We start from the raw sequence: 72,089 nt of genomic DNA, 5'->3' as shown, positions 1-72,089 counted from the left end.
AAGGACTGTCATGTCAGACAATGGACCTTGTTTTGCCAGCCGTGAATGGTCGTCCTTTGCCGCAGCATATGGTTTCACTCATGTGACATCCAGCCCTCTGCATCCACAATCGAACGGGAAGGCTGAAAAGGGTGTCCACATCGCAAAGCGGCTCCTGTGCAAGGCGGCTGATGCCGGATCGGACTTTAACCTTGCCTTGCTGGCCTATCGATCGGCCCCGTTATCCACGGGCCTCTCGCCAGCGCAGCTACTAATGGGTCGCTCCCTCAGGACGACGGTACCTTCCGTCCTGGCACCGACAACAGACCATGAGGCGGTTCTTCGGGACATGCAACTGCAGCGTGATCGCCAGAAAGGTCGGTACGACACACGAGCGACGGACCTGCCCCCCCTGTCCTCCGGAGACAAAGTACGCGTCCATCAACCGTATGGTGGCTGGTCAGCACCGGCCGAAGTCCTCCGACAAGTGGCTCCCCGCTCGTTCCTGGTTCGCATGCCGGATGGTTCCGTGCGTCGCCGCAATCGGCGCGCCCTTCGCCGACTTCCACGTTCACAGCCACACAACACGCCAGATCCTCAACAGGCTTCCGAGGATGACTTTGTGGAGCTGCCGCACATCACGCCCTTTCCATCGCCACCCATGGCCATGCCTGCACAGCAGCCGGTGGTTCTTGATCCACCCTTAAGGCGGTCAACCCGAATTCGTCGCAAACCCATTAGAATGGACTTATAATACAGTTCATATGTTTAATAAGTTGGACAATTTTACATGATAACCTGTTGTTGTTTATCGTTCCAGATGTCGTCTGACTGGACAACTGTTCAAAATTTTTTTTCTTCTTCTCTCGTTCGAATTTCTGTTATGTTATGGTACAACTGGATTCATGTGACGCACTCGACATCGCCCCATGTACATAGTTCCGTCATAGACACATGCTGCACACGACACACACACACTCTTAGATGCACTCACGTCACGATCATATTTATTACCACGTAGGCACATATCTTTGTAAAAAGGGGGGATGTCATGATATTCAAACACACACATCATGATGGACACACTAACAGGCAAATCAGAGTACACAACACCACAACCAATCACAGACAAGAACACCAACCACATAAAAAGCACGAGCACGACACCTGGAGGTCAGTAGGTCTGGGGAGAAGGAAGCATGAAAGAGCTGTTGAAACACCACAAGCAGGGAGCCCCCCACGTGCAGAGTGCAAAGACCAAGTTGTAAATAGTGAGTTTAAATAAACAAGTGTTGTACCATATGCAACTGTGTTGGCTCTTCTGTGTGTTAGAACACCCAACACCACAAGGGATTTGGGGAGGGGGTGGATGAGTGGGATTGAGGGATTTGGGGAGGAGCTGGGTGAGTGGGATTGAGGGATTTGGGGGGGAGGTGGATGAGTGGGATTGAGGGATTTGGGGGGGAGGTGGATGAGTGGGATTGTGGGATTTGGGGAGGGGGTGGATGAGTGGGATTGAAGGATTTGGGGAGGGGGTAGGTGAGTGGGATTGAAGGATTTGGGGGGGAGGTGGATGAGTGGGATTGAAGGATTTGGGGAGGGGGTGGATGAGTGGGATTGAAGGATTTGGGGAGGGGGTGGATGAGTGGGATTGAGGGATTTGGGGAGGGGGTGGGTGAGTGGGATTGAGGGATTTGGGGAGGGGGTGGGTGAGTGGGATTCAGTGATTTGGGGAGGAGGTGAATTAGTGGGATTGAGGGATTTGGGGAGGAGGTGAGTTAGTGGGAGTGAGGGATTTGGGGATGAGATGGATTGAGTGGGATTGAGGGATTTGGGGAGGGGGTGGGTTAGTGGGATTTAGGGATTTGGGGAGGAGCTGGGTGAGTGGGATTGAGGGATTTGGGGAGGGGTGGGTTAGTGGGATTGAGGGATTTGGGGAGGGGGTGGGTTGGTGGGATTGAGGGTTTTGAGGAGGGTGTCGGTGAGTGGGATTGAGGGATTTGGGGAGGGGGTGCGTTAGTGGGATTGAGGGATTTGGGAGGAGGTGGGTGAGTGGGATTATGGGATTTGGGGAGGAGGTGGGTGAGTGGGATTGAGGGATTTGGGGAGGGGGTGGGTGAGTGGGATTGAGGGATTTGGGGAGGAGGAGGGTGAGTGGGATTGAGGGATTTGGGGAGGGAGTCGGTGAGTGGGATTGAGGGATTTGGGGAGGGGGTGGGTTAGTGGGATTGAGGGATTTGGGGAGGGGGTGGGTTAGTGGGATTGAGGGATTTGGGGAGGAGGTGGTTGAATGGGATTGAGGGGTTTGGGGAGGGGGTGGATTAGTGGGATTGAGGGATTTGGGGCGGAGGTGGGTTAGTGGGATTGCGGGATTTGGGGAGGAGGTGGATGAGTGGGATTGAGGGGTTTGGGGAGGAGGTGGTTGAGTGGGATAGAGGGATTTGAGGAGGGTGTCGGTGAGTGGGATTGAGGGATTTGGGGAGGGGGTGGATGAGTGGGATTGAGTGATTTGGGGAGGAGGTGGGTGAGAGGGATTGAGGGATTTGGGGAGGATGTGGGTGAGTGGGATTGAGGGATTTGGGGAGGATGTGGGTGAGTGGGATTGAGGGATTTGGGGAGGGGGTGGGTTAGTGGGATTGAGGTATTTTGGGAGGAGGTGGGTTTGTGGGATTGAGGGATTTGGGGAGGAGGTTGGTTAGTGGGATTGAGGGATTTTGGGAGGAGGTGGGCGAGTGGAATTGTTGGATTTGGGGAGGGGGTGGGTGAGTGGGATTGAGGAATTTGGGGACGACGTGTGTTAGTGGGATTGAGGGATTTTGGGAGGAGGTGGGTTAGTGGGATTGAGGGATTTGGGGAGGGGGTGGGTGAGTGGGATTGAGGGATTTGGGGACGACGTGTGTTAGTGGGATTGAGGGATTTGGGGTGGAGGTGGGTTAGTGGGATTGAGGGATTTGAGGAGGGGGTGGGTGAGTGGGATTGAGGGATTTGGGGACGAGGTGTGTTAGTGGGATTGAGGGATTTTGGGAGGAGGTGGGTTAGTGGGATTGAGGGATTTTGGGAGGAGGTGGGTTAGTGGGATTGAGGGATTTGAGGAGGGGGTGGGTTAGTGGGATTGAGGGATTTGGGGAGGAGGTGGTTGAATGGGATTGAGGGATTTGGGGAGGGGTGGGTTAGTGGGATTGAGGGATTTGGGGAGGGGGTGGGTTGGTGGGATTGAGGGTTTTGAGGAGGGTGTCGGTGAGTGGGATTGAGGGATTTGGGGAGGGGGTGCGTTAGTGGGATTGAGGGATTTGGGAGGAGGTGGGTGAGTGGGATTATGGGATTTGGGGAGGAGGTGGGTGAGTGGGATTGAGGGATTTGGGGAGGAGGAGGGTGAGTGGGATTGAGGGATTTGGGGTGGGGGTCGGTGAGTGGGATTGAGGGATTTGGGGAGGGGGTGGGTTAGTGGGATTGAGGGATTTGGGGAGGGGGTGGGTTAGTGGGATTGAGGGATTTGGGGAGGGGGTGGGTTAGTGGGATTGAGGGATTTGGGGAGGGGGTGGGTTAGTGGGATTGAGGCATTTGGGGAGGTGGTGGGTTAGTGGGATTGCAGGATTTGGGGAGGGGGTGGGTTAGTGGGATTGAGGGATTTGGGGAGGAGGTGGTTGAATGGGATTGAGGGGTTTGGGGAGGGGGTGGATTAGTGGGATTGAGGGATTTGGTGCGGAGGTGGGTTAGTGGGATTGCGGGATTTGGGGAGGAGGTGGATGAGTGGGATTGAGGGGTTTGGGGAGGAGGTGGTTGAGTGGGATAGAGGGATTTGAGGAGGGTGTCGGTGAGTGGGATTGAGGGATTTGGGGAGGGGGTGGATGAGTGGGATTGAGTGATTTGGGGAGGAGGTGGGTGAGAGGGATTGAGGGATTTGGGGAGGATGTGGGTGAGTGGGATTGAGGGATTTGGGGAGGATGTGGGTGAGTGGGATTGAGGGGTTTGGGGAGGAGGTGGGTGAGTGGGATTGAGGGATTTGGGGAGGAGGTTGGTTAGTGGGATTGAGGGATTTGGGGAGGGGGTGGGTTAGTGGGATTGAGGTATTTTGGGAGGAGGTGGGTTTGTGGGATTGTGGGATTTGGGGAGGAGGTTGGTTAGTGGGATTGAGGGATTTTGGGAGGAGGTGGGCGAGTGGAATTGTTGGATTTGGGGAGGGGGTGGGTGAGTGGGATTGAGGGATTTGGGGAGGAGGTGGGTGAGTGGGATTGAGGAATTTGGGGACGAGGTGTGTTAGTGGGATTGAGGGATTTTGGGAGGAGGTGGGTTAGTGGGATTGAGGGATTTTGGGAGGAGGTGGGTTAGTGGGATTGAGGAATTTGGGGAGGGGGTTGGTGAGTGGGATTGAGGGATTTGGGGACGAGGTGTGTTAGTGGGATTGAGGGATTTTGGGAGGAGGTGGGTTAGTGGGATTGAGGGATTTTGGGAGGAGGTGTGTTAGTGGGATTGAGGGATTTTGGGAGGAGGTGGGTTAGTGGGATTGAGGGATTTTGGGAGGGGGTGGGTGAGTGGGATTGAGGAATTTGGGGACGAGGTGTGTTAGTGGGATTGAGGGATTTTGGGAGGAGGTGGGTTAGTGGGATTGAGGGATTTTGGGAGGAGGTGGGTGAGTGGGATTGAGGGATTTGGGGAGGGGGTGGGTTAGTGGGATTGAGGGATTTGGGGAGGGGGTGGGTGAGTGGGATTGAGGGATTTGGGGAGGGGGTGGGTGAGTGGGATTGAGGGATTTGGGGGGAGGTGGATGAGTGGGATTGCGGGATTTGGGGAGGGGGTGGATGAGTGGGATTGAGGAATTTGGGGAGGAGGTGGGTTAGTGGGATTTAGGGATTTGGGGAGGAGCTGGGTGAGTGGGATTGAGGGATTTGGGGAGGGGGTGGATGAGTGGGATTGAGGGATTTGGGGAGGGGGTGAGTTAGTGGGATTGAGGGATTTGGGGACGAGGTGAGTTAGTGGGATTGTGGGATTTTGGGAGGGGGTGGGTTAGTGGGATTGAGGGATTTGGGGAGGGGGTGGGTGAGTGGGATTGATGGATTTGGGGAGAGGGTGGATGAGTGGGATTGAGGAATATGGGGAGGAGGTGGGTTAGTGGGATTGAGGGATTTGGGGAGGGGGTGGATGAGTGGGATTGCGGGATTTGGGGAGTGGGTGGATGAGTGGGATTGAGGGATTTGGGGAAGAGGTGAGTTAGTGGGATTGAGGGATTTGGGGAGGGGGTGGGTGAGTGGGATTGAGGGATTTGGGGGGGAGGTGGATGAGTGGGATTGCGGGATTTGCGGAGGGGGTGGATGAGTGGGATTGAGGAATTTGGGGAGGAGGTGGCTTAGTGGGATTGAGGGATTTGGGGGGGAGGTGGGTGAGTGGGATTGTGGGATTTGGGGAGGGGGTGGATGAGTGGGATTGAGGAATATGGGGAGGAGGTGGGTTAGTGGGATTGAGGGATTTGGGGAGGAGCTGGGTGAGTGGGATTGAGGGATTTGGGGAGGGGGTGGATGAGTGGGATTGAGGGATTTGGGGAGGGGGTGGATGAGTGGGATTGCGGGATTTGGGGAGGGGGTCGATGAGTGGGATTGAGGGATTTGGGGAGGGGGTGGATGAGTGGGATTGAGGGATTTGGGGAGGAGGTGGGTGAGTGGGATTGAGGGATTTGGGGGGGAGGTGGATGAGTGGGATTGAGGGATTTGGGGGGGAGGTGGATGAGTGGGATTGTGGGATTTGGGGAGGGGGTGGATGAGTGGGATTGAAGGATTTGGGGAGGGGGTAGGTGAGTGGGATTGAAGGATTTGGGGGGGAGGTGGATGAGTGGGATTGAAGGATTTGGGGAGGGGGTGGATGAGTGGGATTGAAGGATTTGGGGAGGGGGTGGATGAGTGGGATTGAGGGATTTGGGGAGGGGGTAGGTGAGTGGGATTGAGGGATTTGCGAGGAGGTTGGTGAGTGATGAACAGGGGTCTGACTTGCCAGTTCCACTCCCAGTTCCTGGGGAATGTGATGGGAATGATGAATGGAGTGGATTTGGGATGAATTTTGCAGACTCGAGCCTCGATGCTGTGTGTGTGTGAGAGGGCTGCCTGCTGTGTGGGGCCGGGACTTCGGAGTGTGACCCAGCGCTCAACTCTGAAAACGTGCCTCACAGACTTTGGTTTTTTGATAAATCGCTTGAGGAAAAAAAAAGATGAAAGAGAGATTGGACCAAAGTTTAAGTCGGGTGGTCTTTCCCAGGGCCGCTGCAGACTCGATGGGCCGAAGGAGCCGGACCTGATAGGCCTCATGGCTCCGAAGCTTGGCACGAAAGTGGAGGTGCAGCAGGGGCACCATGACCAGCGACGGCCAGGGCGGGTTGACAGGTGTTACATCCAGTAAACATGAATAAACCCAGAGACACACGCCTGCCGTTGAAGACAAGACTTATCCGTGCTCCTGCTGCCCTCCACTGGCCGCCTACTGTACCACAGCTGGGAAAGATCAACGATCGTCCATTCACATCGCACTCTGTGGAAATCGGGGGACAAAGCAGATGAATGTGCGGCAGGGCAGGACAGGTGGTGCGGGGGGGGGGGGGAGCCTTCGATTGCTGGGATACTGGGACTGGCTCTGGGCAGGATGGGCCAGACGGGTTCCACCTGAACAGATCTGGGACTCAGCTCCCTGCTGGTGCTGGTGGGAAGGGAATATTTTATTTTCATTTTGTCAGACTGTGAGGACAGGATCCAGGAGAGATTCCCCCCAAAACAGGGATATGGGGCGGGATTCACCGCGCCCCCCCCCCCCCGCCGGGCCGGAGAATCGCCGGGGGGCAGCGTGAATCCCACCCCCACCGGCTGCCAAATTCTCCGGCGCCGGCGTTTTGCAAGGGGCGGGAATCACGCCGCGCCGGTCGGCGGCTGCCCCCCCCCCCCCCCCTCCCGGCGATTCCCCGTCCCGCAATAGGCCGAGAGGCCGCCCGTTTTAGGCCGGTCCCGCCGGCGTAAATTAGACCTGGCACTTACCGGCGGCCTCCGGGGTCCTCGGGGGGGGGGGGGGGGGGCGGTGCGGGGGGATCTGGCAACGGGGGGTGACAAAGGGCCTCCTCCGGCCGAGCCTCTGAATGGATTTCTAAAGGGGAAATTGTGTGGAACCACCTTGCTGGAGATTTTTGAGGAGGAAACAGAAAGGGTCGATGAGGGTCCTGCTGGGACTGGGCCACGGCCTGCTGGGACTGGGCCATGGCCTGCTGGGACTGGGCCATGGCCTGCTGGGACTGGGCCATTGCCTGCTGAGACTGGGCCATGGCCTGCTGGGACTGGGCCATTGCCTGCTGGGACTGGGCCATGGCCTGCTGGGACTGGGCCATGGCCTGCTGAGACTGGGCCATGGCCTGCTGGGACTGGGCCATGGCCTGCTGGGACTGGGCCATTGCCTGCTGGGACTGGGCCATGGCCTGCTGGGACTGGGCCATGGCCTGCTGGGACTGGGCCATGGCCTGCTGGGACTGGGCCATGGCCTGCTGAGACTGGGCCATTGCCTGCTGGGACTGGGCCATGGCCTGCTGGGACTGGGCCATTGCCTGCTGGGACGGGGCCATGGCCTGCTGGGACTGGGCCATGGCCTGCTGAGACTGGGCCATGGCCTGCTGAGACTGGGCCACGGCATGCTGAGACTGGGCCACGGCCTGCTGAGACGGAGCCACGGCCTGCTGGGACTGGGCCATGGCCTGCTGAGACTGAGCCATGGCCTGCTGAGACTGGGCCATGGCCTGCTGGGACTGGGCCATTGCCTGCAGAGACTGGGCCATGGCCTGCTGGGACTGGGCCACGGCCTGCTGAGACGGAGCCATGGCCTGCTGGGACTGGGCCACGGCCTGCTGAGACTGGGCCATTGCCTGCTGGGACTGGGCCATGGCCTGCTGAGACTGGGCCATTGCCTGCTGGGACTGGGCCATTGTCTGCTGGGACTGGGCCACGGCCTGCTGAGACTGGGCCACAGCCTGCTGAGACTGGGCCTCTGTTTGCAGAGACTGGGCCACTGTCTGCAGAGACTGGGCCACTGTCTGCAGAGACTGGGCCACTGCCTGCAGAGACTGGGCCACGGCCTGCTGAGACTGGGCCACTGTCTGCAGAGACTGGGCCACTGCCTGCAGAGACTGGGCCACGGCCTGCTGAGACTGGGCCACTGTCTGCAGAGACTGGGCCACTGTCTGCAGAGACTGGGCCATGGCCTGCTGAGACTGGGCCACTGTCTGCAGAGACTGGGCCATGGCCTGCTGGGACTGGGCCACTGTCTGCAGAGACTGGGCCACTGTCTGCAGAGACTGGTCCACGGCCTGCTGAGACTGGGCCACTGTCTGCAGAGACTGGGCCATGGCCTGCAGAGACTGGGCCACTGTCTGCAGAGACTGGGCCACTGTCTGCTGAGACTGGGCCACTGTCTGCTGGGACTGGGCCACTGCCTGCAGAGACTGGGCCATGGCCTGCAGAGACTGGGCCACTGTCTGCTGAGACTGGGCCACTGTCTGCAGAGACTGGGCCATGGCCTGCAGAGACTGGGCCACTGTCTGCAGAGACTGGGCCACTGTCTGCTGAGACTGGGCCACTGTCTGCTGGGACTGGGCCACTGCCTGCAGAGACTGGGCTACTGTCTGCAGAGACTGGGCCACTGTCTGCTGAGACTGGGCCACTGTCTGCTGGGACTGGGCCACTGCCTGCAGAGACTGGGCCACTGTCTGCAGAGACTGGGCCACTGTCTGCTGAGACTGGGCCACTGTCTGCTGGGACTGGGCCACTGCCTGCAGAGACTGGGCTACTGTCTGCAGAGACTGGGCTACTGTCTGCAGAGCCTGGGCCACTGTCTGCAGAGACTGGGCCACTGTCTGCTGAGACTGGGCCACTGTCTGCTGGGACTGGGCCACTGTCTGCAAAGACTGGGCCACTGCCTGCAGAGACTGGGCCATGGCCTGCAGAGACTGGGCCACTGTCTGCAGAGACTGGGCCACTGTCTGCTGAGACTGGGCCACTGTCTGCTGGGACTGGGCCACTGCCTGCAGAGACTGGGCCATGGCCTGCAGAGACTGGGCCACTGTCTGCAGAGACTGGGCTACTGTCTGCAGACACTGGGCCACTGTCTGCAGAGACTGGGCCACTGTCTGCAGAGACTGGGTGACTGTCTGCTGAGACTGGGCCACTGTCTGCAGAGACTGGGCCACTGTCTGCTGAGACTGGGCCACTGTCTGCAGAGACTGGGCCACTGTCTGCTGAGACTGGGCCATGGCCTGCTGAGACTGGGCCATGGCCTGCAGAGACTGGGCGACTGTCTGCTGAGACTGGGCCACTGTCTGCAGAGACTGGGCCACTGTCTGCTGAGACTGGGCCACTGTCTGCAGAGACTGGGCCACTGCCTGCAGAGACTGGGCCATGGCCTGCTGAGACTGGGCCATGGCCTGCAGAGACTGGGCCATGGCCTGCTGGGACTGGGCCACTGTCTGCTGAGACTGGGCCATGGCCTGCAGAGACTGGGCCACTGCCTGCTGAGACTGGGCCACTGCCTGCAGAGACTGGGCCATGGCCTGCATAGACTGGGCCATGGCCTGCTGGGACTGGGCCACTGTCTGCAGAGACTGGGCCACTGTCTGCTGAGACTGGGCCACTGCCTGCAGAGACTGGGCCACTGCCTGCTGGGACTGGGCCATGGCCTGCTGGGACTGGGCCATGGCCTGCAGAGACTGGGCCACTGTCTGCAGAGACTGGGCCACTGTCTGCAGAGACTGGGCCACTGTCTGCAGAGACTGGGCCACTGTCTGCAGAGACTGGGCCACTGTCTGCAGAGACTGGGCCACTGCCTGCTTAGACTGGGCCACTGTCTGCAGAGACTGGGCCATGGCCTGCAGAGACTGGGCCACTGTCTGCTGAGACTGGGCCACTGTCTGCTGAGACTGGGCCACTGTCTGCTGAGACTGGGCCACTGTCTGCAGAGACTGTGCCATGGCCTGCAGAGACTGGGCCACTGCCTGCAGAGACTGGGCCACTGTCTGCTGAGACAGGGCCACTGTCTGCAGAGACTGGGCCATTGCCTGCTGAGACTGGTCCACTGTCTGCAGAGACTGGGCCACGGCCTGCAGAGACTGGGCCACTGTCTGCAGAGACTGGGCCACTGCCTGCAGAGACTGGGCCACTGTCTGCAGAGACTGGGCCACGGCCTGCAGAGACTGGGCCACTGCCTGCAGAGACTGGGCCACTGCCTGCAGAGACTGGGCCACTGTCTGCAGAGACTGGGCCACTGTCTGCAGAGACTGGGCCACTGTCTGCAGAGACTGGGACACGGCCTGCTGAGACTGGGCCACTGTCTGCAGAGACTGGGCCACTGTCTGCTGAGACTGGGCCACTGTCTGCTGAGACTGGGCCACTGTCTGCTGAGACTGGGCCACTGTCTGCAGAGACTGGGCCACTGTCTGCTGAGACTGGGCCACTGTCTGCTGAGACTGGGCCACTGTCTGCTGAGACTGGGCCACTGCCTGCTTAGACTGGGCCACTGTCTGCAGAGACTGGGCCATGGCCTGCAGAGACTGGGCCACTGTCTGCTGAGACTGGGCCACTGTCTGCTGAGACTGGGCCACTGTCTGCTGAGACTGGGCCACTGTCTGCAGAGACTGTGCCATGGCCTGCAGAGACTGGGCCATGGCCTGCAGAGACTGGGCCACTGTCTGCTGAGACTGGGCCACTGTCTGCTGAGACTGGGCCACTGCCTGCTTAGACTGGGCCACTGTCTGCAGAGACTGGGCCATGGCCTGCAGAGACTGGGCCACTGTCTGCTGAGACTGGGCCACTGTCTGCAGAGACTGGGCCACTGTCTGCTGAGACTGGGCCACTGTCTGCTGAGACTGGGCCACTGTCTGCTGAGACTGGGCCACTGCCTGCTTAGACTGGGCCACTGTCTGCAGAGACTGGGCCATGGCCTGCAGAGACTGGGCCACTGCCTGCAGAGACTGGGCCACTGCCTGCAGAGACTGGGCCACTGTCTGCTGAGACAGGGCCACTGTCTGCAGAGACTGGGCCATTGCCTGCTGAGACTGGGACACTGTCTGCAGAGACTGGGCCATGGCCTGCAGAGACTGGGTCACTGTCTGCTGAGACTGGGCCACTGTCTGCTGAGACTGGGCCACTGTCTGCTGAGACTGGGCCACTGTCTGCAGAGACTGGGCCACTGTCTGCAGAGACTGGGCCACTGTCTGCTGAGACTGGGCCACTGTCTGCTGAGACTGGGCCACTGTCTGCAGACACTGGGCCACTGCCTGCAGAGACTGGGCCATGGCCTGCAGAGACTGGGCCACTGTCTGCAGAGACTGGGCCACTGTCTGCTGAGACTGGGCCGCTGCCTGCTGAGACTGGGCCACTGCCTGCAGAGACTGGGCCATGGCCTGCTGAGACTGGGCCACTGTCTGCTGAGACTGGGCCGCTGCCTGCTGAGACTGGGCCACTGTCTGCAGAGACTGGGCCATGGCCTGCAGAGACTGGGCCACTGTCTGCTGAGACTGGGCCATGGCCTGCTGAGACAGGGCCACTGTCTGCAGAGACTGGGCCACTGTCTGCAGAGACTGGGCCACTGTCTGCAGAGACTGGGCCACTGTCTGCTGAGACTGGGCCACTGCCTGCTGAGACTGGGCCACTGTCTGCAGAGACTGGGCCACTGCCTGCTGAGACTGGGCCACTGTCTGCTGAGACTGGGCCATGGCCTGCAGAGACTGGGCCACTGCCTGCTGAGACTGGGCCATGGCCTGCAGAGACTGGGCCATGGCCTGCTGAGACTGGGCCATGGCCTGCTGGGACTGGGCCACTGTCTGCAGAGACTGGGCCACTGTCTGCTGAGACTGGGCCACTGCCTGCAGAGACTGGGCCACTGTCTGCAGAGACTGGGCCACTGCCTGCAGAGACTGGGCCACTGCCTGCTGAGACTGGGCCACTGTCTGCAGAGACTGGGCCACTGTCTGCAGAGACTGGGCCACTGTCTGCAGAGACTGGGCGACTGTCTGCTGAGACTGGGCCACTGTCTGCAGAGACTGGGCCACTGCCTGCAGAGACTGGGCGACTGTCTGCTGAGACTGGGCCACTGTCTGCAGAGACTGGGCCACTGTCTGCAGAGACTGGGCCATGGCCTGCTGAGACTGGGCCACTGTCTGCAGAGACTGAGCCATGGCCTGCTGAGACTGGGCCACTGTCTGCTGAGACTGGGCCACTGTCTGCAGAGACTGGGCCACTGCCTGCTGAGACTGGGCCACTGTCTGCAGAGACTGGGCCACTGTCTGCAGAGACTGGGCCACTGCCTGCTGAGACTGGGCCACTGCCTGCTGAGACTGGGCCACTGTCTGCTGAGACTGGGCCACTGCCTGCTGAGACTGGGCCACTGTCTGCAGAGACTGGGCCACGGCCTGCAGAGACTGGGCCATGGCCTGCTGAGACTGGGCCACTGTCTGCTGAGACTGGGCCACTGTCTGCAGAGACTGGGCCACTGCCTGCTGAGACTGGGCCACTGTCTGCAGAGACTGGGCCACTGTCTGCAGAGACTGAGCCACTGCCTGCTGAGACTGGGCCACTGCCTGCTGAGACTGGGCCACTGTCTGCTGAGACTGGGCCACTGCCTGCTGAGACTGGGCCACTGTCTGCAGAGACTGGGCCACTGTCTGCAGAGACTGGGCCATGGCCTGCTGAGACTGGGCCACTGTCTGCAGAGACTGGACCTTGGCCTGCTGAGACTGGGCCACTGTCTGCTGAGACTGGGCCATGGCCTGCTGAGACTGGGCCACTGCCTGCAGAGACTGGGCCACTGTCTGCAGAGACTGGGCCACGGCCTGCAGAGACTGGGCCACTGTCTGCAGAGACTGGGCCACTGCCTGCAGAGACTGGGCCACTGTCTGCAGAGACTGGGCCACGGCCTGCAGAGACTGGGCCACTGCCTGCAGAGACTGGGCCACTGCCTGCAGAGACTGGGCCACTGTCTGCAGAGACTGGGCCACTGTCTGCAGAGACTGGGCCACTGTCTCCAGAGACTGGGACACGGCCTGCTGAGACTGGGCCACTGTCTGCAGAGACTGGGCTACTGTCTGCAGAGACTGGGCCACTGCCTGCTGAGACTGGGCCACTGTCTGCAGAGACTGGGCCACAGTCTGCAGAGACTGGGCCATGGCCTGCAGAGACTTGGCCACTGTCTGCAGAGACTGGGCCACTGTCTGCAGAGACTGGGCCACTGTCTGCTGAGACTGGGCCACTGTCTGCTGAGACTGGGCCACTGTCTGCTGAGACTGGGCCACTGTCTGCTGAGACTGGGCCACTGTCTGCAGAGACTGGGCCACTGTCTGCTGAGACTGGGCCACTGTCTGCTGAGACTGGGCCACTGTCTGCTGAGACTGGGCCACTGTCTGCTGAGACTGGGCCACTGCCTGCAGAGACTGGGCCATTGCCTGCAGAGACTGGGCCATGGCCTGCAGAGACTGGGCCACTGTCTGCAGAGACTGGGCCACGGCCTGCTGAGACTGGGCCACTGTCTGCAGAGACTGGGCCACTGTCTGCTGAGACTGGGCCACTGTCTGCAGAGACTGGGCCACTGTCTGCAGAGACTGGGCCACTGTCTGCTGAGACTGGGCCACTGTCTGCTGAGACTGGGCCACTGTCTGCTGAGACTGGGCCACTGTCTGCTGAGACTGGGCCACTGTCTGCTGAGACTGGGCCACTGCCTGCAGAGACTGGGCCATGGCCTGCAGAGACTGGGCCATGGCCTGCAGAGACTGGGCCACTGTCTGCAGAGACTGGGCCACGGCCTGCTGAGACTGGGCCACTGTCTGCAGAGACTGGGCCACTGCCTGCAGAGACTTCACCACTGCCTGCAGAGACTGGGCCACTGTGTGCAGAGACTGGGCCACTGTCTGCAGAGACCGGGCCATGGCCTGCAGAGACTGGGCCACTGTCTGCAGAGACTGGGCCACTGTCTGCAGAGACTGGGCCATGGCCTGCAGAGACTGGGCCACTGTCTGCAGAGACTGGGCTACTGTCTGCAGAGACTGGGCCATGGCCTGCTGAGACTGGGCCATGGCCTGCTGAGACTGGGCCACTGTCTGCAGAGACTGGGCCATGGCCTGCAGAGACTGGGCCACTGTCTGCAGAGACTGGGCTACTGTCTGCTGAGACTCGACCATGGCCTGCAGAGACTGGGCCACAGTCTGCAGAGACTGGGCTACTGTCTGCAGAGACTGGGCTACTGTCTGCAGAGACTGGGCCATGGCCTGCTGAGACTGGGCCATGGCCTGCTGAGACTGGGCCACTGTCTGCAGAGACTGGGCCATGGCCTGCAGAGACTGGGCCACTATCTGCAGAGACTGGGCCACTGTCTGCAGAGACTGGGCCATGGCCTGCAGAGACTGGGCCACTGTCTGCAGAGACTGGGCCATGGCCTGCTGAGACTGGGCCACTGTCTGCAGAGACTGGGCCACTGCCTGCTGAGACTGGGCCACTGTCTGCAGAGACTGGGCCATGGCCTGCTGAGACTGGGCCACTGCCTGCTGAGACTGGGCCACTGCCTGCTGAGACTGGGCCACTGTCTGCTGAGACTGGGCCACTGCCTGCTGAGACTGGGCCACTGTCTGCAGAGACTGGGCCATGGCCTGCAGAGACTGGGCCACTGTCTGCAGAGACTGGGCCACTGTCTGCAGAGACTGGGCCATGGCCTGCTGAGACTGGGCCACTGTCTGCTGAGACTGGGCCATGGCCTGCTGAGACTGGGCCATGGCCTGCAGAGACTGGGCCACTGTCTGCTGAGACTGGGCCATGGCCTGCTGAGACTGGGCCACTGCCTGCTGAGACTGGGCCATGGCCTGCAGAGACTGGGCCACTGTCTGCAGAGACTGGGCCACTGCCTGCTGAGACTGGGCCACTGCCTGCAGAGACTGGGCCACTGTCTGCTGAGACTGGGCCATGGCCTGCTGAGACTGGGCCATGGCCTGCAGAGACTGGGCCACTGTCTGCAGAGACTGGGCCACTGTCTGCAGAGACTGGGCCATGGCCTGCAGAGACTGGGCCACTGCCTGCAGAGACTGGGCCATGGCCTGCAGAGACTGGGCCATGGCCTGCTGAGACTGGGCCACTGTCTGCTGAGACTGGGCCACTGTCTGCAGAGACTGAGCCACTGCCTGCTGAGACTGGGCCACTGTCTGCAGAGACTGGGCCACTGTCGGCTGAGACTGGGCCACTGCCTGCAGAGACTGGGCCACTGCCTGCAGAGACTGGGCCACTGTCTGCTGAGACTGGGCCATTGTCTGCAGAGACTGGGCCACGGTCTGCAGAGACTGGGCCACGGTCTGCAGAGACTGGGCCACTGCCTGCAGAGACTGGGCCATGGCCTGCTGAGACTGGGCCACTGTCTGCAGAGACTGGGCCACTGTCTGCAGAGACTGGGCCACTGCCTGCAGAGACTGGGCCACTGCCTGCAGAGACTGGGCCACTGCCTGCAGAGACTGGGCCACTGTCTGCAGAGACTGGGCCACTGTCTGCAGAGACTGGGCCACTGTCTGCAGAGACTGGGCCACTGTCTGCAGAGACTGGGCCACTGTCTGCAGAGACTGGGCCATGGCCTGCTGAGACTGGGCCACTGCCTGCAGAGACTGGGCCACTGTCTGCAGAGACTGGGCCACTGCCTGCTGAGACTGGGCCACTGCCTGCTGAGACTGGGCCACTGCCTGCTGAGACTGGGCCACTGCCTGCTGAGACTGGGCCACTGTCTGCAGAGACTGGGCCACTGTCTGCAGAGACTGGGCCATGGCCTGCTGAGACTGGGCCATGGCCTGCAGAGACTGGGCCACTGTCTGCTGAGACTGGGCCATGGCCTGCTGAGACTGGGCCACTGCCTGCTGAGACTGGGCCACTGCCTGCAGAGACTGGGCCACTGCCTGCTGAGACTGGGCCACTGCCTGCAGAGACTGGGCCACTGCCTGCAGAGACTGGGCCACTGTTTGCAGAGACTGGGCCACTGTTTGCAGAGACTGGGCCACTGCCTGCTGAGACTGGGCCACTGCCTGCTGAGACTGGGCCACTGCCTGCAGAGACTGGGCCACTGTCTGCAGAGACTGGGCCACTGTCTGCAGAGACTGGGCCACTGTCTGCAGAGACTGGGCCACTGTCTGCTGAGACTGGGCCATGGCCTGCAGAGACTGGGCCATGGCCTGCTGAGACTGGGCCACTGTCTGCAGAGACTGGGCCACTGTCTGCAGAGACTGGGCCACTGTCTGCAGAGACTGGGCCACTGTCTGCTGAGACTGGGCCACTGTCTGCAGAGACTGGGCCATGGCCTGCAGAGACTGGGCCACTGTCTGCAGAGACTGGGCCACTGCCTGCAGAGACTGGGCCACTGTCTGCAGAGACTGGGCCACTGTCTGCAGAGACTGGGCCACTGTCTGCAGAGACTGGGCCACTGTCTGCTGAGACAGGGCCATGGCCTGCTGGGACTGGGCCACTGCCTGCTGGGACTGGGCCACTGCCTGCTGGGACTGGGCCATGGCCTGCAGAGACTGGGCCACTGCCTGCAGAGACTGGGCCACTGCCTGCTGGGACTGGGCCATGGCCTGCAGAGACTGGGCCACTGCCTGCTGAGACTGGGCCACTGCCTGCAGAGACTGGGCCACTGTCTGCTGAGACTGGGCCACTGCCTGTTGAGACTGGGCCATGGCCTGCTGGGACTGGGCCACTGCCTGCAGAGACTGGGCCACTGTCTGCTGAGACTGGGCCACTGCCTGTTGAGACTGGGCCATGGCCTGCTGGGACTGGGCCACTGCCTGCAGAGACTGGGCCACTGTCTGCAGAGACTGGGCCACTGCCTGCAGAGACTGGGCCACTGTCTGCAGAGACTGGGCCACTGCCTGCAGAGACTGGGCCACTGTCTGCAGAGACTGGGCCACTGTCTGCTGAGACTGGGCCACTGTCTGCTGAGACTGGGCCACTGCCTGCTGAGACTGGGCCACTGTCTGCTGAGACTGGGCGATGGCCTGCTGAGACTGGGCCATGGCCTGCTGGGACTGGGCCACTGTCTGCAGAGACTGGGCCACTGCCTGCAGAGACTGGGCCACTGTCTGCTGAGACTGGGCCACTGCCTGCTGAGACTGGGCCACTGTCTGCTGAGACTGGGCCACTGCCTGCAGAGACTGGGCCACTGTCTGCTGAGACTGGGCCACGGCCTGCTGAGACTGGGCCACTGTCTGCAGAGACTGGGCCACTGTCTGCTGAGACTGGGCCACTGCCTGCAGAGACTGGGCCACTGTCTGCAGAGACTGGGCCACGGCCTGCAGAGACTGGGCCACTGTCTGCAGAGACTGGGCCACTGTCTGCAGAGACTGGGCCACTGCCTGCAGAGACTGGGCCACTGTCTGTAGAGACTGGGCCACTGTCTGCAGAGACTGGGCCACTGCCTGCAGAGACTGGGCCACTGTCTGCAGAGACTGGGCCACTGTCTGCAGAGACTGGGCCAATGCCTGCAGAGACTGGGCCACTGCCTGCAGAGACTGGGCCATGGCCTGCAGAGACTGGGCCACTGTCTGTAGAGACTGGGCCATGGCCTGCTGAGACTGGGCCACTGTCTGCAGAGACTGGGCCACTGTCTGCAGACACTGGGCCACTGCCTGCAGAGACTGGGCCACTGTCTGTAGAGACTGGACCACTGTCTGCAGAGACTGGGCCACTGCCTGCAGAGACTGGGCCACTGTCTGCAGAGACTGGGCCACTGTCTGCAGAGACTGGGCCACTGTCTGCAGAGACTGGGCCACTGTCTGCAGAGACTGGGCTACTGTCTGCAGAGCCTGGGCTACTGTCTGCAGAGACTGGGCCACGGCCTGCAGAGACTGGGCCACTGTCTGCAGAGACTGGGCCATGGCCTGCAGAGACTGGGCCACTGTCTGTAGAGACTGGGCCACTGTCTGCAGAGACTGGGCCACTGTCTGTAGAGACTGGGCCACTGTCTGCAGAGACTGGGCCACTGCCTGCAGAGACTGGGCCACTGCTGCAGAGACTGGGCCACTGTCTGTAGAGACTGGGCCACTGTCTGCAGAGACTGGGCCACTGCCTGCAGAGACTGGGCCACTGTCTGCAGAGACTGGGCCACTGTCTGCAGAGACTGGGCCACTGTCTGCAGAGACTGGGCCACTGTCTGCAGAGACTGGGCTACTGTCTGCAGAGACTGGGCTACTGTCTGCAGAGACTGGGCCACGGCCTGCAGAGACTGGGCCACTGCCTGCAGAGACTGGGCCACGGCCTGCTGAGACTGGGCCACTGTCTGCAGAGACTGGGCCACTGTCTGCAGAGACTGGGCCACTGTCTGCAGAGACTGGGCTACTGTCTGCAGAGACTGGGCTACTGTCTGCAGAGACTGGGCCATGGCCTGCAGAGACTGGGCCATGGCCTGCAGAGACTGGGCCACGGCCTGCAGAGACTGGGCCACTGTCTGCAGAGACTGGGCCACTGTCTGCAGAGACTGGGCCACGGCCTGCAGAGACTGGGCCATGGCCTGCAGAGACTGGGCCACTGTCTGCAGAGACTGGGCCACTGTCTGCAGAGACTGGGCCATGGCCTGCTGAAACTGGGCCACGGCCTGCAGAGACTGGGCCACTGTCTGCAGAGACTGGGCCACTGTCTGCAGAGACTGGGCCATGGCCTGCTGAGACTGGGCCACTGTCTGCAGAGACTGGGCCACTGTCTGCAGAGACTGGGCCATGGCCTGCAGAGACTGGGCCACTGTCTGCAGAGACTGGGCCACTGTCTGCAGAGACTGGGCCATGGCCTGCTGAGACTGGGCCACTGTCTGCTGAGACTGGGCCACTGTCTGCTGAGACTGGGCCACTGTCTGCAGAGACTGGCCATGGCCTGCTGACACTGGGCCATGGCCTGCAGAGACTGGGCCACTGTCTGCAGAGACTGGGCCATGGCCTGCAGAGACTGGGCCACTGTCTGCAGAGACTGGGCCACTGTCTGCAGAGACTGGGCCACTGTCTGCTGAGACTGGGCCACTGTCTGCAGAGACTGGGCCACTGTCTGCTGAGACTGGGCCACTGCCTGCAGAGACTGGGCCACTGTCTGCAGAGACTGGGCCACTGCCTGCAGAGACTGGGCCATGGCCTGCAGAGACTGGGCCACTGTCTGCAGAGACTGGGCCATGGCCTGCAGAGACTGGGCCACTGTCTGCAGAGACTGGGCCACTGTCTGCAGAGACTGGGCCACTGCCTGCAGAGACTGGGACACTGTCTGCAGAGACTGGGCCACTGTCTGCAGAGACTGGGCCACTGTCTGCTGAGACTGGGCCACTGTCTGCAGAGACTGGGCCACTGTCTGCTGAGACTGGGCCACTGCCTGCAGAGACTGGGCCACTGTCTGCAGAGACTGGGCCACTGCCTGCAGAGACTGGGCCATGGCCTGCAGAGACTGGGCCACTGTCTGCAGAGACTGGGCCATGGCCTGCAGAGACTGGACCACTGTCTGCAGAGACTGGGCCACTGTCTGCAGAGACTGGGCCACTGTCTGCTGAGACTGGGCCATGGCCTGCTGAGACTGGGCCACTGTCTGCTGAGACTGGGCCACTGTCTGCTGAGACTGGGCCACTGTCTGCAGAGACTGGGCCATGGCCTGCAGAGACTGGGCCACTGCCTGCAGAGACTGGGCCACTGTCTGCAGAGACTGGGCCACTGCCTGCAGAGACTGGGCCATGGCCTGCAGAGACTGGGCCACTGTCTGCAGAGACTGGGCCATGGCCTGCAGAGACTGGGCCACTGTCTGCAGAGACTGGGCCACTGCCTGCAGAGACTGGGCCATGGCCTGCTGAGACTGGGCCACTGTCTGCAGAGACTGGGCCACTGTCTGCTGAGACTGGGCCACTGCCTGCAGAGACTGGGCCATGGCCTGCTGAGACTGGGCCACTGTCTGCAGAGACTGGGCCACTGTCTGCTGAGACTGGGCCACTGTCTGCTGAGACTGGGCCACTGTCTGCAGAGACTGGGCCATGGCCTGCAGAGACTGGGCCACTGTCTGCAGAGACTGGCCATGGCCTGCAGAGACTGGGCCACTGTCTGCAGAGACTGGGCCACTGCCTGCAGAGACTGGGCCATGGCCTGCTGAGACAGGGCCACTGTCTGCTGAGACTGGGCCACTGTCTGCAGAGACTGGCCATGACCTGCAGAGACTGGGCCACTGTCTGCAGAGACTGGGCTACTGTCTGCAGAGACTGGCCATGGCCTGCTGGGACTGGGCCACTGTCTGCTGAGACTGGGCCACTGCCTGCTGAGACTGGGCCACTGTCTGCAGAGACTGGGCTACTGTCTGCAGAGACTGGCCATGGCCTGCAGAGACTGGGCCACTGTCTGCTGAGACTGGGACACGGCCTGCAAAGACTGGGCCATGGCCTGCTGAGACTGGGCCATGGCCTGCTGAGACTGGGCCATGGCCTGCTGAGACTGGGCCACTGTCTGCAGAGACTGGGCCACTGTCTGCTGAGACTGGGCCACTGTCTGCAGAGACTGGGCCACTGTCTGCTGAGACTGGGCCACTGTCTGCTGAGACTGGGCCACTGTCTGCAGAGACTGGGCCACTGTCTGCTGAGACTGGGCCACTGTCTGCAGAGACTGGGCCACTGTCTGCTGAGACTGGTCCACGGCCTGCTGAGACTGGGCCATGGCCTGCTGAGACTGGGCCATGGCCTGCTGAGACTGGGCCATGGCCTGCTGAGACTGGGCCACTGTTTGCAGAGACTGGGCCACTGTCTGCTGAGACTGGGCCACTGCCTGCTGAGACTGGGCCACTGTCTGCTGAGACTGGGCCACTGTCTGCAGAGACTGGCCATGGCCTGCTGGGACTGGGCCACTGTCTGCAGAGACTGGGCCACTGTCTGCAGAGACTGGGCCACTGCCTGCAGAGACTGGGCCACTGCCTGCAGAGACTGGGCCATGGCCTGCAGAGACTGGGCCACTGTCTGCTGAGACTGGACCACTGTCTGCAGAGACTGGGCCACTGTCTGCTGAGACTGGGCCACTGCCTGCAGAGACTGGGCCACTGTCTGCAGAGACTGGGCCACTGCCTGCAGAGACTGGGCCACTGTCTGCAGAGACTGGGCCACTGTCTGCAGAGACTGGGCCATGGCCTGCAGAGACTGGGCCATGGCCTGCAGAGACTGGGCCACTGTCTGCAGAGACTGGGCCACTGTCTGCAGAGACTGGGCCACTGTCTGCTGAGACTGGGCCATGGCCTGCTGAGACTGGGCCACTGTCTGCAGAGACTGGGCCACTGCCTGCAGAGACTGGGCCATGGCCTGCTGAGACTGGGCCACTGTCTGCTGAGACTGGGCCATGGCCTGCTGAGACTGGGCCATGGCCTGCAGAGACTGGGCCACTGTCTGCAGAGACTGGGCCACTGTCTGCAGAGACTGGGCCACTGTCTGCTGAGACTGGGCCATGGCCTGCTGAGACTGGGCCACTGTCTGCTGAGACTGGGCCACTGTCTGCAGAGACTGGGCCACTGTCTGCTGGGACTGGGCCACTGTCTGCAGAGACTGGGCCACTGCCTGCAGAGACTGGGCCACTGTCTGCTGAGACTGGGCCACTGCCTGCTGAGACTGGGCCACTGTCTGCTGAGACTGGGCCACTGTCTGCAGAGACTGGGCCACTGTCTGCTGGGACTGGGCCACTGTCTGCAGAGACTGGGCCACTGCCTGCAGAGACTGGGCCACTGTCTGCAGAGACTGGGCCACTGTCTGCTGAGACTGGGCCACTGCCTGCAGAGACTGGGCCACTGTCTGCAGAGACTGGGCCACTGTCTGCAGAGACTGGGCCACTGTCTGCAGAGACTGGGCCACTGTCTGCAGAGACTGGGCCACTGTCTGCTGAGACAGGGCCACTGCCTGCAGAGACTGGGCCATGGCCTGCTGAGACTGGGCCACTGTCTGCAGAGACTGGGCCATGGCCTGCTGAGACTGGGCCATGGCCTGCTGAGACTGGGCCATGGCCTGCAGAGACTGGGCCACGGCCTGCTGAGACTGGGCCACTGTCTGCAGAGACTGGGCCACTGCCTGCTGAGACTGGGCCACGGCCTGCTGAGACTGGGCCACTGCCTGCAGAGACTGGGCCATGGCCTGCTGAGACTGGGCCACTGTCTGCAGAGACTGGGCCATGGCCTGCTGAGACTGGGCCACTGTCTGCAGAGACTGGGCCATGGCCTGCTGGGACTGGGCCACTGTCTGCAGAGACTGGGCCATGGCCTGCTGAGACTGGGCCACTGTCTGCAGAGACTGGGCCACTGTCTGCAGAGACTGGGCCACTGTCTGCAGAGACTGGGCCACAGTCTGCAGAGACTGGGCCATGGCCTGCTGGGACTGGGCCACTGTCTGCAGAGACTGGGCCATGGCCTGCAGAGACTGGGCCACTGTCTGCAGAGACTGGGCCATGGCCTGCTGGGACTGGGCCACTGTCTGCAGAGACTGGGCCATGGCCTGCTGAGACTGGGCCACTGTCTGCAGAGACTGGGCCATGGCCTGCTGGGACTAGGCCACTGTCTGCAGAGACTGGGCCATGGCCTGCAGAGACTGGGCCACTGTCTGCAGAGACTGGGCCATGGCCTGCTGAGACTGGGCCACGGCCTGCTGAGACTGGGCCACGGCCTGCTGAGACTGGGCCATGGCGTTGAGCACCTCTGTGATCTGCAGCTGGCACTGGCTCATGGCTTCCTGTGAGAGGGCAGCCACGTCCTGGGCCACAGACGCCGCCTGCACGGAAAGCCCCAGGCCTTGCAAACCGCTCACCATGTCTGACACTGTCGCCCCCGTGCGGTGTGGGCCTGGGTGGCACGCATGACCGGCACCACTCCCTGCTCCTGGACGCGGGTGGACTCCTCCACCTGCGACTGCAGCCGCCGCAAGCCACCCGTCACCCTCTTCGCTCGTCCCTGGGTCAGTGACTGCATCGGGTCTCTGGGTGGGTGTGGTAACTCCAGGAACCCGGGACCCATCTGGGCCGCAGATGGTTGCCCGTGGCGGGATGCCCTCCGATCGCCCGGCCTCTCGGCTCTTCCTGCCTCCACCTGCTGTACCGGGACAGCTGTGCTGTGCGCACCAGTTAGTGTCCCAGACGCCTCATCGCTAAAGTGCCCAACCGAGGTGAGTGTCTCTGCGATGGTGGAGGGTGTAGGAGACAGCAATGGTGTAATGGTGCGCTCCTAATCCGACCCGAAGTCCGGGGTCCGCTGGAGTGGCGATTCCTGTCCATCCGTCCCCTGTGCATCAGTGTCCTGTGTGTCAGTGTCCTGTGCGTCAGTGTCCTGTGCGTCAGTGTCCTGTGTGTCAATGTCCTGTGCGTCAGTGTCCTGGGCGTCGGTGTCCTGTGCGTCAGTGTCCTGTGCGTCAGTGTCCTGGGCGTCGGTGTCCTGTGCGTCAGTGTCCTGTGCGTCAGTGTCCTGGGTGTTAGTGTTCTGGGTGTCAGTGTCCTGTGTGTCAGTGTCCTGTGCGTCAGTGTCCTGTGCGTCAGTGTCCTGTGTGTCAGTGTTCTGTGTGTCAGTGTCCTGTGCGTCAGTGTCCTGGGTGTTAGTGTTCTGGGTGTCAGTGTCCTGTGTGTCAGTGTCCTGGGCGTCAGTGTCCTGTGTGTCAGTGTCCTGTGTGTCAGTGTCCTGGGCATCAGTGTCCTGTGTGTCAGTGTCCTGTGCGTCAGTGTCCTGTGTGTCAGTGTCCTGTGTGTCAGTGTCCTGGGTGTCAGTGTCCTGTGTGTCAATGTCCTGGGCGTCAGTGTCCTGGGTGTCGGTGTCCTGGGCGTCAGTGTCCTGGGCGTCAGTGTCCTGTGCGTCAGTGTCCTGTGCGTCAGTGTCCTGGGCGTCAGTGTCCTGTGTGTCAGTGTCCTGGGCGTCAGTGTCCTGTGCGTCAGTGTCCTGTGCGTCAGTGTCCTGTGTGTCACTCTCCTGGGCGTCAGTGTCCTGGGCGTCAGTGTCCTGGGCGTCAGTGTCCTGTGTGTCAGTGTCCTGTGTGTCAGTGTCCTGGGCGTCAGTGTCCTGGGCGTCAGTGTCCTGTGTGTCAGTGTCCTGTGTGTCAGTGTCCTGTGTGTCAGTGTCCTGGGCGTCAGTGTCCTGGGCGTCAGTGTCCTGTGTGTCAGTGTCCTGTGCGTCAGTGTCCTGGGCGTCAGTGTCCTGGGCGTCAGTGTCCTGGGCGTCAGTGTCCTGGGCGTCAGTGTCCTGGGCGTCAGTGTCCTGGGCGTCAGTGTCCTGGGCGTCAGTGTCCTGGGCGTCAGTGTCCTGTGTGTCACTCTCCTGGGCGTCAGTGTCCTGGGCGTCAGTGTCCTGGGCGTCAGTGTCCTGGGCGTCAGTGTCCTGTGTGTCAGTGTCCTGGGCGTCAGTGTCCTGGGTGTCGGTGTCCTGGGTGTCAGTGTCCTGTGTGTCAGTGTCCTGGGCGTCAGTGTCCTGGGCGTCAGTGTCCTGGGTGTCAGTGTCCTGTGCGTCGGTGTCCTGTACGTCAGTGTCCTGGGCGTCAGTGTCCTGTGTGTCACTCTCCTGGGCGTCAGTGTCCTGGGCATCAGTGTCCTGGGCGTCAGTGTCCTGGGCGTCAGTGTCCTGTGCGTCGGTGTCCTGTGCGTCAGTGTCCTGGGCGTCAGTGTCCTGTGCGTCGGTGTCCTGTACGTCGGTGTCCTGTGTGTCAGTGTCCTGGGTGTCAGTGTCCTGGGCGTCAGTGTCCTGGGCGTCAGTGTCCTGTGCGTCGGTGTCCTGTACGTCGGTGTCCTGTGTGTCAGTGTCCTGGGTGTCAGTGTCCTGGGCGTCAGTGTCCTGGGCGTCAGTGTCCTGGGCGTCAGTGTCCTGGGCATCAGTGTCAGGGAAGGGGGATATGGGGGAGGGGGATATGGGGGAAGGGGGATATGGGTGAGGGGGATATGGGGAAGGGGGAAGGGGGATATGGGGGAGGGGGATATGGGGATATGGGGAAGGGGGATATGGGGGAGGGGGATATGGGGGAAGGGGGATATGGGGGAAGGTGGATATGGGGAGGGGGTATGGGGAAGGGGGATATGGGGGAAGGGGGATATGGGGGAAGGGGGATATGGGGGAAGGCGGATATGGGGGAGGGGGTATGGGGAAGGGGGATATGGGGGAGGGGGTATGGGGGAAGGGGGATATTGGGGAAGGGTGTATGGGGGAAGGGGGATATGGGGAGGGGGTATGGGAAGGGGGATATGGGGGAAGGGGGTATGGGGGAAGGGGGATATTGGGGAAGGGGGATATGGGGCAAGGTGGATATGGGGAGGGGGTATGGGGGCAGGGGGATATGGGGGAAGGGGGATATGGGGGAAGGGGGATATGGGGGAAGGCGGATATGGGGAGGGGGTATGGGGAAGGGGGATATGGGGGAGGGGGTATGGGGGAAGGGGGATATTGGGGAAGGGGGTATGGGGGAAGGGGGATATGGGGAGGGGGTATGGGGAAGGGGGATATGGGGGAAGGGGGATATGGGGGAAGGGGGATATGGGGGAAGGTGGATATGGGGAGGGTGGATATTGGGGAAGGGGGTATGGGGGAAGGGGGATATTGGGGAAGGGGGTATGGGGGAAGGGGGATATTGGGGAAGGGGGTATGGGGGAAGGGGGATATGGGGGATGGGGTATGGGGGAAGGGGGATATGGGGGAAGGGGGTATGGGGGAAGGGGGTATGGGGAAGGGGGTATGGGGGAGGGGGTATGGGGGAAGGGGGATATGGGGGAAGGTGGATATGGGGGAAGGGGGATATTGGGGAGGGGGTATGGGGAAGGGGGATATGGGGGGAAGGTGGATATTGGGGAAGGGGGATATGGGGGAGGGGGATATGGGGGAAGGTGGATATGGGGGAAGGGGATATTGGGGAGGGGGTATGGGGGAGGGGGATATGGGGGGAAGGTGGATATTGGGGAAGGTGGATATGGGGAAGGGGGATATGGGGGAAGGTGGATATGGGGGAAGGGGGATATTGGGGAGGGGGTATGGGGGAAGGTGGATATGGGGGAAGGGGGATATGGGGGAGGGGGTATGGGGAAGGGGGATATGGGGGAAGGTGGATATGGGGAAGGGGGATATGGGGGAGGGGGTATGGGGAAGGGGGATATGGGGGAAGGGGGATATGGGGAAGGGGGATATTGGGGAGGGGGTATGGGGAAGGGGGATATTGGGGAGGGGGTATGGGGGAAGGGGGATATTGGGGAGGGGGTATGGGGGGAGGGGGATATGGGGGAGGGGGTATATGGGGAAGGGGGGATGGGGGAAGTGGAAAGGGGTGCAGGCAATGGGGGGTCTCACTTGGTGGTGCTCCCCCGACCTCTGCATCCACAACCTCCCGGTCCCCGGGTCCGCCTGCAGGTTCCAGGGCCCCCTCCTCATGGATAGTGAGTGGTCGCAGTTCAGCTGGACCCCCTCCGGTCCTCTCACTCTCCCGGTTGTTGTGAGCGCGCTTCTCCTGTGGGGTGTGGGAGGGTGTTGGGCAGACATATACATGTGGACCAGCGGTTGTGTGTATGTTGGCAGAGGTTCACCGCCCACCCTGCCACATGGGTGGGTGCAGCCATGTCAGTTGCACCTGGGGCTGTGCCGCCCATCGGAGGTGGGGGGTGGGGGGGTGGGGGGTACTCACCCTGGCTGCCTGACAAGGTCATTGACCTTCTTATGACACTGGACACCTGTCCTTGCTGTCACGGCCACGGCGCTGACGGCCTCTGCCACCTCCCTCCACAGGCGCTGAGGCGTGGTGCGACCCTGCGGCCGTGTCCGGGTACAGGTCCTCCCTCCTCTGCTCCAGTACGTCCAGGAGCGCCTCGATGTCCCGCTCCGGGAATCTCGGCGCAGCGCGGCGGGCGGCCATTTTGCTGGATCTCTGGGTGGGGGTGGGGGGGGGGGGGGCGCGTGGGGGGGGGGGGCGGGCCGTCTTTTGTGCTGCGACACCGCGCGCGTCCGTGACGGGCGACGCCGTCGCGAATGGCGTCATGCCGCTGCTAGCCCATTCCCGGCCGGAGAATTCGCGACGTTCCGGGGGCCCGACGCCAGACTGTTTTGTGCCGGCACGGGCCATCGCGACGATTCACGCAGAATCCTGCCCAATTCGTTTGTTTATTACACGGTTAATGGTGAAATGATACTGAAAATCCCCTCGTCGCCACATTCCGGCGCCTGTTCGGGTCACAGAGGGAGAATTCAGAATGTCCAATTCACCAACTCTTTCGGGACTTGTGGGAGGAAACCGGAGCGACCGGAGGAAACCCACACAGACACGGGGAGAACGTGCAGACTCCACACAGACAGTGACCCAAGTCGGGAATCGAACCTGGGACCCTGCCGCTGTGAAGCCACAGTGCTATCCACTGTGCTACCATTGTTGTAAACTGCTTCGGAATGACCCAAATCACCAAAGGAGCGGTGGAAATGCGACTTACTTCTTCCAGCCTTTATTTTCGCTCTTTCGTCTCCAGTCTGGGGTTCTTTGACGTTCTCTGACATCTCCGCCAGCATCTCGCTGCTTTTATTTAAACGGAGCTGATCATTTGGGACAAAGCTCAGCAGGAGGTACTGAACTGCTCAGAGTGTTAGCTTGCACAAGGCAGAGAAGGTGGGAGTGCTGTGAACGATGCTGACTCTGCGCCAAGTGGGACTCGCTGTCAGGAGGGAGGGAGCGTGATTTAAGTTATTTGTAGGGGTCAGTTGGCTGGATGGTTGCTCCGTGATGTGGAGCGATGCCAACACCCCGGGTTCACTTCCCGTACCGGCTGAGGTTATTCAAGGTCTTCTCAACCTTGTCCCTCGCCTGAAGTGGGGGACCCCACGGTTAAATCAGCACCAGTCAGCTCTCGCTCATCGGGGCGAGCAGCCTATGGCCCTCTGGGACTGTGGAAACATTTACATATCATTCTCTCCTTTTGATGTTATCCACCTTGTGGAGTAGGTTTCCAGCATTTAACTATCAATTTCCATATCTCTCCACTGATGACATTACCTCCATTATTCCATTATTTTCCTCTAGTCACATAGGTAAACACTCAGATATGGTAATTGGCATCTCAAAATCTCTTCAGACAGTTGCCCTTATCAACTCCCCATCTTATTTTCTTTAAACCCAATTTAATTTTTTATCTTCATAGAATCATAGACTTTACAGTGCAGAAGGAAGCCATTCGGCCCATCAAGTCTGCACCGGCTCTTGGAAAGAGCACCCCACTGAAGCCCACGTATCTACCCTATCCCCGTAACCCAGTAACCCCCACTTAACATTTTGTGGCCACTAAGGGCAATTTGTCACGGCCAATCCACCTAACCCGCACATTTTTGGACTGTGGGAGGAAACCCACGCAGACACGGGGAGAACGTGCAGACTCTGCACAGACAGTGGGCCAAGCCGGGAATCGAACCTGGGACCCTGGAGCTGTGAAGCCACTGTGCTAACCATTCTGCTACCGAGCTGCCCATAATTTTCCCCCAATTCTTAACTCTTCTTTTAAAATGAAAAGTCTTAATTTGAAAGACAATTTAATTTTGCAATCATTTCATCTTAAAATTACAATGATTTAAAACCATGCATTAACATAAAATGTACCACAAAGTGTTAACACACAAGGTCCCCAGCAGTCTCTTTTACACTCGCAAAAAGGCATCAACAATGACCTTTCAACTGCTGGCCACATAAACGATTTTCAAATTAAACGGATACAGCAACAAACTCCTCCTGAACAACCTCGTTTCCCGATTTTGAAAACGCGGCAGAAAGTTTTGGGGATTATGGTGTGTATGTCTGATTGTTTTTGCTGAATTAATGGCAATGTAAATCTCAAAATGTTGTCATGCCGATACCAAAAATCTATCTTTCAATTGCAGCAGACTTTTGTTGGTGAGGATTTAATTTCCTTCACAAATACCCACACAGGCTTCTCGATTCCAGGTTCCTATTCCTGTAACAATGCGGCGCCCACACTGAAGTCACCAGCATCCACCAGCCGGTTTGAACTGTTTGTCATAATTTGGTGCGGTTAACACGGGGGCTGTTGTCAACACAGTTTTTCAACGTTAGAATGCAGTTTGACAGTCCTATGTCCAGTTAAATTTCTTGTGCATCTTCAAGAGTCCTGGTGGTCCCTGAACAAATTCAGTCGTTAGCCTCTGAAGCGTTGCAGGTGCATTCTTCACGTCATAACTTTAAATTGATAAAGTCCATTTGGTGTCACAAATGCTGACATTATCTTTACCCTCGCAGCGACAGGGACTTGTCCACTTCCCTTTAGCAAGTGTATTTGTGTGACGAATTTACACCGTCCAACTCTTTCAAAGCAATCCTCCACCCGAGGTGAAGGAAATGAATCCCCGGTGACGACATTCACTGTCCTGTGGTCCACGCAAAGTCTTTGTGTTCCACTGGGGGCTTTGGCACCGTTACAACTGGTGAACTCCAATCACTAGAAGTCAATTCAAAGATGTCATTTTGGAGCATGTATTCAATTTCCTTCTGTAATTTTGATAACTTTGCTGGATTTAAGTGATTTGGATGATGTTTTGTTTTCCCACATCTACATCATGCATCGCTGCCGCTGTTCGAACAAATTCTTTCCCACAAATACATAAGACTGCAGTAATTCTCTCAATTCATCTCGGCTCATATCTGAAAGGTAACTTTTTAAAATAAATATTTTAAATTAAAGTTTGCATTTTTACGCTGTACAAGAAATGGATGAAACGGTTATTATTTACAATTTACACATTGTTCCTTATCAGCCCCCCTCCAACCCCTCCCCCCCCAGTCTCCGGGTCCTATCCGAGGCCCTTCCTATCACCAAAGATGGTTTGTTCTGGGTGTGTTTTGTTCTTAGAGCTTTTCGAGGAGCCCTCTGGGCCGCGTGTCGATCTCTCCCTGGACTCCCCCTTGGCATTTCCTTGGGTCTTTCCCCCTGTTGCCCCCCCCCCCTCGTTCCTGTCTGCTTTCTGTGGCCCTAGTGGTTCCCGTGCATCCCCCTGCACCCCCCCCCCCCCCACCCCCCCCCCGTTTGTTGGCTACAAACAGGTCTTGGAACAGGCCGATGACTTTGCCGAATCCATCTTCCCACCCTCGGACGGCGAACTTGATCTTCTCCAGGTGGAGAAATGCCGATCGGTCTGCCAGCCAGTCTGCAGCTGTGGGCGGTGCGGCCGATCGAGCAGGACTCTCCGGCGGGCGATGAGGGAAGCAAATGCAAGGGAGACGGCACCTCTTCCTCAGAGGAAGTTCCAGCTGGCCCGATACCCCGAAGACGGCCGCTCTCGGGCACGGCTCCACCCTCACCCCCACCACCTCGGACATCGCCTCGAAGAAGGCTGCCCAGAACCCGACTAGCCTGGGACAGGCCCAGGACATGTGGGCGAGGCTGGCCGGGCCTCGCTGGCACCGCTCACATTTGTGATCTGCCTCCGGGGAGAGCCAGCTCAGGCTCCATCAGGTGCGCCCTGTGCACCACTTTCAGCTGCAGGAGGCTGAGCCTTGCGCAGGAGGAGGTGGAGTTGGCCCAGTTCAGTGCTTCGCTCCAGAGTCCCCACCCTACTTCCATCCCGAACTCTTCCTCCCATTTCTCCCTTGTTCCATCCAGTGGGGGGAGCTTGTCCTTCCTACAAGTCGTCCGTATATGTCCCCGCAGTTCCCCTTTTCCAGACTGTCCGCATCCAGTAGCTCCTCCAACATTGTGTCTCTCGGGGCCCTAGGGTGGCCCCGTCGTCTCCTTGTGGAGGATGTTTTTGACTTGTAAATGTTGGAGTTCCTGTCGTTCGATAGTTCCAGTCTCTCCGACAGCTCTTCTAAGGTCGCAAGTCTGTCCCCCCGTGTAGAAGTCCCTGTCCGCTAGTGTCCCCCCCATAAGACCATAAGACACAGGAGCAGAATTAGGCCACTCGGCCCATCGAGTCTGCTCCGCCATTCTATCATGGCTGATATTTTCTCATCCTCATTCTCCTGCCTTCTCCCCATAACCCCTGATCTCCTTATTAATCAAGAACCAATCTATCTCTGTCTTAAAGACACTCAGTGATTTGGCCTCCACAGCCTTCTGCGGCAAAGAGTTCCACAGATTCACCACCCTCTGGCTGAAGAAATTCCTCCTCATCTCTGTTTTAAAGGATTGTCCCTTTAGTCTGAGATTGTGTCCTCTGCTTCTAGTTTTTCCTACAAGTGGAAACATCCTCTCCACGTCCACTCTATCCAGGCCTCGCAGTATCTTGTAAGTTTCATTAAGATCTCCTCTCATCCTTCTAAACTCCATTGAGGACAGACCCAGAGTCCTCAACCGTTCCTCATACGACAAGCTCTTCATTCCAGGGATCATTCTTGTGAACCTCCTCTGGACCCTTTCCAAGACCAGCACATCCTTCCTTAGATACGGGGCCCAAAACTGCTCACAATACTCCAAATGGGGTTTGACCAGAGCCTTATACAGCCTCAGAAGTACATCCCTGGTCTTGTATTCTAGCCCTCTTGACATGAATGCTAACATTGCATTTGCCTTCTTAACTGCCGACTGAACCTGCACGTTAACCTGAAGAGAATCGTGAACAAGGACTCCCAAGTCCCTTTGTGCTTCTGATTTCCGAAGCATTTCCCCATTTAGAAAATAGTCTATTCCTAAATTCCTCCTTCCAAAGTGCGTAACCTCACACTTTTCCACATTGTATTCCATCTGCCACTTCATTGCCCGCTCTCCTAGCCTGTCCAAGTCCTTCTGCAGCCCGCCTGTTTCCTCAATACTACCTGCCCCTCCACAGATCTTTGTCCTGTCTCCACCTCTCAAAGGTGGTGTCCAGCATGGCTGGTGAAGGCCTGTGGGTGCTGCAGATGGGGACCATGGTGGACACCTCGGTCAAACTGAATTGCTGCCTCCTCTGGTTCCAGGTTCGTACTGTTGCTACCAATGAGCTGGTTGAGTGTTATGTCGGCGGGGATGGGAGCGATGTCACAGCGAGGGCTCGGAGGAAGACTCCTCCATCCTCCCCTATTCCATGTTTAGTTCCTTTACCCCTCCCCTCACTCTCTCGGCTGTGGCTGCCCAGTGGTAGTGTAGCAAGTTCGGGAGGGTCAGGCCTCCCCCCCTCCACAACACAAATGCCACAATCATTTTGTCTACCTTTTGGAGAAAGGCCTTGGGGGTGAAGATGGGGATGGATCTAAACAGGAAGAGGAACCCCGGCAGTACGTTCATCTGGATCGCCAGCACCATTCCTGCCAGGGAGAGCGGGAGTGTATCCCATCTCTGTAGGTCCTCTTTCATTTCCTCCGCCAGACTGGCCAAATTCCACTTGTGGCTCCGCGTCCAGTCGTGGGCTATCTGGATCCCCAGGTAGCGGAATTCGTCTCCAGCTCTGCCCCTCCCCCCGCTCGGGATCACCGGGGAAACCTCACTGTTGCCCAGCTTGAGGTTGTAGCCGGAGAAGGCCCCGACCTCTCCCGGAAGCTTCATCATTCCTTTCACCTTAACCAGTTGTTCAAATTTGCCAGAACTTCCTCATTTCCCGAAGGAATTGGAGGAAAGTCACTCTCGGAATGTAACCCCTTCCCCCTCTCCCTGCTTCATTTATACCAGAACCTCAGGCCTGTCCTCATCGCCACCACCCCAATATCTCACAGGTATGTTCATGTGATATACTCTGTGAGATTGACATCTGCCTGGTGTGCGTACCAGATCACTTACTTTTCTTTCAATTTGACACAGCCTCTAAATCTAGATTGTAACGGTTGGTCCGACACAGGTAAGTCAATTCAAAAGGACTAAACCTGGTTGAACCATTTGATGCATCCTTAATGGCAAATAATAAACTAAAATCGCTTTGGAGGTCGGTGACCAGTGGTGTCCCGCAGAGATCTGTTCTGGGACCTCTGCTCTTTGTGTTTTTTATAAATGACTTGGCTGAGCAAGTGGAAGGGTGGGTTAGTAAGTTTGCCGATGACACGAAGGTTGGTGGAGTTGGAGATAGTGTCGAGGCATCTTGCAGGTTACAATAGGGCATTGACAGGATGCAGAGCTGGGCTGAGAAGTGGCAGATGGAGTTCAACCTAGATAAATGTGGTGATTCATTTTGGAAGGTCGAATGTGAATGCTGAATACAGGGTTAAAGGCAGGATTCTCGGAAGTGTGGAAGGACAGAGGGATCTTGGGGTCCACGTACATAAATTCCTCAAAGTTGCCACCCAGGTTGATAGGGTTGTTAAGAAGGCGTATGGTGTGTTAGCTTTCATTCACAGGGGGATGGAGTTTAAGAGCTGCGAGGTTTTACTGCAGCTATATAAAACCCTGGTTAGACCACACTTGGAATATTGTGTCCAGTTCTGGTCGCCCCATTATAGGAAGGATGTGGATGCTTTGGAGAGGGTGCAGAGGAGATTTACCAGGATGCTGCCTGGACTGGAGGGCATGTCTTATGAAGAAAGGTTGAGGGAGCTCGGGCTTTTCTCACTGGAGCGAAGAAGGCAGAGAGGTGACTTGATAGAGGTGTACAAGGTGATGAGAGGCATGGATAGAGTGGATAGCCAGAGACTTTTTCCCAGGGTGGAAATGGCTGTCACGAGGGGACATAATTATAAGGTGATTGGAGGAAGGTAGAGGGGCGATGTCAGAGGTAGGTTCTTTACACAGAGAGTGGTGGGTGTGTGGAATGCACTGCCAGCAGAGGTGGAGGAGTCTGAGTCATTCGGGACATTTAAGCGGCTCTTGGACAGGCACATGGACAGCAGTAAATTGAAAGGAGAAGGTTAGGTTGATCTTGGATTAAGATAAATGGTCGGCACAACATTGTGGGCCGAAGGGCCTGAACTGTGCTGGATTGTTCCATGTTCTAATACCTCGAGAAGGCAGAACCTGCGAATAGTGGGCCTACCTGAAGGAATGGAAGGTGTGGGTGCCCCGAGGTACGTCTCGAAGATGCTGGCGGGGCTGGCAGCAGAAGGGGTGCTGGTTAAGGCACCTGAAGTGGACCGAGCGCATAGGCCCCTGAGGCAGAAGCTTAGAGCAGGGGAGCCGCCGCGTGCGGTGATCGCGAGACTCCACAACTTTGTGGAGAAGCGTAGCTGCGACTGGGAGGGGAATAAGGTCTGGATTTATCAGGACATCCGAGCCGAGCTGGCAAAACGACGGGCAGGTTTCAACAAGGCCGAGGCGGTGCTGTACCGGGGCAAATCCGGTTTGGGGGGCTCCACCCGGCGACATTCTGGGTGACGTTCGGAGGCCGGGAGTATTATTTCGAGACCCCAGAAGCTGCCAAAGACTTCATAGAATCATAGAATTAACAGTGCAGTGCAGAAGGAGGCCATTTGGCCCGTCGAGTCTGCACCGGCTCTTGGAAAGAACACCCCACCCAAGGTCAACACCGCCACCCTATCCCCGTAACCCAGTAACCCCACCAAACCTCTTTTGGACACTAAGGGCAATTTATCATGGCCAATCCACCCAACCTGCACATCTTTGGACTGTGGGAGGAAACCGGAGCACCCGGAGGAAACCCACGCAGACACGGGGAGAACGTGCAGACTCCGCACAGACAGCGACCCACGCCGGGAATCGAACCCGGGACCCTGGCGCTGTGAAGCCACAGTGCTAACCACTGTGCTACCGTGCTGCGCATGCTTCATCAAGGAGCATAAACTGGGGGAGAACTGAGCAGACAATGCTTGGGAACCGGGGGCTGGCACTATGTAATGGTCGGGAGCATGTTTGAAGTGGGCGTAGGGACTGGGGGACTTTCTTTTTTTTGGGTGGGGGGGGTTGAAGGGGGTTGAAGGGCTGTTCCCATCTCCCATCCCCCCCCCCCCCCCCCCCCCTCCTGTTTTATGTTGTTGTTTGTATTTACCATTTGTTTGTTTGCTTTTGGAGACGGCTGCCTGGGGTTCCGGAGAAGTCCTTGTTCGGGTGGGGGAGGGTAAGGCCAGCAGGAGGCCTTCTACTTTGAGTTGAGGAGTGGGGGGGGGGGGGGGGGGGCGAGAGGGAGGGGGAGGTCATTAGGATGTGCCTTTGGGCAGGGGTGATGCTGGTGAACAGAAGTGAGGTGGTGGGGGAGTAGGCCGAGAGGGATGGCCGTGGTCGGGGGAGGGGAGGAGGAGGGGAGTGGGGGGGGGGGTTGGGGAAAGGGGAGGGGAGGCTGTGGCAGGGGGTGAGAGATGACATGGTCAGGGGCGGAGAAAGGGGCCATCTGGGATGGGCGAGGGACAGGGTGGAATTTCGGGGCGGGAGTTAAGTGGGGAAGATGACAGGCGGTAGGGGGGATTGGAGGCGCATGCCTCCAGTGAGGTTGGTAACGTGGAACGTCCGGGGACTGAATGGGCCGGTTAAAAGTTCGCGGGTGTTCGCGCACCTCAGGAGCTTGAAAGCGGGGGTGGTCTTTTTGCCGGAGACCCACCTCCGTGTGAAGGACCAGGTTAGGTTAAGGAAGGGGTGGGTCGGGCAGGTTTTTCACTCGAGGTTTGATTTGAAATCGAGGGATGTGGCGATTTTAATGAGCAAAAAAATGGGATTTGTGAGTGCGAAGGAGGTGACGGATCCAGGTGGGAGATATGTGATTGTGAGTGGGGTATTGGAAGGGGCACCGGTGGTGTTGGTAAATGTGCATGCCCCAAATTGGGATGATGTGGGTTTTATGAGGGGGTTGTTGGCAGCAATCCCGGATTTGGCCACGTACCAGTTGATCTTGGGGGGAGATTTTAACTGTGTCCAAGTGCCGAGGGTGGATAGATCGAGCCCCAGGTCGATGGGCAGGGTGCGAATGGCAAGGGGGCTGGGGGGTTAATGGAGAGGATGGGTATGGTGAATCCATGGCGCTTTCAGAACCCAGGGGGAAGGGAGTATTCCTTCTTTTCACACGTCTATAAGGTGTATTCGAGGATTGATTACTTTGCAGTGAGTCGGGAGATTTTGGTTGGGGTGGAGGGGGCAGAGTATGCGGGGGTAGTTATCTCGGACCATGCACCCCACTGGCTGGAGATTCGGTTTAAATTGGTACGAGGCCGGAGTGGTTTGACTCGGGGTTGTTGGAGGTTTTTGTGACACGGTGCGGGCGGCGATTCAGGAGTATGTGGAGTTGACTCAGAATAGGGAGGGGACGGCGGCCATTTTTTGGGAAGCACTGAAGGCAGTGGTCCGGGGGGGAAATTATTTTATTTAAGCATCGTGCGGATAGGGAAAGGAGGGAGCAACCGTCTAGTGAGTGGAGGTGGACCGGGAATAGTCGAGGGTGCCCACCGTGGAGGGATTGGTGAGGAGGAAGAAGTTGGAGGGGTAATTTGACAGGCTGACAATGGGGAGGGCGGTAGGGCAACTGCGTAGGGCAAGAGGGGTGCAATACGAGTACGGGGAGAAGGCGAGCCGCGTGCTGGCGCACCAGCTGCGGAGGCAGGCTGCGTCCAGGGAAATATTAAAGATCCGGACTGGGGCTGGGGATGTGGTGTCAGAGCCAGGGAAGATAAATGAGGCATTTAGAGAGGATTACCAGGGACTTTATGAGGCGGATCCAGGGCGAGAGGAGGGGGACATGGGACCGTTTCTGGATGTGCTGGAATTTCCCCAGGTGGAGGAAGCAAGGAGGCAGGCGTTGGAGGAGCCCCTGGGGCTGAGGGAGGTGCTGGATAGTATCAGGGGTATGAAGTCGGGGAAGGCCCCTGGGCCGGATGGGTACCCGGCAGAATTTTATAAGGAATTTGCGGCGGACCTGGCACCACATCTGTTGGGGGCGTTTAATGAAGCGCTGGAGAAGGGGGAGTTGCCGGAGACGATGAAGCAGGCGGTAATCACACTAATCCCCAAAAAGGGAAGGATCCGGTGGAATGTGGGTCGTATAGACCCAGATCACTATTGAACACGGATGTGAAAGTATTGGCGGGGAGGATGGAGGGCTGTGTCCCCGGGGTGGTAGCAGAAGATCAGTCTCCATGAAGGGCAGGCAGCTCGCGAGTAATATAAGACGGCTGTTGAATGTGGTGATGAATCCGTCGAGAGCTCTGGTACCGGAGGTGGTGGTGTCCAATGCGGAGAAAGCATTTGATCGGGTGGAGTGGCGGTACTTGTTCGAGGTTTTGGGAAGGTTCGGGTTTGGGCCGAGATTTGTGGCATGGGTGCTGTTGCTGTATGTGGCACCAAGGGCAAGGGCGAGGACGAATGATATGAGTTCACAAAGCTTTGACTTACACAGGGGTGCGAGGCAGGGGTGCCCGCTGTCGCTGCTGCTGTTTGCGCTGGCCATAGAGCCATTGGCGATGGCTCTCAGGGGGTCGGCAGAGTGGCAGGGGATCATGAGGGGACAGAGGGAGCATCGGGTGTCGCTCTATGCCGATGATCTCTTGCTAATCTCTTGTATGTTTCGGATCTGTTGGAGAGTATGGGAAGGCTAATGGGCCTGTTGGGGAGATTTGGAGCGATCTCGGGATACAAGCTGAATGTAGGGAAAAGCGAGGTGTTCCCGGTGAATGAGCTGGCACAGCGGGCTAATTTAGGGGGGATGCCATTTCCGGTAGCGAGGGATAGGTTTAGGTACTTGGGGATTCAGGTAGCGAGGGAATGGACGGGGCTCCATAAGTGGAACTTAACGAAGCTGGTGGAAGAGGTCAGGGAGGATCTTAAGAGGTGGGATACACTGCAGTTAATGTTGGCGGGGAGGGTCCAAGTGGTGAAAATGAATATTCTGCCGAGGTTCTTGTTTATCTTTCAGGCTCTCCCGATCTTCATACCAAAGGCCTTTTTTCGGAAAGTGGACACAATCATCTCTGACTTTGTATGGGCGGGGAGGGTGCCGAGGGTGGGGAGGACCCTGCTACAGAGGCAGAGGCAGCAGGGGGGGTTGGCGTTGCCAAACTTCATTATTATTGGGCGGCGAATGTGGACAAGGTGCGGCGGTGGTGGGAAGGAGAAGGGGTAGAGTGGGTTAGGATGGAGGAGGAATCTTGTAAGGGGTCTAGTTTGAGGGCTATGGTGACGGCAGCATTGCCAATGGCTCCAAGTGGGTATTCAGGGAGCCCAGTGGTGCAGTCCACGGTGAAGATATGGAATCAGCTGAGGAGGCATTTTAGGGTGGAAGGGATGTCGGTGCTAACGGCGCTGTGCGAGAATCATGGGTTTGAGCCGGGGGGATGGATAGTGTATACAGGAGGTGGAGGGAAGTGGGGCTGGTCAAGGTGAGGGATTTGTATTTGGAGGAAGGGTTCGCCAGTCTGGAGGAGCTAAGGGAGAGGGTAGAGCTGCCGAGGGGAAGAGAGTTCAGGTATCTACAGGTTAGAGACTTTGCGTGAATGGTCTGGAAGGGATTCCCTAGATTGCCGGGATACACCCTGCTGGAGCGACTGCTGCTTCCGGATGTGGGAGGGGAGGGAAGAATTGGGGATATATATAAGTGGCTGGGGGAGCAGGGAGGTGAGCGGGTGGTGAAGATCAAGGAGAAATGGGAAGCGGAGTTGGGAATGGAGATCAATTGGGGAGTATGGAGGGAGGCACTGCGTGGGGTAAACGGGACCTCCTCTTGTGCAAGGATGAGCCTGATACAGTTTAAGGCGGTGCACAGGGTGCATATGACTCGGGTGAGAATGAGTGGGTTCTTTCAGGGGGTAGCAGATGAGTGTGAGAGGTCTGGGCGGGGGCCAGCGAATCATGCGCACATGTTTTGGGGTTGTGAAAAATTGGGAAGATTCTGAGCGGGTGTGTTCGCGGTCTTAGCCAGGATAGTGGAGGAGGGAGTGCCCTTTGGTGGCAATAATTGGGGTTTCAGAGAAGCCGGAGCTCATGGAGAGGAGGAAGGCCGATGTTGTGGCCTTCGCCTCTCTGGTTGCACGGCGGCGAATTTTGCTGGAGTGGCGGTCGGCATCGCCACCGGGGGTAGCAGCTTGGTTGGGTGACCTGTACAACTTCCTGCAGTGAGAGAAGATAAAGTCTGAGTTAAGGGGCTCTGCAGGGGGGTTTGATAAAAGGTGGGGGATCATAGAATCATAGAATTTACAGTGCAGAAGGAGGCCATTCAGCCCATCGAGTCTGCACCGGCTCTTGGAATGAGCACCCTGCCCAGGCCCACACCTCCACCCTATCCCCATAGCCCCACTTAACCGTTTTGGACACTATGGGCAATTTACCATGGCCAATCCACCTAACCTGCACATCTTTGGACTTGTGGGAGGAAACCGGAGCACCCGGAGGAAACCCACGCACACACGGGGAGAACGTGCAGACTCCGCACAGTCAGTGACCCAGCAGGGAATCGAACCTGGGACCCTGGCGCTGTGAAGCCACAGTGCTAGCCACTGTGCTACCGTATGTTTGTGACTGTGTTTGAGGAGCTGTTTGTCCCGGGGGGGGGGGTGAAAATGGGGGTGAACCTGTACAGGCTGTAGAGTTGACTGTTGGGGAGTATGTTTCCCGGGGTGGTTATTTGCTGTAACCTGCTTTGATACATGTTTGTAATAAAATACATTTTTTTAAAAAAGCATTGTTTTCAGAAGTTGCTGCCACCTCTGTCATGCTCCCTGTGATTGGGTGGCCACTGGTGACGTACACTACTTTATCTCCAGGCTAGACGTGATCTCTTTAAATAATCCTGGTATGAAGTTCGACCCTTGATCTGATTGTATCTCTTTGGGTGAGCCATATATTAGTAAAGAGTTTGGTTAATTTCCCGCCCACTCTGGGCTGTAATGTTTATTAACAGTGTGACTTCAGGACATTGAATGGATATGACCATAATAGTTAACAAGCATTGATCGCCACTTTGCATTCTGAAAGTGGCCCAATGCAGTCGGCTGGACCTCTTGTAAAAGGTCCTTCGAAAGCTGGAATAAGGATCAAGCTGCCGGCTTTATTTCAGCTTGTCGTTTCCCGAATACTTGATTAGAAGTGTAACAATAATAATAATCGCTTATTGTCACAAGTCGGCTTCAAATGAAGTTACTGTGGAAAGCCCCTAGTCGCCACATTCCGGCGCCTGTTCGGGGAGGCCGGTGCGGGAATTGAACCCGCGCTGCTGGCCTTGTTCTGCACTACAAGCCAGCTGTTTAGCCCACTGTGCTAAACCAGCCCCAGTGTGACATGTTCGACAGAATTTAACGCCATCTAAATGTAGTCCCAGCCAGTAAAAGTGTTTCTGTATATCTGTATGTTCACTTGCAGCTTCTCTACTCCTGATGCCCCCCCCCCCCCCCCTCAATGGGATTTCATGAGCTATCCTTAGAATTTCTTTCCTATCCTCAGGACGTAATACAATTTGATGGATTTCTGCCCATTTGTCACCTGCACTAATATGCGCGGGATGTCATTGTCTCATTGATATGTGAGCCTTTACAAAATAACATTCAGGAATACCCCGAGCCACCAATTGCGAGAAAGCCGGTTGATAGATTTGTTTTAATTTGGATTTCTACAAATCTCTTTGAGCTAAACGTATCTGTTCCTTTCCCTTCGACTTTCCCACCTTCATTCAGCTCACTAAAGATCGTATCAGATAGCCTTATGTCGCCTTTCTCATCCTGTGCTCTTAACGCCTCCTCTTTTCTCATCTCAAGTGCCTCTGATCTCATCATCCCACAATCATGAAACCCCCCCAGGATGGCCTGTTTGCTGTCGCTGGATTTTACACAGGCTGTTCAACCGACACTTCAACTGGGATCCAGCTACTTCATTCCTGAGAATTATTTGAATCCTGCAATGGACAATGTTTCTACCGCTCCTGCAACCGCTTCCCGTGTCTTCAAGCTATTCCTCAAGTTTATTTTCACCAGAGGATTATTTTTCTGTAAATACTGCGGACAAGAACCTCTTCCTTCAATATCCCTACTGGACAACAAATATCCTTCTCCCACACTGTCAGTCATTGACTTGCTCCTGTATCTCTTAATCTCGAATATCTTTCCCATTCCATTCGGTACGCATGAAAAATACATTAACTTCCTACTCAAACTGCTGAAACACCTCAGCGAGCTGCGGTTCACTCTGCCTCTGTACAGGCTGTGCACACATTCCACCCCTTCATCCACTCCTTTCATTCACCAGCTTCTCCTGCTCTCCAGTCTCTGATTTACTATTTCCTTTCTTATAACTTCAACCACCTTACTATTTAACCTCCAGCGTGAGGATTTGGTGTGGCCCAGTTTATTACAATGCTGGCATCTAAACTTTCCTCATGTCCCTCATTCCCACCTTTTATACTTTGAGGTGAAGTCTCCTTGGAATTTTCAACCACTCCCTTTCTTGCAGCTCCTTCGCTGTACAGTACCATCGCCCCCCCCCCACTACCCACCCGACCTTTCCTCTAACATAGGCTGCATGCAAACTGAAATGCAGACTGTGGTCTTCGGTTGCATTCTCAGTGTTTCAGTCAATTAACTATCACTGCAGAACTGTGCAAACCCCCAGCAGGCCCATTGTCCTGTGACCTACCTTAAAGTGACAGTTCCGCTGACTGTGAATGTTTAATCTGATGAACCCTGAGCTCCCTTTCAGCTCATTGATCTTGTTGCTGTTGTTCTTGTTGATGTTGGTCTTGTTGCTATTGGTCTTGTTGCTATTGGTCTTGTTGCTGTTGATCTTGTTGCTATTGGTCTTGTTGCTATTGGTCTTGTTGCTGTTGGTCTTGTTGTTGTTGGTCATTTTGCTGTTGATCTTGTTGATGTTGATCTTGTTGCTGTTGGTCTTGTCGATGTTGGTCTTGTCGATGTTGGTCTTGTCGATGTTGGTCTTGTCGATGTTGGTCTTCTTGTGTTGATCTTGTCGCTGTTGTTCTTGTCGATGTTGGTCTTCTTGTGTTGATCTTGTCGCTGTTGTTCTTGTCGATGTTGGTCTTGTTGCTGTTGGTCTTTTTGCTATTGATCTTGTTGCTGTTGATCTTGTTGATGTTGGTCTTGTTGATGTTGGTCTTGTTGCTGTTGATCTTGTTGATGTTGATCTTGTTGCTGTTGGTCTTGTTGCTGTTGGTCTTGTTGCTGTTGATCTTGTTGATGTTGATCTTGTTGCTGTTGGTCATTTTGCTGTTGATCTTGTTGCTGTTGATCTTGTTGATGTTGGTCTTGTTGCTGTTGATCTTGTTGATGTTGATCTTGTTGCTGTTGATCTTGTTGCTGTTGGTCTTGTTGCTATTGGTCTTGTTGCTGTTGATCTTGTTGCTGTTGGTCTTGTTGCTGTTGGTCTTGTTGCTGTTGATCTTGTTGATGTTGTTCTTGTTGCTGTTGGTCTTGTTGCTGTTGGTCTTGTTGCTGTTGGTCATTTTGCTGTTGATCTTGTTGCTGTTGATCTTGTTGATGTTGGTCTTGTTGCTGTTGGTCTTGTTGCTGTTGGTCTTGTTGCTGTTGGTCTTGTTGCTGTTGATCTTGTTGTTGTTGGTCATTTTGCTGTTGATCTTGTTGATGTTGATCTTGTTGATGTTGGTCTTGTTGCTGTTGGTCTTGTTGCTGTTGGTCTTGTTGCTGTTGGTATCTGAACTTGCTCCTCCCTCCTCCTGTCCTCTCACAGATTTCCCGTGTGTATCCACCTGCCCGGTGGAGCTGATGAGTGAGGGTGAGGGAAGGGTGAGGATGTGGGTGAGGGTGAGGGTGGGGGGTGGGGGTGAGGGGAGGGTGAGGGTGGGGATGAGGGGGGGAGGTGAGGGGGGAGTGAGGGTGAGGGGAGGGTGAGGGTGGGAGTGACGGTGGGGGTGAGGGGAGAGTGAGGGCGGGAGTGAGGGTGGGGGTGAGGGGAGGGTGAGGGTGGGGGTGAGGGGTGGGGGTGAGGGTGGGAGTGAAGGTGAGGGTGAGGGTGGGAGTGAGGGGGGGTGAGGGGGGGTGAGGGTGAGGTGAGGGTGAGGGTGGGGGTGAGGGGGGGTGAGGGGAGGGGTGAGGGTGGGGGTGAGGGGGTGAGGGGGGGTGAGGGGGGGGTGAGGGTGGGATACCCTCAGCGATCGGTGTCCCTCTTGTGCAGGTTGAGGATACAGAGCAGGCAGGAGAGAATGGCCGTCCTGGATTCCCTGGAACGGAGAGATTGCCAGGCCCGGTGGAGCAGGGCGAGGAGCTGAGAGCTGGCTGCTGCCAGCTGCTTCCTGGCTCTCTGTAAGGCAGACTGAGCAAGTTTACTCCGCAGCAAACTGACCAGGAACGAGCGGAGGAAAAACACAACTGGCATCCTCCCTGATCCCAACTGTGTCTGTGTGAGCCAGGGCACAGAGCATTGAGTGAAGTCAGGCTGGTCAATGAAAAAGAGAGAGAGTGAGAGAAAGAGACAGAGAGAGCGACAGACAGAGAGAGAGAGAGAGAGAGACAGGGAGAGAGAGAGACAGGGAGAGAGAGAGACAGTGAGAGAGAGACAGACAGAGAGACAGACAGACAGAGTGAGTGAGAGAAAGAGACAGAGAGAGAGACAGAGAAAGAGTCAGAGAAAGAGACAGAGAGAGAGACAGAGAAAGAGTCAGAGAGAGACAGAGTGAGAGACAGAGAGTCAGAGAGCGAGAGAGTCAGAGAGAGAGAGACAGTCAGAGAGAGACAGAGAGAGAGAGAGAGACAGAGAGAGAGAGTCAAAGAGAGAGAGAGACAGAGAGAGTGAATGAGAGAAAGAGACAGAGAGAGAGAGAGACAGAGAGTCTGAGAGCGAGAGAGAGAGAGTCAGAGAGAGAGAGAGAGTCAGAGAGAGATAGTCAGAGAGAGAGACAGAGTGAGAGTCAGAGAGCGAGAGACAGAGAGAGTCAGGGAGAGAGTGAGAGAAAAAGAGTCTGTGAGAGACAGGGTCAGAGAGAGAGAGAGTCAGAGAGAAAAAGAGAGAGACAGAGTCAGAGAGACAGAGACAGAAAGAGACAGAGAGAGACAGAGAGAGAGAGCGACAGAGAGAGACAGAGTGAGAGAGACAGAGGCAGAGAGAGAGAAAGGAAGTGAGGGAGAGACAGACAGAGACACAGAGATAGACAGAGAGAAAGACAAAGGGAGAAACAGAGAGAGAGGCGGAGAGAGTCAGAGAGAAAGACAGAGAGATTGACGGAGAGAGGGTGATAGAGAGAGAGAGACAGAGAGAAAGAGAGACAGAGATAGAGGGAGTCAGAGAGACAGACAGAGACAGATAGAGAGAATGAGAGAGAGACACAGAGAGACAAAGTGGCAGAGAGAGAGAGAGACAGAGAGAGGGAAACAGAGAGACAGGGAGAGAGGGAGACAGAGAGAGAGAGAGAGACAGATAGAGATAGAGAGAGACACTCACAGAGAGACAGAGATACAGAGAGACAGATAATGCAGCTACGGCGACTGCATTTCAACTGTCCACAATAACAGCCCCAACTTTTCAGAAGGGAGTTGGGAGGAGACAAATTTAGATGGAAATAGTTCTCAAATCAAGTCAGCTGTCACTTCTGACATCTGGCTGAGGAAATGCACGCACAATAAAACACACGCACACAATAAAACACACACAGTAGTACACACAGTAAAACACACACAATGAAATACACACACAATAAAACACACATACAATAAAACACACACACACACAGTAAAACACACATACACACACAGTAATACACACAGTAAAGCACACACACAGGAAAACACACACACACTCACAGTAATACACACAGTAAAGCACACACACACAGTAAAACACACACACACAGTAATACACACACAGTAAAACACACATACACACACAGTAATACACACAGTAAAGCACACACACAGGAAAACACACACACACTCACAGTAATACACACAGTAAAGCACACACACACAGTAAAACACACACACACAGTAATACACACACAGTAAAACACACATACACACACAGTAATACACACAGTAAAGCACACACACAGTAAAACACACACACACTCACAGTAATAAACACAGTAAAGCACACACACACAGTAAAACACACACACACAGTAATACACACACAGTAAAACACACATACACACACAGTAATACACACAGTAAAGCACACACACAGTAAAACACACACACACTCACAGTAATAAACACAGTAAAGCACACACACACACAGTAAAACACACACACACAGTAATACACACACAGTAAAACACACATACACACACAGTAATACACACAGTAAAGCACACACACAGCAAAACACACACACACTCACAGTAATAAACACAGTAAAGCACACACACACACAGTAAAACACACACACACAGTAATACACACACAGTAAAACACACATACACACACAGTAATACACACAGTAAAGCACACACACAGCAAAACACACACACACTCACAGTAATACACACAGTAAAGCACACACACAGTAAAACACACACACACTCACAGTAATACACACAGTAAAGCACACACACACAGTAAAACACACACACACACAGTAATGCACACACAGTAAAACACACATACACACACAGTAATACACACAGTAAAGCACACACACAGTAAAACACACACACACTCACAGTAATACACAGTAAAACACACACACACAGTAAAACATACACACACAGTAATACACACAGTAAAACACACACACACACACAGTAAAACACACACACACAGTAGTACACACAGTATAACAGACACACAGTAAAACGCACAGTAAAACACACATACACACACAGTAATACACACAGTAAAACACACACACAGTAAAACGCGCACACAGTAAAACACACACACACTCACAGTAATACACACAGTAAAACAGACACACAGTAAAACACACACACGGTAAAACACACACACAGTAAAACACACACACAGTAAAACACACACACACACACAGTAGTACACACAGTATAACAGACACACAGTAAAACGCACAGTAAAACACACATACACACACAGTAATACACACAGTAAAACACACACACAGTAAAACGCGCACACAGTAAAACACACACACACTCACAGTAATACACACAGTAAAACAGACACACAGTAAAACACACACACGGTAAAACACACACACAGTAAAACACACACACAGTAAAACACACACACAGTAAAACACACACACACACACACAGTAAAACACACAGTAAAACAGACACACAGTATAACAGACACACAGTAAAACGCACAGTAAAACACACACACACACACACACAGTAATACACACAGCAAAACACACACACAGTAAAACACACACACACACAGTAATACACACAGTAAAACACACAGTAAAATGCACACGCACACAGTAATACACACAGTAAAACACACACACAGCAAAACACACACACAGTAAAACACACACACAGTAAAACACACACAGTAACACACACATACACACACACAGCAAAACACACACACAGCAAAGCACACACACAGTAAAACCCACACACAGTAATACACACAGTAAAACAGACACAGTAAAACGCACACGCACACAGTAATACACACAGTAAAACACACACACACAGTAAAACACACACACACACACACAGTAATACACAGTAAAACAGACACACAGTAAAACGCACACGCACACAGTAATACACACAGTAAAACAGACAGTAAAACGCACATGCACACAGTAATACACACAGTAAAACAGACACAGTAAAACACACACACAGTAAAACAGACACACAGTAAAACGCACAGTAAAACACACATACACACACAGTAATACACACAGCAAAACACACACACAGTAATACACACAGCAAAACACACACAGTAAAACGCACACGCACACAGTAATACACACAGTAAAACGCACACACAGCAAAACACACACACAGTAAAACACACACACAGTAAAACACACACACAGTAAAACAGACACACAGTAAAACAGACACACAGTAAAACACACACACACAGTAATACACACAGTAAAACACACATACACACACAGTAAAACATACACACAGTAAAACAGACACACAGTAAAACGCACACGCACACAGTAATACACACAGTAAAACACACACACACACAGTAAAACACACGCACACAGTAATACACACAGTAAAACAGACACACAGTAAAACAGACACACAGTAAAACAGACACACAGTAAAACAGACACACAGTAAAACACACACACACTCACAGTAATACACACAGTAAAACGCACACACAGCAAAACACACACACAGTAAAACACACACACAGTAAAACACACACAGTAAAACACACAGTAATACACACACAGTAATACACACAGTAAAATACACACAGTAAAATACACACACACAGTAAAATTTTAAAAAATTACTTTGCAAATGAATTGACGCAGGGGCTGTTTAGCACAGGGCTAAATCGCTGGCTTTGAAAGCAGACCAAGGTAGGCCAGCAGCACGGTTCGATTCCCGTACTGTTCCCCTTGGATACTGTCGGGGGGGGGGATAGCCTATCAGGGGAAACCAGCAGCAGCCAGAGCAGTGTCACCACGGCTGACTCTGAGGCAGAGCAGACAGGGAGAAGTTGCTGAACACAGCGGGTCTGGTGGCCTGAAGTGCATATGTTTTAATGCAAGGAGCATTACGGGTAAGGCAGATGAACTTAGAGCTTGGATTAGTACTTGGAACTATGATGTTGTTGCCATTACAGAGACCTGGTTGAGGGAAGGGCAGGATTGGCAGCTAAACGTTCCAGGATTTAGATGTTTCAGGCGGGATAGAGGGGGATGTAAAAGGGGAGGCGGAGTTGCGCTACTGGTTCGGGAGAATATCACAGCTGTACTGCGGGAGGACACCTCAGAGGGCAGTGAGGCTATATGGGTAGAGATCAGGAATAAGAAGGGTGCAGTCACAATGTTGGGGGTTTATTACAGGCCTCCCAACAGCCAGCGGGAGATAGAGGAGCAGATAGGGGCTAGGAAAGCGAGCTGTGTCCCAGAAGCCAGTGTTGAGAGTAGTGAGGTACTGAGGAGGGTATCAAGGTCGCAGGAGTGTACCAGCAGACAGGAAGGTGGGTTGAAGTGTGTCTCCTTCAATGCAAGGAGCACCCGGAATAAGGTAGGTGAACTTGGAGCGTGGATTGGTACCTGGGACTACGATGTTGTGGCCATTACGAAGACAGGGTTAGAACAGGGACAGGAATGGTGGTTGGAAGTTCCGAGGTATAGATGTTTCAGTAAGAGTAGGGAAGGTGGTAAAAGAGGTGGAGGAGTAGCATTGTTAATCAAGGATAGTTTAACGGCTGCAGAAAGGCAGTTTGAAGGGGATCGGCCTTCTGAGGTAATATGGGCCGAAGTTAGAAATAGGAAAGGAGCGGTCACATTGTTAGGAGTTTTCTATAGGCCCCCAAATAGTAATAGAGATGTGTGTGTGTTTTACTGTGTGCGTTTTACTGTGTCTGTTTTACTGTGTATTACTGTGAGGATTATGGATAGGTGTGGAGGTCTCAGGGTAGTTGCCATGGGTGACTTTAACTTTCCAAATATTGATTGGAACCTCTATAGGTCGAACAGTTCAGATGGGGCAGTTTTTGTACAGTGTGCGCAGGAATATTTCCTGACACAATATGTGGATAGGCAGACAAGAGATGGGGCTACATTGGATTTGGTACTGGGTAATGAACCGGGCCAAGTGTTAGATTTGTTTGTGGGAGAGCACTTTGGAGATAGTGACCACAATTCGGTGTCTCTCACTGTTGCAATGGAGAGGGATAGGGCCATACGGCAGGGCAAGGTTTATAATTGGGGGAGGGGTAATTATGATGCAATTAGGCAAGAATTAGGGAGCATAAGATGGGAACAGAAACTGTCAGGGAAAGGCACAAATGAAAAGTGGAGCTTGTTCAAGGAACAAATATTGCGTGCCCTTGATAGGTATGTCCCTGTCAGGCAGGGAGGAAATGGCCGTGTGAGGGAACCATGGTTCACAAAAGAGGTTGAATGTCTTGTCAAGAGGAAAAAGGAAGAGTATGTAAGGATGAGAAAACAAGGTTCAGTTCGGTCGCTTGAGTGTTACAAGGTAGCAAGGAATGAGCTGAAAAAAGGGCTTAGGAGAACTAGGAGTGGGCATGAGAAGTCCTTGGCGGGTCGGATCAAGGAAAACCCCAAGGCTTTTTACTCTTATGTGAGAAATAAAAGAATGGCCAGGGTGAGGTTAGGGCCGGTCGAGGACAGTAGTGGGAACTTGTGCATGGAGTCAGAAGAAATAGGAGAGGCTTTGAATGAATACTTTTCTTCAGTGTTCACAAAGGAGAGGGGCCATGTTTTTGAGGATGAGAGCGTGATTCAGGCGGGTAGGCTGGAGGAGGTAGATGTTCTGAGGAAGGATGTATTAGCAATTTTGAAAAACATGAGGCTCGACAAGTCCCCTGGGCCAGATGGGATATACCAAAGGATTCTTTGGGAGGCAAGGGATGAGATTGCAGAGCCTTTGGATTTGATCTTTGGGTCCTCGCTGTCCACGGGGATAGTGCCAGAGAACTGGAGAGTGACGAATGTTGTTCCTCTGTTCAAGAAAGGGAATAGGAATGACCCTGGTAATTATAGGCCGGTTAGTCTTACTTCGGTGGTTGGAAAGATAATGGAAAAGTTCCTGAAGGATAGGATTTATGACCATTTGGAAAGATGCAGCTTAATCCGGGATAGTCAACACGGATTCATGAAGGGTAAGTCTTGCCTCACAAATTTGATTGAATTCTTTGAGGAGGTAACTAAGTGTGTCGATGAAGGTAGAGCAGTTGATGTCGTATACATGGATTTTAGTAAGGCGTTTGATAAGGTTCCCCATGGTCAGCTCATGAAGAAAGTAAGGAGGTGTGGGGTAGAGGGAAATTTGGCCAATTGGATAAGTAACTGGCTATCACATAGAAGACAGAGGGTGGTGGTGGATGGAAAATTTTCATCCTGGAGACCAGTTACCAGCGGTGTACCACAGGGATCAGTGCTGGGTCCTCTGCTATTTGTGATTTTTATCAATGACTTGGAGGAGGGGGCTGAAGGGTGGGTCAGTAAATTTGCTGATGACACCAAGATTGGTGGAGTAGTGGATGAGGTGGAGGGCTGTTGTAGGCTGCAAAGAGACATTGATAGGATGCAGAGCTGGGCTGAAAAGTGGCAGATGGAGTTTAACCCTGATAAGTGCGAGGGGATTCATTTTGGTCGGAAAAATTGGAATGCGGATTACAGGGTCAACGGCAGGGTTCTGAGGAATGTGGAGGAACAGAGAGATCTTGGGTTTCATGTCCACAGATCTCTGAAGGTTGCTACTCAAGTGGATAGAGCTGTGAAGAAGGCTTAGAACATAGAATTTACAGTGCAGAAGGAGGCCATTCGGCCCATCGAGCCTGCACCGGCCCTTGGAAAGAGCGCCCCATTTAAGCCCCACAACACCACCCCATACCCGTAACCCAGCAACGCCACCCCACCCCTTTGGACACGAAGGGCAATTTATCATGGCCAATCCACCTAACCTGCACGTCTTTGGACTGTGGGAGGAAACCGGAGCACCCGGAGGAAACCCACGCAGACACGGGGAGAACGTGCAGACTCCACACAGACAGTGACCCAAGCCGGGAATTGAACCTGGGACCCTGGAGCTGTGAAGTGACAATGCTAACCACTGTGCTATCATGCCGCCCATTATAGTGTGTTAACGTTTATTAACAGGGGGCTTGAGTTTAAGAGCCGCGCGGTTATGCTGCAACTATACATGACCCTGGTGAGACCACATTTGGAGTATTGTGTGCAGTTCTGGTCACCTCATTATAGGAAGGATGTGGAAGCATTGGAAAGGGTGCAAAGGAGATTTACCAGGATGCTGCCTGGTTTGCAGGATAGGTCTTATGAGGAAAGGTTGAGGGAGCTAGGGCTTTTCTCTTTGGAGCGGAGGAGGATGAGAGGCGACTTAATAGAGGTTTACAAGATGATGAGGGATATAGATAGAGTGGACGTTCAGAGACTATTTCCTTGGGTGGATGTAGCTGTTACAAGGGGACATAACTATAAGGTTCAGGGTGGGAGATATAGGAGGGATGTCCGAGGTAGGTTCTTTACTCAGAGAGTGGTTAGGGTGTGGAATGGACTGCCTGCTGTGATCGTGGAGTCGGACACTTTAGGAACTTTCAAACGGTTATTGGATAGGCACATGGAGCACACCAGAATGACAGGGAGTGGGATAGCTTTATCTTGGTTTCGGACAATGCTCGGCACAATATCGAGGGCCGAAGGGCCTGTTCTGTGCTGTACTGTTCGATAGGTAGACAGATTTTGGAAAGGAGTAAAAGCAACAGGGTTATTGTGATGGGAGACTTTAACTTCCCCAATATTGACTGGGACTCACTTAGTGCCAGGGGCTTGGGCGGGGCAGAGTTTGTAAGGAGCATCCAGGAGGGCTTCTTAAAACAATATGTAGGTAGTCCAACTAGGGAAGGGGCTGCACTGGACCAGATATTGGGGAATGAGCCCGGCCAGGTTGTAGAAGTTTCAGTCGGGGAGCATTTCGGGAACAGTGACCACAATTCAGTAAGTTTTAACGTGCTGGTGGACAAGGATAAGAGTGAATGTGCTAAATTGGGGAAAGGCTAATTATAACAATATTAGGCGGGAACTGAAGAACATAGATTGGGGGCGAATGTTTGAGGGTAAACCAACATCTGGCATGTGGGAGGCTTTCAAATGTCAGTTGAAAGCAATTCAGGACCGGCATGTTCCTATTTGGAAGAAGGATAAATACGCCAATTTTCGGGAACCTTGGATAACGAGAGATATTGTAGGCCTCGTCAAAAAGAAAAAGGAGGCATTTGTCAGGGTTAGAAGCCTGTTAACAGATGAAGCCTGTGTGGAATATAAGGAAAGTAGGAAGGAACTTAGGCAAGGAGTCAGGAGGGCTAGAAGGGGTCACAAAAGGTCATTGGCAAATAGTGCTAAGGAAAATCCCAAGGCTTTTTACACGGACATAAAAGGCAAGAGGGTAGCCAGGGAAAGGGTTGGCCCACTGAAGGATAGGCAAGGGAATCTATGTGTGGAGCCAGATGAAATGGACGAGGTACTAAATGAATACTTTGCATCAGTATTCACCAAAGAGAAGGAATTGGTGGATGTTGAGTCTGGAGAAGGGTGTGTCGATAGCCTGGGTCACATTGAGATCCAAAAAGACGAGGTGTTGGGCGTCTTGAAAAATATTAAGGTGGATAAGCCCCCAGGGCCTGATGGGATCTACCCCAGAATACTGAAGGAGGCTGGAGAGGAAATTGCTGAGGCCTTGACAGAAATCTTTGGATCCTCACTGTCTTCAGGTGATGTCCTGGAGGACTGGAGAATAGATAATGTTGTTCCTTTGTTTAAGAAGTGTAGCAAGGATAACACAGGGAACTACAGGCCGGTGAGCCTTATGACAGTGGTAGGGAAATTACTGGAGTGAATTCTTCGCGACAGGATCTACTCCCATTTGGAAGCAAGTGGACGTATTAGCAAGAGGCAGCACGGTTTGTGAAGGGGAGGTCGTGTCTCACTAACTTGATAGAGTTTTTCGAGGAGGTCACAAAGATGATTAATGCAGGTAGGGCAGTGGATGTTGTCTATATGGACTTCAGTAAGGCCTTTGACAAGGTCCCTCATGGTAGACTAGTACAAAAGGTGAAGTCACACGGGATCAGAGGTGAGCTGGCAAGATGGAAACAGAACTGGCTAGGTCATAGAAGGCAGAGAGTAGCAATGGAAGGATGCTTTTCTGATTGGAGGGCTGTGACCAGTGGTGTTCCACAGGGATCAGTGCTGGGACCTTTGCTCTTTGTAGTATATATAAATGGTTTGGAGGAAAATGTAACTGGTCTGATTAGTAAGTTTGCAGACGACACAAAGGTTGGTGGAATTGCGGATAGTGATGAGGACTGTCAGAGGATACAGCAGGATTTAGATCGTTTGGAGACTTGGGCGGAGAGATGGCAGATGGAGTTTAATCCGAACAAATGTGAGGTAATGCATTTTGGAAGGTCTAATGCAGGTAGGGAATATACAGTGAATGGTAGAACCCTCAAGAGTATTGAAAGTTAACGAGATCTAGGAGTACAGGTCCACAGGTCATTGAAAGGGGCAACACAGGTGGAGAAGGTAGTCAAGAAGGCATACGGCATGCTTGCCTTCATTGGCCGGGGCATTGAGTATAAGAATTGGCAAGTCATGTTGCAGCTGTATAGAACCTTAGTTAGGCCACACTTGGAGTATAGTGTTCAATTCTGGTCGCCACACTACCAGAAGGATGTGGAGGCTTTAGAGAGGGTGCAGAAGCGATTTACCAGGATGTTGCCTGGTATGGAGGGCATTAGCTATGAGGTTGAATAAACTTGGTTTGTTCCCACTGGAACGACGGAGGTTGAGAGGTGACCTGATAAGAGGTCTACAAAATTATCAGGGGCATAGACCAGAGTGGATAGTCAGAGGCTTTTCCCCGGGGTAGAGGGGTCAATTACTATGGGGCATAGGTTTAAGGTGAGAGGGACAAGGTTTAGAGGAGATGTACGAGGCAAGTTTTTTACGCAGAGGGTAGTGGGTGCCTGGAACTCGCTACCGGAGGAGGTGGTGGAAGCAGGGACGATAGTGACATAAAGGGGCATCTTGACAAATATATGAATAGGATGGGAATATCGGGATACGGACCCCGGAAGTGTGCAAGATTTTTATTCAGAGGGGCAGCATGGTCGGACGGGCTTGGAGGGCCGAAGGGCCTGTTCCTGTGCTGTACATTTCTTTGTTTTTTGAGCCCTTAGATAACGATGGCTACAACCTTAGAAGACATGTTCATGTCAAAACCTGTCAGGATGCGAACCCACCTCTGCCTCACACAGCCTCACTGTGCCTCACTCTGCCTCACACAGCCTCACTGTGCCTCACTCTGCCTCACACAGCCTCACTGTGCCTCACTCTGCCTCACACAGCCTCACTGTGCCTCACTCTGCCTCACACAGCCTCACTGTGCCTCACTCTGCCTCACACAGCCTCACTGTGCCTCACTCTGCCTCACTCACAGCCTCACACAGCCTCACGCTGCCTCAGCCTCACACTGCCTCACACTGCCTCACTCTGCCTCACACAGCCTCACACTGCCTCACACTGCCTCACACTGCCTCACTCTGCCTCACACAGCCTCACTCTGCCTCACTCTGCCTCACGCTGCCTCACTCTGCCTCACACAGCTTCACACTGCCTCACTCTGCCTCACACTGCCTCACACTGCCTCACACTGCCTCACTCTGCCTCACACTGCCTCACACTGCCTCACACTGCCTCACTCTGCCTCACACAGCCTCACTCTGCCTCACACTGCCTCACACTGCCTCACTCAGCCTCACACTGCCTCACTCTGCCTCACGCTGCCTCACTCTGCCTCACACAGCTTCACACTGCCTCACTCTGCCTCACCCTGCCTCACACTGCCTCACACTGCCTCACTCTGCCTCACACTGCCTCACTCTGCCTCACACTGCCTCACACTGCCTCACACAGCCTCACTCTGCCTCACTCTGCCTCACACAGCCTCACTCTGCCTCACACTGCCTCACTCTGCCTCACACTGCCTCACTCTGCCTCACACAGCCTCACTCTGCCTCACTCTGCCTCACACTGCCTCACTCTGCCTCACACTGCCTCACACTGCCCCACTCTGCCTCACACAGCCTCACACTGTGCCTCACACTGCCTCACTCTGCCACACACAGCCTCACACTGCCTCACACTGCCTCACTCAGCCTCACACTGCCTCACTCTGCCTCACACTGCCTCACACTGCCTCACACAGCCTCACTCTGCCTCACACTGCCTCACACAGCCTCACACAGCCTCACACTGCCTCACTCTGCCTCACACAGCCTCACTCTGCCTCACACTGCCTCACACTGCCTCACTCTGCCTCACTCTGCCACACACAGCCTCACACTGCCTCACTCAGCCTCACACTGCCTCACACAGCCTCACACTGCCTCACTCTGCCTCACACAGCCTCACACTGCCTCACTCTGCCTCACACAGCCTCACACTGCCTCACTCTGCCTCACACAGCCTCACTCTGCCTCACACTGCCTCACTCTGCCTCACGCAGCCTCACGCAGCCTCACGCAGCCTCACTCTGCCTCACACAGCCTCACACAGCCTCACTCTGCCTCACACTGCCTCACACAGCCTCACGCTGCCTCACTCTGCCACACACAGCCTCACATTGCCTCACACTGCCTCACTCAGCCTCACACAGCCTCACACAGCCTCACACTGCCTCACTCTGCCTCACGCTGCCTCACTCTGCCTCACACTGCCTCACACAGCCTCACTCTGCCTCACACAGCCTCACACTGCCTCACTCTGCCACACACAGCCTCACATTGCCTCACACTGCCTCACTCAGCCTCACACAGCCTCACTCTGCCTCACACAGCCTCACACAGCCTCACACTGCCTCACTCTGCCTCACGCAGCCTCACTCTGCCTCACGCTGCCTCACACAGCCTCACACAGCCTCACTCTGCCTCACACTGCCTCACACAGCCTCACGCTGCCTCACTCTGCCACACACAGCCTCACATTGCCTCACACTGCCTCACTCAGCCTCACACAGCCTCACACAGCCTCACACTGCCTCACTCTGACTCACGCTGCCTCACTCTGCCTCACACTGCCTCACACAGCCTCACTCTGCCTCACACAGCCTCACACTGCCTCACTCTGCCACACACAGCCTCACATTGCCTCACACAGCCTCACACAGCCTCACACAGCCTCACTCTGCCTCACACTGCCTCACTCTGCCTCACACAGCCTCACACAGCCTCACTCTGCCTCACTCTGCCTCACACTGCCTCACACAGCCTCACTCTGCCTCACACTGCCTCACTCTGCCTCACACAGCCTCACTCTGCCTCACACAGCCTCACTCTGCCTCACACTGCCTCACTCTGCCTCACACAGCCTCACTCTGCCTCACTCTGCCTCACACAGCCTCACTCTGCCTCACACTGCCTCACACAGCCTCACTCTGCCTCACCCTGCCTCACCCTGCCTCACTCTGCCTCACTCTGCCTCACTCTGCCTCACTCTGCCTCACGCAGCATCACGCTGCCTCACTCTGCCTCACTCTGCCTCACTCTGCCTCACACAGCCTCACTCTGCCTCACTCTGCCTCACACAGCCTCACGCTGCCTCACTCTGCCTCACTCTGCCTCACGCTGCCTCACGCAGCCTCACTCTGCCTCACTCTGCCTCACATAGCCTCACTCTGCCTCACTCTGCCTCACGCTGCCTCACACAGCCTCACTCTGCCTCACTCTGCCTCACGCTGCCTCACACAGCCTCACTCTGCCTCACTCTGCCTCACACAGCCTCACGCTGCCTCACTCTGCCTCACGCTGCCTCACACTGCCTCACACAGCCTCACACTGCCTCACTCTGCCTCACTCTGCCTCACACAGCCTCACGCTGCCTCACTCTGCCTCACTCTGCCTCACACAGCCTCTCTCTGCCTCACTCTGCCTCACACAGCCTCACTCTGCCTCACTCTGCCTCACACAGCCTCACTCTGCCTCACACAGCCTCACTCTGCCTCACTCTGCCTCCCCCGGCATCACCCAGCCTCACGCAGCCTCACTCTGCCTCACGCTGCCTCACGCTGCCTCACGCAGCCTCACTCTGCCTCACTCTGCCTCACACAGCCTCACTCTGCCTCACTCTGCCTCACTCTGCCTCACACAGCCTCACTCTGCCTCACTCTGACTCACACAGCCTCACTCTGCCTCACTCTGCCTCACACCGCCTCACACCGCCTCACACCGCCTCACTCTGCCTCACACTGCCTCACGCTGCCTCACGCAGCCTCTCTCTGCCTCACTCTGCCTCACACAGCCTCTCTCTGCCTCACTCTGCCTCACACAGCCTCACTCTGCCTCACTCTGCCTCACACAGCCTCACTCTGACTCACACAGCCTCACTCTGCCTCACGCAGCCTCACGCAGCCTCACTCTGCCTCACTCTGCCTCTCCCGGCCTCACCCAGCCTCACACAGCCTCACTCTGCCTCACACTGCCTCACGCTGCCTCACTCTGCCTCACCCTGCCTCACGCTGCCTAACACAGCCTCACTCTGCCTCACTCTGCCTCACACAGCCTCACGCTGCCTCACACAGCCTCACGCTGCCTCACTCTGCCTCACTCTGCCTCACACAGCCTCACACTGCCTCACTCTGCCTCACTCTGCCTCACACAGCCTCACACAGCCTCACACAGCCTCACTCTGCCTCACTCTGCCTCACACAGCCTCACGCTGCCTCACACTGCCTCACTCTGCCTCACTCTGCCTCACACAGCCTCACTCTGCCTCACTCTGCCTCACACAGCCTCACGCTGCCTCACACAGCCTCACGCTGCCTCACTCTGCCTCACTCTGCCTCACACAGCCTCACACTGCCTCACTCTGCCTCACTCTGCCTCACACAGCCTCACACAGCCTCACACAGCCTCACTCTGCCTCACTCTGCCTCACACTGCCTCACACTGCCTCACACTGCCTCACTCTGCCTCACACAGCCTCACACTGCCTCACTCTGCCTCACTCTGCCTCACTCTGCCGCACTCTGCCTCACTCTGCCTCACTCTGCCTCACGCAGCCTCACACAGCCTCACTCTGCCTCACACAGCCTCACTCTGCCTCACACAGCCTCACTCTGCCTCACGCAGCCTCACTCTGCCTCACACTGCCTCACACTGCCTCACACTGCCTCACTCTGCCTCACTCTGCCTCACTCTGCCTCACACAGCCTCACTCTGCCTCACGCAGCCTCACCCGGCCACACTCTGCCTCACACAGCCTCACTCTGCCTCACACTGCCTCACTCTGCCTCACACTGCCTCACTCTGCCTCACTCTGCCTCACTCTGCCTCACGCAGCCTCACACTGCCTCACACAGCCTCACTCTGCCTCACACAGCCTCACTCTGCCTCACGCAGCCTCACTCTGCCTCACACTGCCTCACACTGCCTCACTCTGCCTCACTCTGCCTCACTCTGCCTCACACAGCCTCACTCTGCCTCACGCAGCCTCACCCGGCCACACTCTGCCTCACACAGCCTCACTCTGCCTCACACTGCCTCACTCTGCCTCACACTGCCTCACTCTGCCTCACTCTGCCTCACCCGGCCTCACCCGGCCACACTCTGCCACACACAGCCTCACTCTGCCTCACACTGCCTCACACTGCCTCACACAGCCTCACACAGCCTCACACAGCCTCACTCTGCCTCACCCTGCCTCACCCTGCCTCACTCTGCCTCACACAGCCTCACGCTGCCTCACACAGCCTCACGCTGCCTCACTCTGCCTCACTCTGCCTCACACAGCCTCACTCTGCCTCACTCTGCCTCACTCTGCCTCACACAGCCTCACTCTGCCTCACGCAGCCTTACTCTGCCTCACTCTGCCTCACACTGCCTCACACTGCCTCACTCTGCCTCACACAGCCTCACTCTGCCTCACGCAGCCTCACCCGGCCACACTCTGCCTCACACTGCCTCACTCTGCCTCACACTGCCTCACTCTGCCTCACACTGCCTCATTCTGCCTCACACAGCCTCACTCTGCCTCACTCTGCCTCACCCGGCCTCACCCGGCCACACTCTGCCTCACACAGCCTCACTCTGCCTCACACTGCCTCACTCTGCCTCACACTGCCTCACTCTGCCTCACTCTGCCTCACACAGCCTCACTCTGCCTCACCCGGCCTCACCCGGCCACACTCTGCCTCACACAGCCTCACTCTGCCTCACACTGCCTCACTCTGCCTCACACTGCCTCACTCTGCCTCACACAGCCTCACTCTGCCTCACTCTGCCTTACTCTGCCTCACTCTGCCTCACACTGCCTCACACAGCCTCACTCTGCCTCACTCTGCCTCACACTGCCTCATTCTGCCTCACACAGCCTCACTCTGCCTCACTCTGCCTCACCCTGCCTCACCCTGCCTCACTCTGCCTCACTCTGCCTCACTCTGCCTCACTCTGCCTCACGCAGCATCACGCTGCCTCACTCTGCCTCACTCTGCCTCACTCTGCCTCACACAGCCTCACTCTGCCTCACTCTGCCTCACACAGCCTCACGCTGCCTCACTCTGCCTCACTCTGCCTCACGCTGCCTCACGCAGCCTCACTCTGCCTCACTCTGCCTCACACAGCCTCACTCTGCCTCACTCTGCCTCACGCTGCCTCACACAGCCTCACTCTGCCTCACTCTGCCTCACTCTGCCTCACGCTGCCTCACACAGCCTCACTCTGCCTCACTCTGCCTCACACAGCCTCACGCTGCCTCACTCTGCCTCACGCTGCCTCACACTGCCTCACACAGCCTCACACTGCCTCACTCTGCCTCACTCTGCCTCACACAGCCTCACGCTGCCTCACTCTGCCTCACTCTGCCTCACACAGCCTCTCTCTGCCTCACTCTGCCTCACACAGCCTCACTCTGCCTCACTCTGCCTCACACAGCCTCACTCTGCCTCACACAGCCTCACTCTGCCTCACTCTGCCTCCCCCGGCATCACCCAGCCTCACGCAGCCTCACTCTGCCTCACGCTGCCTCACGCTGCCTCACGCAGCCTCACTCTGCCTCACTCTGCCTCACACAGCCTCACTCTGCCTCACTCTGCCTCACTCTGCCTCACACAGCCTCACTCTGCCTCACTCTGACTCACACAGCCTCACTCTGCCTCACTCTGCCTCACACCGTCTCACACCGCCTCACACCGCCTCACTCTGCCTCACACTGCCTCACGCTGCCTCACGCAGCCTCTCTCTGCCTCACTCTGCCTCACACAGCCTCTCTCTGCCTCACTCTGCCTCACACAGCCTCACTCTGCCTCACTCTGCCTCACACAGCCTCACTCTGACTCACACAGCCTCACTCTGCCTCACGCAGCCTCACGCAGCCTCACTCTGCCTCACTCTGCCTCTCCCGGCCTCACCCAGCCTCACACAGCCTCACTCTGCCTCACACTGCCTCACGCTGCCTCACTCTGCCTCACCCTGCCTCACGCTGCCTAACACAGCCTCACTCTGCCTCACTCTGCCTCACACAGCCTCACGCTGCCTCACACAGCCTCACGCTGCCTCACTCTGCCTCACTCTGCCTCACACAGCCTCACACTGCCTCACCCTGCCTCACTCTGCCTCACACAGCCTCACACAGCCTCACACAGCCTCACTCTGCCTCACTCTGCCTCACACAGCCTCACGCTGCCTCACACTGCCTCACTCTGCCTCACTCTGCCTCACACAGCCTCACTCTGCCTCACTCTGCCTCACACAGCCTCACGCTGCCTCACACAGCCTCACGCTGCCTCACTCTGCCTCACTCTGCCTCACACAGCCTCACACTGCCTCACTCTGCCTCACTCTGCCTCACACAGCCTCACACAGCCTCACACAGCCTCACTCTGCCTCACTCTGCCTCACACTGCCTCACACTGCCTCACACTGCCTCACTCTGCCTCACACAGCCTCACACTGCCTCACTCTGCCTCACTCTGCCTCACTCTGCCGCACTCTGCCTCACTCTGCCTCACTCTGCCTCACGCAGCCTCACACAGCCTCACTCTGCCTCACACAGCCTCACTCTGCCTCACACAGCCTCACTCTGCCTCACGCAGCCTCACTCTGCCTCACACTGCCTCACACTGCCTCACACTGCCTCACTCTGCCTCACTCTGCCTCACTCTGCCTCACACAGCCTCACTCTGCCTCACGCAGCCTCACCCGGCCACACTCTGCCTCACACAGCCTCACTCTGCCTCACACTGCCTCACTCTGCCTCACACTGCCTCACTCTGCCTCACTCTGCCTCACTCTGCCTCACGCAGCCTCACACTGCCTCACACAGCCTCACTCTGCCTCACACAGCCTCACTCTGCCTCACGCAGCCTCACTCTGCCTCACACTGCCTCACACTGCCTCACTCTGCCTCACTCTGCCTCACTCTGCCTCACACAGCCTCACTCTGCCTCACGCAGCCTCACCCGGCCACACTCTGCCTCACACAGCCTCACTCTGCCTCACACTGCCTCACTCTGCCTCACACTGCCTCACTCTGCCTCACTCTGCCTCACCCGGCCTCACCCGGCCACACTCTGCCACACACAGCCTCACTCTGCCTCACACTGCCTCACACTGCCTCACACAGCCTCACACAGCCTCACACAGCCTCACTCTGCCTCACCCTGCCTCACCCTGCCTCACTCTGCCTCACACAGCCTCACGCTGCCTCACACAGCCTCACGCTGCCTCACTCTGCCTCACTCTGCCTCACACAGCCTCACTCTGCCTCACTCTGCCTCACTCTGCCTCACACAGCCTCACTCTGCCTCACGCAGCCTTACTCTGCCTCACTCTGCCTCACACTGCCTCACACTGCCTCACTCTGCCTCACACAGCCTCACTCTGCCTCACGCAGCCTCACCCGGCCACACTCTGCCTCACACTGCCTCACTCTGCCTCACACTGCCTCACTCTGCCTCACACTGCCTCATTCTGCCTCACACAGCCTCACTCTGCCTCACCCGGCCTCACCCGGCCACACTCTGCCTCACACAGCCTCACTCTGCCTCACACTGCCTCACTCTGCCTCACACTGCCTCACTCTGCCTCACTCTGCCTCACACAGCCTCACTCTGCCTCACCCGGCCTCACCCGGCCACACTCTGCCTCACACAGCCTCACTCTGCCTCACACTGCCTCACTCTGCCTCACACTGCCTCACTCTGCCTCACACAGCCTCACTCTGCCTCACTCTGCCTTACTCTGCCTCACTCTGCCTCACACTGCCTCACACAGCCTCACTCTGCCTCACTCTGCCTCACACTGCCTCATTCTGCCTCACACAGCCTCACTCTGCCTCACTCTGCCTTACTCTGCCTCACTCTGCCTCACACTGCCTCACACAGCCTCACTCTGCCTCACTCAGCCTCACACTGCCTCACACAGCCTCACTCTGCCTCACCCTGCCTCACTCTGCCTCACCCTGCCTCACTCTGCCTCACACTGCCTCACTCTGCCTCACACTGCCTCACACTGCCTCACTCTGCCTCACTCTGCTTCACTCTGCCTCACACTGCCTCACTCTGCCTCACACTGCCTCACATTGCCTCACTCTGCCTCACGCTGCCTCACGCTGCCTCACACAGCCTCACACTGCCTCACACAGCCTCACTCTGCCTCACGCTGCCTCACTCTGCCTCACACTGCCTCACACTGCCTCACACAGCCTCACACAGCCTCACTCTGCCTCACACAGCCTCACTCTGCCTCACGCTGCCTCACTCAGCCTCACTCCGCCTCACACTGCCTCACTCTGCCTCACTCTGCCTCACTCTGCCTCACGCTGCCTCACACAGCCTCACTCTGCCTCACCCTGCCTCACTCTGCCTCACTCAGCCTCACACTGCCTTACTCTGCCTCACACAGCCTCACCCTGCCTCACCCTGCCTCACTCTGCCTCACACAGCCTCACTCTGCCTCACGCTGCCTCACTCAGCCTCACTCCGCCTCACACTGCCTCACTCTGCCTCACTCTGCCTCACGCTGCCTCACACAGCCTCACTCTGCCTCACCCTGCCTCACTCTGCCTCACACAGCCTCACTCTGCCTCACGCTGCCTCACACAGCCTCACTCTGCCTCACCCTGCCTCACCCTGCCTCACTCAGCCTCACACAGCCTCACTCCGCCTCACACTGCCTCACTCTGCCTCACTCTGCCTCACTCTGCCTCACTCTGCCTCACTCTGCCTCACGCTGCCTCACTCTGCCTCACGCTGCCTCACTCTGCCTCACACAGCCTCACGCTGCCTCACTCTGCCTCACACAGCCTCACTCTGCCTCACGCTGCCTCACTCTGCCTCACTCTGCCTCACACAGCCTCACGCTGCCTCACTCCGCCTCACTCTGCCTCACGCTGCCTCACTCTGCCTCACTCTGCCTCACACAGCCACACGCTGCCTCACTCCGCCTCACTCTGCCTCACTCTGCCTCACGCTGCCTCACTCTGCCTCACGCTGCCTCACTCTGCCTCACGCTGCCTCACTCTGCCTCACACAGCCTCACTCTGCCTCACGCTGCCTCACTCTGCCTCACTCTGCCTCACTCTGCCTCACTCTGCCTCACACAGCCTCACTCTGCCTCACGCTGCCACACTCTGCCTCACGCTGCCTCACGCTGCCTCACTCTGACTCACGCTGCCTCACGCTGCCTCACTCTGCCTCACACTGCCTCACTCTGCCTCACGCTGCCTCACGCTGCCTCACTCTGCCTCACACTGCCTCACTCTGCCTCACACAGCCTCACACAGCCTCACACTGCCTCACACAGCCTCACTCTGCCTCACTCTGCCTCACACAGCCTCACTCTGCCTCACTCTGCCTCACTCTGCCTCACCCGGCCTCACTCTGCCTCACACAGCCTCACACTGCCTCACTCTGCCTCACTCTGCCTCACACAGCCTCACTCTGCCTCACACTGCCTCACTCTGCCTCACGCAGCCTCACGCAGCCTCACTCTGCCTCACACAGCCTCACTCTGCCTCACACTGCCTCACTCTGCCTCACGCAGCCTCACGCTGCCTCACTCTGCCTCACTCTGCCTCACCCGGCCTCACGCTGCCTCACTCTGCCTCACTCAGCCTCACGCTGCCTCACGCTGCCACACTCTGCCTCACGCTGCCTCACGCTGCCTCACACTGCCTCACGCTGCCTCACGCTGCCTCACGCTGCCTCACTCTGCCTCACACTGCCTCACTCTGCCTCACTCAGCCTCACGCTGCCTCACTCTGCCTCACTCTGCCTCACACTGCCTCACACAGCCTCACACTGCCTCACACTGCCTCACTCTGCCTCACTCTGCCTCACACAGCCTCACTCTGCCTCACGCTGCCTCACTCTGACTCACGCTGCCTCACGCTGCCTCACTCTGCCTCACACTGCCTCACGCAGCCTCACGCAGCCTCACACTGCCTCACTCTGCCTCACACTGCCTCACTCTGCCTCACACTGCCTCACTCTGCCTCACACTGCCTCACGCTGCCTCACTCTGCCTCACACTGCCTCACTCAGCCTCACGCTGCCTCACTCTGCCTCACTCTGCCTCACGCTGCCTCACACTGCCACACTCTGCCTCACACTGCCTCACGCTGCCTCACTCTGACTCACACTGCCTCACACTGCCTCACACTGCCTCACACTACCTCACTCTGCCTCACACTGCCTCACTCTGCCTCACTCTGCCTCACACTGCCTCACACTGCCTCACACAGCCTCACTCTGCCTCACACTGCCTCACACTGCCTCACTCTGCCTCACACTGCCTCACACTGCCTCACACAGCCTCACTCTGCCTCACACTGCCTCACACTGCCTCACTCTGCCTCACACTGCCTCACACTGCCTCACACAGCCTCACTCTGCCTCACACTGCCTCACACTGCCTCACGCTGCCTCACACAGCCTCACTCTGCCTCACACTGCCTCACTCTGCCTCACTCTGCCTCACACTGCCTCACACTGCCTCACACAGCCTCACTCTGCCTCACACTGCCTCACACTGCCTCACTCTGCCTCACACTGCCTCACACTGCCTCACACAGCCTCACTCTGCCTCACACTGCCTCACACTGCCTCACGCTGCCTCACACAGCCTCACACAGCCTCACGCTGCCTCACTCTGCCACACTCTGCCTCACTCTGCCTCACACAGCCTCACTCTGCCTCACTCTGCCTCACTCAGCCTCACGCTGCCTCACTCTGCCTCACTCTGCCTCACACAGCCTCACACTGCCTCACACTGCCTCACTCTGCCTCACTCTGCCACACACAGCCTCACTCTGCCTCACTCTGCCTCACTCTGCCTCACTCAGCCTCACTCTGCCTCACACTGCCTCACGCTGCCTCACACTGCCTCACTCTGCCTCACTCTGCCTCACACAGCCTCACTCTGCCTCACTCTGCCTCACTCTGCCTCACTCAGCCTCACACTGCCTCACACTGCCTCACTCTGCCTCACACAGCCTCACGCTGCCTCACTCTGCCTCACTCTGCCACACACAGACTCACTCTGCCTCACTCAGCCTCACGCTGCCTCACTCTGCCTCACTCTGCCTCACACAGCCTCACTCTGCCTCACTCTGCCTCACTCTGCCTCACGCTGCCTCACTCTGCCTCACTCTGCCTCACTCAGCCTCACTCTGCCTCACACTGCCTCACACTGCCTCACTCTGCCTCACTCTGCCTCACACTGCCTCACTCTGCCTCACACTGCCTCACTCTGCCTCACCCAGCCTCACACTGCCTCACACTGCCCCGCTCTGCCCCACTCTGCCTCACACAGCCTCACACTGCCTCACACTGCCTCACTCTGCCTCACACAGCCTCACTCTGCCTCACTCTGCCCCACTCTGCCTCACACAGCCTCACGCTGCCTCACGCTGCCTCACTCTGCCTCACACAGCCTCACTCTGCCTCACTCTGCCCCACTCTGCCTCACACAGCCTCACGCTGCCTCACTCTGCCCCACTCTGCCTCACACAGCCTCACACTGCCTCACACTGCCTCACTCTGCCTCACACAGCCTCACACAGCCTCACTCTGCCTCACACTGCCTCACACTGCCTCACACAGCCTCACTCTGCCTCACACAGCCTCACACAGCCTCACTCTGCCTCACACTGCCTCACACTGCCTCACACAGCCTCACTCTGCCTCACACAGCCTCACACAGCCTCACTCTGCCTCACACAGCCTCACACTGCCTCACACTGCCTCACACTGCCTCACTCTGCCTCACACAGCCTCACTCTGCCTCACTCAGCCTCACACAGCCTCACTCTGCCTCACACTGCCTCACACAGCCTCACACAGCCTCACTCTGCCTCACACTGCCTCACACTGCCTCACACAGCCTCACTCTGCCTCACGCTGCCTCACACAGCCTCACACAGCCTCACTCTGCCACACTCTGCCTCACACTGCCTCACACAGCCTCACTCTGCCTCACTCTGCCTCACACTGCCTCACACAGCCTCACTCTGCCTCACTCTGCCTCACTCTGCCTCACTCTGCCTCACACAGCCTCACTCTGCCTCACTCTGCCACACTCTGCCTCACACAGCCTCACTCTGCCTCACTCTGCCTCACACAGCCTCACTCTGCCTCACTCTGCCTCACTCTGCCACACTCTGCCTCACACTGCCTCACACTGCCTCACTCTGCCTCACACTGCCTCACACAGCCTCACTCTGCCTCACACAGCCTCACACAGCCTCACTCTGCCTCACTCTGCCTCACTCTGCCACACTCTGCCACACTCTGCCTCACTCTGCCTCACTCTGCCTCACACAGCCTCACTCTGCCACACTCTGCCTCACTCTGCCTCACGCTGCCTCACACGGCCTCACACAGCCTCACACTGCCTCACACTGCCTCACTCTGCCTCACTCTGCCACACTCTGCCACACTCTGCCTCACGCTGCCTCACTCTGCCTCACTCTGCCACACTCTGCCACACTCTGCCTCACTCTGCCTCACTCTGCCTCACACAGCCTCACTCTGCCACACTCTGCCTCACTCTGCCTCACTCTGCCTCACGCTGCCTCACACAGCCTCACTCTGCCTCACTCTGCCTCACTCTGCCTCACACAGCCTCACTCTGCCTCACTCTGCCTCACTCTGCCACACTCTGCCTCACGCTGCCTCACTCTGCCTCACACAGCCTCACACTGCCTCACGCTGCCTCACACGGCCTCACACTGCCTCACTCTGCCTCACTCTGCCTCACACTGCCTCACACTGCCTCACACTGCCTCACCCGGCCTCACGCTGCCTCACACAGCCTCACTCTGCCTCACTCTGCCTCACCCTGCCTCACTCTGCCTCACCCGGCTTCACGCTGCCTCACACAGCCTCACGCTGCCTCACTCTGCCTCACACAGCCTCACACAGCCTCACACGGCCTCACTCTGCCTCACCCGGCCTCACGCTGCCTCACACAGCCTCACTCTGCCTCACTCTGCCTCACCCTGCCTCACTCTGACTCACCCGGCTTCACGCTGCCTCACACAGCCTCACGCTGCCTCACTCTGCCTCACACAGCTTCACGCTGCCTCACACAGCCACACTCTGCCTCACTCTGCCTCATTCTGCCACACTCTGCCTCACACTGCCTCACTCTGCCTCATTCTGCCACACTCTGCCTCACACTGCCTCACTCTGCCTCACGCTGCCTCACTCTGCCTCACACAGCCTCACTCTGCCTCACACAGCCTCACACACTGCCTCACTCTGCCTCACACTGCCTCATTCTGCCTCACACAGCCTCACACTGCCTCACTCTGCCTCACACAGCCTCACGCTGCCTCACCCTTCCTCACTCTGCCTCACGCTGCCTCACTCTGCCTCACTCTGCCTCACACAGCCTCACTCTGCCTCACTCTGCCTCACACAGCCTCACTCTGCCTCACTCTGCCTCACACAGCCTCACTCTGCCTCACTCTGCCTCACACAGCCTCACTCTGCCTCACACAGCCTCACACAGCCTCACACAGCCTCACACAGCCTCACGCTGCCTCACTCTGCCTCACACAGCCTCACTCTGCCTCACACAGCCTCACTCTGCCTCACTCTGCCTCACACAGCCTCACTCTGCCTCACACAGCCTCACACAGCCTCACACAGCCTCACACTGCCTCACCCTTCCTCACTCTGCCTCACACTGCCTCACTCTGCCTCGCACTGCCTCACACAGCCTCACTCTGCCTCACCCTGCCTCACTCTGCCTCACTCTGCCTCACACTGCCTCGCTCTGCCTCGCACTGCCTCACACAGCCTCACTCTGCCTCACACAGCCTCACACAGCCTCACACTGCCTCACACTGCCTCAGTCTGCCTCACACAGCCTCACACACTGCCTCACTCTGCCTCGCACTGCCTCACACAGCCTCACTCTGCCTCACTCTGCCTCACTCTGCCTCACATAGCCTCTCTCTGCCTCTCTGCCTCACTCTGCCTCACACAGCCTCACTCTGCCTCACACAGCCTCACTCTGCCTCACACTGCCTCACTCTGCCTCACTCTGCCTCTCTGCCTCACTCTGCCTCACACAGCCTCACTCTGCCTCACACTGCCTCACACAGCCTCACTCTGCCTCACACAGCCTCACACAGCCTCATCCTTCCTCATACTCTGCCTCACACAGCCTCACTCTGCCTCACTCTGCCTCATACTCTGCCTCACTCTGCCTCACTCTGCCTCATACTCTGCCTCACACTCTGCCTCACACAGCCTCACTCTTCCTCATACTCTGCCTCACACAGCCTCACTCTGCCTCACTCTGCCTCACACTGCCTCACTCTGCCTCACTCTGCCTCACTCAGCCTCACACTGCCTCACACTGCCTCACTCTGCCTCACACTGCCTCACACTGCCTCACACTGCCTCACACGGCCTCACTCTGCCTCACACAGCCTCACTCTGCCTCACACAGCCTCATACTCTGCCTCACACAGCCTCACTCTGCCTCACTCTGCCTCACACTGCCTCACTCTGCCTCACTCTGCCTCACTCAGCCTCACACTGCCTCACACTGCCTCACTCTGCCTCACACTGCCTCACACTGCCTCACACTGCCTCACACTGCCTCACACGGCCTCACTCTGCCTCACTCTGCCTCAGCCTGCCTCACTCTGCCTCACTCTGCCTCACTCAGCCTCACGCTGCCTCACTCTGCCTCACTCTGCCTCACACAGCCTCACTCTGCCTCACTCTGCCTCACACAGCCTCACACTGCCTCACTCTGCCTCACACAGCCTCACTCTGCCTCACACAGCCTCACACAGCCTCACACAGCCTCACGCTGCCTCACTCTGCCTCACACAGCCTCACACAGCCTCACACAGCCTCACACTGCCTCACTCTGCCTCACACTGCCTCACTCTGCCTCGCACTGCCTCACACAGCCTCACTCTGCCTCACTCTGCCTCACTCTGCCTCACACTGCCTCGCTCTGCCTCGCACTGCCTCACACAGCCTCACTCTGCCTCACACAGCCTCACACAGCCTCACACTGCCTCACACTGCCTCACTCTGCCTCACACAGCCTCACACACTGCCTCACTCTGCCTCGCACTGCCTCACACAGCCTCACTCTGCCTCACTCTGCCTCACACAGCCTCACACTGCCTCACACAGCCTCACACAGCCTCACACTGCCTCACACTGCCTCACTCTGCCTCACACAGCCTCACACACTGCCTCACTCTGCCTCGCACTGCCTCACACAGCCTCACTCTGCCTCACTCTGCCTCACACAGCCTCACACTGCCTCACACAGCCTCACACAGCCTCACTCTGCCTCACTCTGCCTCACTCTGCCTCACACAGCCTCTCTCTGCCTCTCTGCCTCACTCTGCCTCACACAGCCTCACTCTGCCTCACACTGCCTCACTCTGCCTCACTCTGCCTCTCTGCCTCACTCTGCCTCACACAGCCTCACTCTGCCTCACACTGCCTCACTCTGCCTCACACAGCCTCACACACTGCCTCACTCTGCCTCACTCTGCCTCACACTGCCTCACTCTGCCTCGCACTGCCTCACACAGCCTCACTCTGCCTCACTCTGCCTCACACAGCCTCACACTGCCTCACACAGCCTCACACAGCCTCACTCTGCCTCACTCTGCCTCACACTGCCTCACTCTGCCTCACACTGCCTCACTCTGCCTCACACAGCCTCTCTGCCTCACTCTGCCTCACATAGCCTCACTCTGCCTCACACTGCCTCACACAGCCTCACTCTGCCTCACACAGCCTCACTCTGCCTCACTCTGCCTCATACTCTGCCTCACACAGCCTCACTCTTCCTCATACTCTGCCTCACACAGCCTCACACTGCCTCACTCTGCCTCACACTGCCTCACACTGCCTCACTCTGCCTCACTCTGCCTCACTCAGCCTCACACTGCCTCACACTGCCTCACACTGCCTCACACTGCCTCACACTGCCTCACTCTGCCTCACTCTGCCTCACTCTGCCTCACACTGCCTCACTCTGCCTCACTCTGCCTCACTCTGCCTCACACTGCCTCACACAGCCTCACACAGCCTCACTCTGCCTCACACAGCCTCACTCTGCCTCACTCTGCCTCACTCTGCCTCACACTGCCTCACTCTGCCTCACTCTGCCTCACTCTGCCTCACACTGCCTCACTCTGCCTCACACTGCCTCACACTGCCTCACTCTGCCTCACTCTGCCTCACTCAGCCTCACACTGCCTCACACTGCCTCACACAGCCTCACTCTGCCTCACTCAGCCTCACACTGCCTCACACTGCCTCACACAGCCTCACTCTGCCTCACACAGCCTCACTCTGCCTCACTCTGCCTCACTCTGCCTCACACTGCCTCACTCTGCCTCACTCTGCCTCACTCTGCCTCACACTGCCTCACTCTGCCTCACTCTGCCTCACTCAGCCTCACTCTGCCTCACTCTGCCTCACTCTGCCTCACTCTGCCTCACACTGCCTCACTCTGCCTCACACTGCCTCACACTGCCTCACTCTGCCTCACTCTGCCTCACTCAGCCTCACACTGCCTCACACTGCCTCACACAGCCTCACTCTGCCTCACTCAGCCTCACACTGCCTCACACTGCCTCACACAGCCTCACTCTGCCTCACACAGCCTCACTCTGCCTCACTCTGCCTCACTCTGCCTCACACTGCCTCACTCTGCCTCACTCTGCCTCACTCTGCCTCACACTGCCTCACTCTGCCTCACTCTGCCTCACTCAGCCTCACTCTGCCTCACTCTGCCTCACTCTGCCTCACTCAGCCTCACTCTGCCTCACTCAGCCTCACTCTGCCTCACTCTGCCTCACTCTGCCTCACTCAGCCTCACTCTGCCTCACTCTGCCTCACACTGCCTCACTCTGCCTCACTCTGCCTCACTCAGCCTCACTCTGCCTCACTCTGCCTCACACTGCCTCACTCTGCCTCACTCTGCCTCACTCTGCCTCACTCAGCCTCACACTGCCTCACACTGCCTCACACAGCCTCACTCTGCCTCACTCAGCCTCACACTGCCTCACACTGCCTCACACAGCCTCACTCTGCCTCACACAGCCTCACTCTGCCTCACTCTGCCTCACTCTGCCTCACACTGCCTCACTCTGCCTCACTCTGCCTCACTCTGCCTCACACTGCCTCACTCTGCCTCACTCAGCCTCACTCTGCCTCACTCTGCCTCACTCTGCCTCACTCAGCCTCACTCTGCCTCACTCAGCCTCACTCTGCCTCACTCTGCCTCACTCTGCCTCACTCAGCCTCACTCTGCCTCACTCTGCCTCACACTGCCTCACTCTGCCTCACTCTGCCTCACTCAGCCTCACTCTGCCTCACTCTGCCTCACTCTGCCTCACTCAGCCTCACTCTGCCTCACTCTGCCTCACTCTGCCTCACTCTGCCTCACTCAGCCTCACTCTGCCTCACTCTGCCTCACTCAGCCTCACACTGCCTCACTCTGCCTCACACAGCCTCACACTGCCTCACTCTGCCTCACTCTGCCTCACACTGCCTCACACTGCCTCACACAGCCTCACTCTGCCTCACTCAGCCTCACACTGCCTCACACTGCCTCACACAGCCTCACACTGCCTCACACAGCCTCACTCTGCCTCACACAGCCTCACACTGCCTCACACAGCCTCACTCTGCCTCACTCAGCCTCACTCTGCCTCACTCTGCCTCACTCTGCCTCACTCTGCCTCACTCAGCCTCACTCTGCCTCACTCTGCCTCACTCTGCCTCACTCAGCCTCACACTGCCTCACTCTGCCTCACTCAGCCTCACACTGCCTCACTCTGCCTCACTCTGCCTCACACTGCCTCACACTGCCTCACACAGCCTCACTCTGCCTCACTCAGCCTCACACTGCCTCACACTGCCTCACACTGCCTCACTCAGCCTCACACTGCCTCACTCTGCCTCACTCTGCCTCACACTGCCTCACACTGCCTCACACAGCCTCACTCTGCCTCACTCAGCCTCACTCTGCCTCACACTGCCTCACACTGCCTCACACAGCCTCACTCTGCCTCACACAGCCTCACTCTGCCTCACACTGCCTCACACTGCCTCACACAGCCTCACTCAGCCTCACACTGCCTCACTCTGCCTCACTCTGCCTCACACTGCCTCACTCTGCCTCACTCTGCCTCACTCTGCCTC

General features: G+C 57.0%; 1 protein-coding gene across 1 annotated transcript; it reads right to left on the bottom strand.

Moving 5' to 3' along the window:
• Positions 1-28,473: 28,473 nt before the first annotated feature.
• On the bottom strand, positions 28,474-42,528 carry LOC140411229 (uncharacterized). The gene is made up of 2 exons (XM_072500337.1): positions 41,363-42,528; positions 28,474-29,624 (listed from the first exon to the last, which is right to left on the bottom strand). Exon 1 carries the CDS (start codon positions 42,303-42,305, stop codon positions 41,532-41,534), a length of 774 nt encoding a protein of 257 aa, XP_072356438.1. The 5' UTR covers positions 42,306-42,528; the 3' UTR covers positions 28,474-29,624; positions 41,363-41,531.
• Between the last annotated feature and the right edge of the window lie 29,561 nt (positions 42,529-72,089).

This window comes from Scyliorhinus torazame, chromosome 4 (assembly GCF_047496885.1).
Source record: "Scyliorhinus torazame isolate Kashiwa2021f chromosome 4, sScyTor2.1, whole genome shotgun sequence".
Classification (NCBI taxonomy): Eukaryota; Metazoa; Chordata; class Chondrichthyes; order Carcharhiniformes; family Scyliorhinidae; genus Scyliorhinus; species Scyliorhinus torazame.
This window is presented reverse-complemented; position numbering and strand designations above follow the sequence as displayed.

Coding starts and splice junctions, on each gene's coding strand:
- LOC140411229 (XM_072500337.1), bottom strand. CDS start 42,305: ATGACCAACAACAACAAGATCAACAGCAACAAGACCAACAGCAACAAG.